The sequence below is a fragment of the Fundulus heteroclitus genome, unplaced genomic scaffold (assembly GCF_011125445.2).
Source record: "Fundulus heteroclitus isolate FHET01 unplaced genomic scaffold, MU-UCD_Fhet_4.1 scaffold_245, whole genome shotgun sequence".
Classification (NCBI taxonomy): domain Eukaryota; kingdom Metazoa; phylum Chordata; class Actinopteri; order Cyprinodontiformes; family Fundulidae; genus Fundulus; species Fundulus heteroclitus.
Window position 1 is genome coordinate 320 of NW_023396656.1, and position 71,518 is coordinate 71,837.

Sequence of the window (71,518 nt, forward strand, 5' to 3'; positions counted from 1 at the left end):
ATGAATGGATGGATGATGGATGTTTGGATGGATGATGGATGGATGGATGGATGATGGATGGATGGATGGATGGATGCTTGATGGATGGATGGATGGATGGATGGATGGATGGATGGATGGATGGATGGATGGATGCTCCCAGATACAAGCAGAGATGAGCTCTGCTGTCCACAGAGAGTCCACATCCACATGGGTCAGCTGAGGCAAGTTAAATTTAACAATAAAATAAATAAATAAATAAACTGAATAAAAGCAAGTTGAAATAAAATGTAGAAACAAAATAAAACATGGGAGAACAGAAACTAAAAATAAACATTAAAAACAGTTAGACTACAAACTACAAACTTAAACTAATGATGTTTCAGTAGAACAGTTTAACTAAAACATTTAAAGGTTATCCTGAACAAATGTGTTTTTAATCTTGATTTAAAGGAACTCAGGCTTTCAGCACTTTTACAGTTTATTGGAGGTTCGTTCCAGATCAGTGGAGCATAGGAACTAAATGCTGCTTCTCCGTGTCTGGTTCTGGTTTTAAAGTCTATTCTCTGAGATCCAGGGAGCCATGGAAGGACTTCAGAACCGGGTCCATGTTCTCTACTTTCTTAGTCTTAGTGAAGGACTTATAGGGAGCAGACCATCAAACACACAGGACTTGCTGGACCTGGGAAGTTCTTGGGATGCAGCAGGGAGAACCTGGAGAGTCTCACTGAGGAGAAAATCTCCAGGTTTGGCTTCTGGGACCCAAACTCTGGTAACAGGAAGCCCACCATGGATGGTTCTGACCTCTGAGAGGTCCAACATTCAGCCAGCATGATCCCTGCAGCTTGTTGACACTCAACGTTATCTGTGGTTAGAAACCAGCGGGGGTGTTTGTATATGTTTGAACCTCTGTTGAGTCTTAAAAAAGATGATCTTGGCTGTTTCTTCTAAAATTGCTTCACCTCGCTTCGTTAAAATAACTTTTAACGGACACCCCCCCCCCCCCCCCCCCCCTGCTGTGTCTCCGTCAGGCTCTACTGCCTGAAGATCTACGGCCTCTCGTCCCTCTGGAGGCTCTTCAGGGGGAAGAAGTGGAACGTCTTGCGGCAGAGAGTCGACTCCTGCTCCTACGACCTGGACCAGGTGAAAATGATTCACATAACTCATCACATAATCTATTAAAAAGTTGTCCTGAATGGTCTTTGAAAACAATTTTTGTCACAAATTTAAAGAAGCGAAGAGGATTTTTTTTTTTTCAATGTGTCTTAGATTATTTACACACATACTGTATTTATGGATTGCAGTTATTAGTAATTACACCAACGTTTTATTTAGGTGTTTAATTAGGTAAAAAACTCAAAAACAAAGAAACTAACATTCATTATTTTATGGATAAGAAATTGAACTTTCTAAATAATATTAATTTTGATCAAATGTAGGGCTGAACGATTTTGGAAAACAATCTAATTGCGATTTTTTTTCTTAATATTGCGATTTAATGCGATTTTTTTTTTCCAGTTTAATTTATCATGTCTTTTTAAACGTATACAAACAATAAATCCACTTGTTTCCTCGCTGTGCAGATTAGTTGCTAAAAGACCCACAGCATCTAAACTCAGAGCAGAAATGATCGCGTTCTGCCTACAATATATTTCAACCAAAATTGCAATTTTGACTTTTCTCTGCATTAACCACAAGCAACAAAAATGGCCTCTAAATAAAGATGTTTGTAAACAAAGACTATTTTAAACAAGAACTTTTAATGTTTCTATTAATCAGAATATTATTCAAGAGAGCAGCTTTTAATTGTTTTGGACATCAATCCTTGTTGAACATAAAGTGCAACCAACAAGCAAGTCTATGTATTAAACTGATTGACCTGTACTTAATGCTATGTATGATTTATATAAACTCTAAAACAAGTAATAAAATTAGATTATCTCACTGCTGCAACTGTCTTCCCTTCCATGTGGAGGCAAACCCACTTTAAACATTTTACCAACACCTAATGGACGGGTCTGATTCACTAATTGTTACAGAGCCAAAAATTGCAGACTCTGCGATTTGGAAATTGCGTTTTTTTAAATCACGATTATATTGAAAATGCGATTAATTGTTCAGCTCTAATTAAAAGTTGGATACACAGTTTGGTGCCTCTCAGGAGTTTAATAAATGGTTTTATTGTGGAGCTCTTATTGTTAAAGTTATTCTGACAGGAAACGGTTTGAGGCGGGTGGAAAAGGAAGGTGCTCAGTGCTTGGGAAGCTGCCGGACCGGCCAGATCCAGAACATCAGGGGCAGAGCAGGAAAAGCCTAATCTCTGCTGTGGGTCGGATGAGGCTGTTTATCTGAACCACTTCCCTTCCTGCTCTGTTGTTCTGGTTCGGCTCCACCAGCGGTTCTGTCTGCCGGGAGGTTCTTCCTAAAGGCCCTGACATGTCGCTCTGTGCCTCTGTTGGTTCTGTTTTTATTTCAGCCGACCCGATAGCGTTCCACTCAGAGATTCGTATGTATAGAGATTTCACTACAGTATGCACAGTATGTACGTACTTCCGTAAATAAACACGAAAGGCTTTATTTACTAACAAACTAAGCAAAAACAAAGCTTAAAGTAACAAAATAACAACTAATACGCCAGCAAGATCAAATAATCGTAAATATTACGTTGCATACAAACGTAAATAATCGTTCATAAAAACTTTGTATGCAACCAGAGTGCGTTACTGACGTATAAATCAAAAAAAATGTCAAATAACGTGGCTATGCGCCTTTAAAAAAAAAAAGACCAAACACCGTTTGATCATGATAAAATAAGGTTATATATACCAAGCGTCCATCCTGATTGGTTTTTGATGGTCCTTTTTTAGGCTAAATACAACCCAACATGGGGCGCGATGAGCAGATATAAACAGATGTGGCGCCATCTAGCGGCAGCATCGCAGAAGTACAGCAGCTCTAGCCTCATATCAGAACATTTACTCACGTCAGTCAACTCTGAGGTCACATCTGAGCGATCATCAGCTTTAACGTCCGCTTCAGTGAACACCAACGTTCAGACTGTATTCCCAGAGACATTCCAGTCTTTTCCCTCTTGGAATCATATATTTATATATTTTTTTCCCACTGGATCTTGGACCTTTCTTCATTGTTTTGCTGGGAGATGCTAATAGCCGTTAGCCGCTTCCTTGTTTTATCCCCTGCTGTACATCCACAGTGTTGTACTTCATTTGTTATTAAAAATAAACACGAAAGGCTTTATTTACTTACAAATTGAGCAAAAACAAAGCATAAAATGCTAAAATAACAACTAATACACCAGCCGGACATAAATTTTGTATGCAACCAGAGTGAGCTAGTGACGTATACATTTAGAAAAGTGAAATAGCGTGGCTATGGGCTTTTAAGGTTTTCAAATATATAATCATTCTAATGCACAAAAAGACATTATATGCTACATTCTGAATTTAACACATAAATCACTGTTATTATTAATCATGACGTATTTTTAGATTCTTTACTGAATTCAGCAAAATAAGTATTTACAAGCTTTCAGACTAGACCAAGTCTTCTGTGGGGGAAGGATTCGTGCAGAAAAGACAAAGGACATCATCAGAGAAGAGAAATAAGAGGTTGTTGAGGATAAAACTATCAGCTATGACAATGTAAAAGGACTTTAAAGCAGCTAAAGGAAGTGATCGGCCAGAGCTGTTTTTTTTCCAGTATTTTCCAGCCCTGAGTATTTCTGTGTTTCTGTTGCAGCTCTTCATTGGAACGCTGCTCTTCACCATCCTGCTGTTCCTGCTTCCCACCACGGCGCTCTACTACCTGGTCTTCACCCTGGTAAGACGAGCTGAGGCAGATTTCACCGAGGTCTTTACTGAAGGATGTTTTATGTGATTAGAAAGAATCACAGTCCTGCCCTGGGGATTCTGGGGGATTCTGGTCCAGTCAGACACCGTTTGCTTCAACTGGTGCTTTGGTTTTATCTTCAGCGATCCATTCAGGACCTGATTGGATCATAAATAAATGTCTTCTTGAAGTTATCCCGGGGGACAGCTTTACCGTTTATGTTTTATAACTGATTTGGTCGGTTTTCTTATCGGCAGGTTTTCTCAGAACAAGCAGAATTTTTTTTTTTTTAGAACTGCAGGGTTGGTTTGATTTTCACACCTCTGTGTGTTGGGCAGCTCCGGCTGGTGGTGGTGCTGTTCCAGGGCGTCCTTCATCTCAGCGTGGACTTCATCAACTCCTTCCCTCTGTTCGCCATGGGGCTGCGGATCTGTCGGTCGTACCGACTGGCAGGTAAATCCCCTGATCAGAACCCATCCTAATCCTGGGTCAGAACAAAACGCCAGCACTCCTGGTAGGGATTTCTGCAAAGCAGGATTGGAAAGGTATCAGATTTGGTTGTAGGATTTAGCAGCTCTGGAACAAAAAGTCAATTCAATTCAATTCAATTTTATTTATATAGCGCCAATTCATGAAACATGTCATCTCGAGGCACTTTACAAAGTCAAAATCAATCATATTATACAGATTGGGTCAGATTATACAGATTGGTCAAAAATGTCCTATAAAAGGAAACCAGTTGATTGCATCAAAGTCCCGACAAGCAGCATTCACTCCTGGGGAACCGTAGAGCCACAGGAAGAGTCGTCTGCATTGTCCATGGCTTTGCAGCAATCCCTCATACTGAGCAAGCATGAAGCGACAGTGGAAAGAAAAACCACCCATTAGCGGGAAGGAAAACCTCCAGCAGAACCGGGCTCAGTATGAACGGTCATCTGCCTCGACCGACTGGGGTTACAGAAGACAGAGCAGAGACACAACAAGAGAGACAAAAAAGCACAGAAGCACACATTGATCTAGTAATCTGTTCTACATTAGATGGTAATAAAATAATAAAAATAAAAACGCATTTCCAGAACGGTTATTCTGTCTTCTACCGACGTCTTTGACGGCGTCCCATGAAAACTTCACACAGCTGGAAAACTGTGTAAAGTTGCTTTCTGTCTCTATTTTCAGAGGGTGTGAAGTTCAGAGTGCTCTGCGAGGAGCCGGGCACCGCCCTTCACCTGCTGATGGAGGTGAGATCTTCCACTGTGACCCTGTTAGAAGCCCCCGGGTCCATCTGCCTCCTCCCTCACGGTGTGGTTCCTCCTCAGATTAACCCGCTGAAGTGCAGCACCGTGGTGCAGACCTACCGCACGCCGACCTACAGCTGCTACCCCAGAGACTCGTGGGCCGCCCTCGTCAAGAAGCTGTTCGTCGGGGAGCTGATTTATCCCTGGAGACACAAAACCACCAAGACCGACTGAGGGGTCCGACCCAGAGGGGAGGCAGAAGCTGAGAAGGGAGCGAAAACTGTGACGTATTCTGAGCAACTTGAATGATTGATTATGAGCTCAGAAACATGAAAAACACTCATTCCATTATTATACTCCATGTCGTTTATTTCTGTCCACGCGTAAAAAAGATGTGAATCACTCCTCATGTAGTTTAAATGCTGCTGTGTTGTTGAACAGTAATCTTTTACTTTTATTGAATTTCCTCCTAACGGGATTAAATCTCAATCAAACTTTAACAAATTAAAGTATTTTGTCCTAACAAAACAAATGTTACATATTTAGCTCGTTCTATACTAAAAGATGTTTTTAAAATAAAAATAACTGAAGATTATTTCTGATTTAAAATTAATCAGGGCGTTAGTTCAGCCCAGTGCGTCTAGTTTTTAGTTGTTTAACCGTCACACTGCCAACAGATGTTTAGCTCTATTTTTACTGTCTTCTTTGTTTAAAGTTGGATTTTCACTGGAAAACTCAGAGTTTGGTCCCTAAAGTTGAGCAACTTTTGCTGCCTTTCCATCATTCTGTCCTCTGTAGCTCGTTTAGGCCAATCAGAGGCCAGTAATGCCGGTCATGTGATGTGACACTCTACAGGGTTCCTACGGTCTTGGAAAATATGAAAATAGGTTTTGGCATTTTTAACATCTGACTGTTTCTGGAATCATGATTAAAAAAACAACTTTTGGAATAAATAGTTTTTAAAAACTTTCATCGTTCACGTTAATTATTTCCAGCGACCTTTGCTCTGTAGCTCTGGTTCACGGAACAGCCCAGTTAGTTCAGCCTGTAATTAGAGAACATTTATTCATAGTTTTCATAGTTATTGGAGACAAACCAAACACCCGAGGACACCAAGGACTCCAGGTGGGTGTGCTGTGAAACTAAGGATGAAGTCTATTTCGTCATGAACTCTTTGAAAGTTGGGAGATTTTAAAGAAAAACTTGATGTCTTTGCTAGAAAACAGAAAATTTGTTTTTACATGTTTTAAATAATGATCCATTTGGTTCACTTTATTTAGCCAAGAGGAATAGCGTCCGCTTTTTATTGGAAGTCAAGATCTTTGTGCTCCTATTTACCATCAAATTATATTAAAAGGAAACAATTTTCCATTTTACAGAAGAAGACTAAGAGCTGATGTACAAAGGCGGTGGGCGTGGCACTGGGGATTTAACTCCCCGCTGGAAAAATGTAGTCAGATTTTTCACATTTATCATCATGGAATTATCCTGCTGCAGTAAAAGTGAAATTAATTTTAAGACCTTTTACACAACTTTACCAGAGAGGCCAGTAAGATTTTATTCAATTGAACTAAATAGATTTTCATAGAAAAGGGTTCTGTGACCGATTGTCGTTCCCAAACATGAAAAGGGTCAGGCATGCAGGTTCCTCATCATTTGGGTTGATTGTTTCTTTTTGCCCCAGTCTGGTTCTGGGTAAAAGTTCCTGCATGTTTGAAGTTCTGTTTCCTGTTGAGTTAAGATGAATATAGAAACCTGGTGATAGTCTGTGGAAAAAGTCTCCATAACGTATAAAAACATTGTCTGTCTAAATCAATCGATGGCTTGCAGGTCATTTGTGGAGTTTACTGCATCAAATGTTAACGTTTGTTCATTGGTGTACTGTTTTTTTTTTTTTTTTTACCCCACTTCTATTGTTGCTATTTCATAACTTATTGCGCTCTTTTATGGCAATTTAAGCAAATTTATTGTAGAAATGTTTGTGGTGGTAAATCAAAACTGACCCGAACGACGGCCCAGAAAACGTAAAAATGATGCAGGAACTTTGAGATGGAAGATGTGGAGGAACCCTGTGGTGGGAAAGCAGCACCGAGGTCCGATTTGGTTCGTTCTGCTGCTGAAAAACAAACCGTGTTTGAAATGTAGTTAAAATTGAACCCAGCAGAACCAAGTGGTGCCCAAAAGATGTTTAACTAAAAGAAATTATGTGAAAACGTCTTCATCTGCTCCTGATGATGATGTTGAAACTCATCAGGAGCTGTTCTGAAGTCCGGTCAGCAGGTGGCGCTACAAACTGCCCTCCACTGGGTAAAACCAGTCGTCCAGGTCTCATACAGGATGAAATTATGCAAGTGTTGGTTGTTCACTTGTTCGTTCTAATGATGCCTTGACAGTTGGTCCACCATGTTCTCAGAGAAACATCTTCAGAAAATATCTGAAGTAGCAGCAGAGAAGAACCTGGAGGGACCTTCGCTGGTTTCTGATGTGATGGAAACCTGGAGGATCATCCTGATTATTTTCCACACAGACAGACCAGCAGGGTTCGGTTTCAACTCAACACAGTCGTCCAGAGATATGAAGCTGCTGTTAAATGAAATCTAGACTCTTCTTCAGTCTGGTGGTCAAACCAAAACTAACTAAACTCTGGAGACAGACGTGAAGGTTATGGATCTTTACAGCTTATGTTCTCCGTCTTTTCAGAAACATTTTATTTCTCACATGGGAAACTACTTTCTATCTTCTTTGAAGTCCTATTCTACTGTTAAAGCTCTCATAATGTTTTCGATGTGTTTGTTCATCTTCATCGTTAAGTAGCACCAGAGGTTCCTCAGCCCTCCAGGTTATTTCTTTATCCTACAGACGCGTCACCTGCACTGATTATGTCAATGTTTGTCCTCTTTGATGTTGTGTGTAATTAATCAGTCAATAAACTTATTTTAAATAAAACTTTACATTTTTGTCGTGTTTCTTTGTTGTGCTCATTTCTGTAGCCCTTTTTTCATAAATAGTTTTTTATGCTGCTAAATTACTGTTACAGAAAAGAATCAATCCTCAGCAATAAAAATGGCAGAATCAGTTCTTGTCTTTTGTTCCCCGCTCCCCTTCAGTAATGTTTGTAATATGGGTGACATGGCTCTCCACCCAGGGTAGCATTTCTTCTCAGGGCGGCATCAGTCCTTCAATAATAAGGTTAATCATAAGTTGCACCCTGATGGGTTTTTTTCTGTTATTGGTTATTGTCTTGACTAGTCTGTGGAGTTCTTGCATGAATGCTGCCTTGGCTGAGGTGAGGTAGACCCCTCCGTCTGAACCTGATGTAGTATATGTACTAGATATACAGTGGATCACTGTGGATCTGTTCATATGGCAATCTCAAAATCTGGGAGGTCCTTCGTAGACAGGATAAAAGTAGGCGTGGTGGCCAAGTGGTAAGGCGTCGGTCTCGTAAACCGAAGATCATGGGTTCGAAATCCTGTCCATGCCTTTCTGAAGCAATTGATGGAAGCTGCACTCTTAGGGGCACTAGTGATTACAGCAGCACTCTTGTTCTCTGAGAAGATTGTAAGTACCTGATTTGATCTCTGCAGACTTCTACTTTGGGACCTTGAGCAAGACCCTTAGCCTTCCCTGGGTGCTGTGATTGCTCTCTAAGGGGGGGTGGGTCAAATACAAAAGGTTAATTTTAGTGACAATGATTTTTTTTTTCTTCTTCTTAGCCTTAAAGCCTCAGTATGTCAGAGTTGCACACTGGTGCACCATCTAGTGGTGCGCTAAATGAGTTACCAATGACCTTGCCGTCAAGTTTGTAATAAGTTCTATGGAAGCTGTGGAGTATCATAAATGTGACAATGTAAACATGTCCTCCATGTATTAGCTACTGCTAACAGCTACTGCTTATCGTGTGAAATGTTTTTTGCCACATCCTCTTGTTTTTCGTTCTAAAGTCGCTTGTAATTTCAGCGAGTTGCTGTTTTTCGGGCTTGTTTCTTAACGTGCGATCATTTATTTGGGCTCTGAAAAATGCAACTATAAACCCCAGTAAAGAGACCCGGTCTTGGTGCTGCACTACAGACAGTGAACGGATATTCCTGATATTCCTCCATCTACACACACACACACACACACACACACACACACACACACACACAGAGGAAGAGGCAGACGAAGAAACGAGCCGTCCCTGTTGGGAGGACGGCTGGACCACACTGCCTTGTTTCTAACATAACAGCAAAAATAAACTTCACTGTTATATTGAATTAACTTACCTGTCCAGCAGAAAGCTGCAACCTCCACATCCGTTTTAAATCCCTGCTCCCTCATGAATTATCTCCACCTGGTAATAATAGCTAAGTCGATATGGACTCTCGTTTTCTCCAGGTTTTTACTTATTTTTTCTTTTCTTGGTTACTTTGTCTTCCCTCTCGCTGGGCGAAGAGTATGAATGATCCTCCATTTCAGCAGAAAACAGCAAGTAGAATGATCTACGGTCGTCATTGCTTGTTTTCTACTCTTCCTTCACTGACAGCACATCCTTATAGAGGAGACACATAGGGGAAATACGTAAGACTGACAAGTTTGTCTGACATCAGAAATGGTGACGCAAGACGGCGCCTTCCAGTGGGCACACCGCCGTCTATGTATTTATAAACTACTAATCCTACATTTTGAGTACGCTTTCATTTTTGATGTGACGTTATTAGACTTTGCTAGAATATGTATTTACAAAAGCAATACTTGAGTTTTGCTAATTAAAACCCAAATTAGTTACAAATTGTCCTTTTAAACACCTCAAACAAAACAGTAATGTGCATGATTGCCAACTAACACCGGATAAACAAACCTAAACCCGAGCATATTTCCTGAGATTTGTCTGCTCTGCAAACAAGCAAACACATTTGCACAAAACATCTGATTCATTATTTGCTCTCTCAGAAAAACCACACAGGTTTGCTGAGTAAATATTGGAGCTGCTATCGCTCCAAATGCAGTTTATTTCCTATATTTTTCTATTAACAGTCTTGTTCAAGCTGCTGCGGTCAGCACAGGTTTTGCATGCTTTATTCATTATCTGTGTAGGCGTTCTGGCAGAGCTGAAGGTAGAGAGATGAGTCATGATGATATAAATACTGATTTCTCCCAGACGGAAGCTAACGCTCCATGTAGGCCCATCACCTGCAGGTAGGTACGTCGAGGTTGGGTGCCTTCAGAGCTGGGTGGCGTTCTGTTATGGTGCTGATTCCTGGCACCATAATCTGGATCTGGGATCATGAGGTTTCGCCTCACTGGTAGGAAATGAGCTGGAGCGGGTGTGTGAAGTTGAGAGAATCCAACTAGATTAGAGAGCTGGAGAATCTCTGCTCACCTGCACTGGGGACAGTGTCGGCTGGTGGAAGCAACACTGAGGCTCTGTCTCATTCCGAATACTTCCGTCAGTGCATTGCTAATGTGCACTGACCACTTACTGCCGTAGTGCCCACTTTCGATCGTTAGTATTGTTCCAAAAGGAACACTTATGTTAAAACGCTTACTGGAAATGACGGGATGACGTGACGAACGCAACACACGTGAACGCAAATTTTCAGCCCGCCAAAAATATATGCCGGCGGCATATATATCAGCTTCTGTCAGTGACGGACATGTAAGTGATGCATTAGACGAGAGTACAATGCCTCGTATTACCACCATTACTTACATTTATATGATTGCGGTGTCGCAGCTCCGGCTGTCTCGGCTGAATTGTCCGCCATTATTTTCAAAATGGGAACATCTTCCCGACGTCCCTAATCCCTCCCTTTCCGCTTTGTAGTCAAGATGGCGTCCGTTTAGTGCAAGTAGGGTCCATCGTTACACACTGCATTTTGTGACCGTTTTTAGGGCGTCATCCGGGTACTTTCAGTGCACTGACTTTTTCTGTTATCTACACTATATACTTAAAACTAAGTGTTCGAAGTGTAGAAGTAGGCGGAATGAGACAGAGCTTGAGAATCTCCTCAATTAAGGTAAGAGTCGATCACCATGACAGAAGACGTTGAGATAGTTAATGGTCCCTGGTGGCAGAGCAACACAAGTGGAAGAGAGCTATCCTTAAATAATGATGGATCTGGATGTTGTGGGGCTGCCATGAATGTCACGCCTCCTTAATCTCTAAGGAAGATGAGGCAGACCTGGCTGGTGGTTCAAACTGTGTTCAAAAATGTCCCAGCCATCCTGGAAAAGGTCTGCTCTATGCTCATGGTTCTCACTATGGCCAAAGCGCCTAAAGCAGCACTTTAGGCGCTTTGGCCATCTTCAATAGGTCTTAGAAGGTAACTATGAACAAATTAGCTGCTGATGTAGAGCCAAAAAGATGAGCTTCATAAGAAATTAATCTGTATTATAAGAGGTGTGGTAGAGAACGGCCATCAGGGACTGAGGAAGGTGCTTATCTCAGAGTAAGCTTTATTGGGCAAGACTGTGAGCACATGCAAGGAATTTGACTCCAGTTTAATGTGCTCACAGTGTACAGACATTTAGTATGAATATAGAAACTTTAGATGAAGTAAAGGCTAAGAAGCAATATATACATATACATCAATACGTTTTCCCTATTTTTTAATAAAGACAGCCAGGTTGGGTAGTGCACAGTGGAGTGACTAACCAGACTGCAAAGTGTTTGTTGTGTTCACCAGAAAGACGCCCTGAGGGGAATAACTGGTCTGTGGCGGCTGGTTTTAGCTAACAGCGTTCTGCTGCGCCAACCTGAAGGTAAAAGTTTACACAGTTTGTGTCCAGGATGTGTGACGAAAGCAGAGATGTTAGCTGCCTTTTTCCATCACCCTGGATCTGTTAATGTGTTGCCTGGAACAAAGGTCAGCCCTGATGATCCTTGCAGTCCGGACTTGTTCTGTTTTGTGGATGAGCCAAACCACACAGTGATGGACGAACACAATATGGACTGAAAAAATCTGGACACATTTTCCGACCATGTTAGCCAAACTCAGGAACAATCGCTGGTTTACTTCTGAAGTTTGAACTTTGATCAGGAAGTGACATCAGACCCAACTTAAACCAAGGATAAAAGCCTTGAAACTAGACATTTACAGGCTACGATAATAAGCCCAATGGGATTTGGTAACTGTGCTCAGCAACTATGTTATACTATTATTGGCAATCCAAGCTATGAGCAGTGAGATTTTCTGTATTTTGTACTTTTAAACACCGTGGAAGCAGGTTTACTAAAGTAGGTTTTCTAGTATTGTATTTATGTGAGCAGTTAAACGAGAAACAAAACCTCAGAGGGTGGGGCGGGAAGTTTTGTGTTACTGTGGCTATTGTTAAGTCAGGGCAAGGCAAGGCAAATTTATTTATAGCACATTTCAGTACAAAGACAACGCAAAGTGTATTGTTACAATTGCATCACCTAACAAAGTGGCGATACTTTTATTTTTGGTAGAGGTGTTGATGAAAAACTAATGTTTCAGCTTCTTATGTCCAATTTACATATTGGATTTTATAAAAGTTTTATTTTTACAACTTCAAACCTGGATGTTTTAATTTCTAAGTAAAAAGAACATAGTTAAACCACAACCAGCACCCAATCATTGCCAAATGGTTATACTTTTTTGTTGCTTTTTCCTGTTATAACACAACAAAACTGAAGTGTCAAAGCCTTCTTGGCAATCTGGTATTTTATGGTGATGGAGAAGTAGTGTGGCTTTCATCCTGACCATGAAACAGTGCACCAGATCGTTATCAAAGCCGAATGACTCAGGGGGTCTTGAGAGGGTTTTTTGTTATTTTTTGGTCCACGTCTGAGTTTGTGGATCTGGAACAGACTTTAGTACACTTTAGAACAGACCATTTAGTAGGGAATGTTACAGGAGTATAGTGTGTTACAGATGCTTTAAAGAGCTATCCATCTCTCCTCAAGATTGTTGTGAGTGTTGGTTGGACTCCGCCAAGGTTGCCCCATCTATCCGATCCTATTTGTTGTGTTAATGGACCTCAAGACATGGCCATGGAGAGAAGGATGTCCGGTTTGGAAACATCAGGGTCTCATTTTGTTTTATTTTTTTGCAGATGATGGTAATGTTGACCTCTTCAGGACATTATCAATTCGCAGAGTGTAAGAGTCAGCTACTCTAAGTCTGAGGTCATTTGTTTACCAGGAAAGGTGGATTGCTCCTTCCAGTACTAAATCTGTCTGTCTGTCTGTCTCTCTCTCTCTCTCTCTCTGTATATATATGTATATATGCTTACTTTTGTTTCATTGTCGAGGCACGTCACTGTTGATCAATAATCCGGCTCTGTAGGAGGTTTCATTTCATTCACGGGAAGTCATTCCTCTCCACTGTCACCTCGTGCTCCCTCTTGATGGAAAATTGCCAACATTTGACTTGCTGGTCTGAATCTGATTATTTGGGATCCCTTTTTTTTCAGCCTATTTTGAGACTGCTTTGATGGAAATGGATGGATTGGCTAGAACTAGATCTAAAAGGAAACTTGTTGTTTTTTTATGTAAAATACTGTATGATGGTGTTTGTTGCAACAGGCACTATTTAAATTAATAGAATGGAATCACAATCTCCTTTAGTATTAATTGATCTTATATTGTATGCTCATGGTGATAATAAGGATTGCATTAGATGGTTCTTTTATGAGACGAAACAGGAAAATCGTTACATCATTAGGTTATAATACAATGACCTAAAAGAGATCTGAATTGACCCGTCAGAACAGGTTTTAAGTCTATCGTGTCTTTCCAATCGATGAGATATATTCGCCTTTGTTCTGGCAGCGTTCTGAGAAGAATGGAACATCTTTTTGTCCTCGTACCCCCTCGCCATCTGCGCATTGTTGACAACGGTCTGTGATTGGCACACCTCTTAGCCAATAGACGCGGCTCTGCGTTTCCCCCGCGAACCAAGCGTCCAATCAGACGAGGGACGGGGCGGGGCGTTGGCTGCGAGTGGGCGTGGTCAGAGCGGTGACGGGAGAGCGGCGGAGCAGCGAGCGGCAGTGTTGTTGTGGAGCTCTGAGGAGGAGGAACATCTGTGATTATGACAGACAACCATGAAGAGACATGGAAACACCGCGGGCTGTGATTATCGAGTGCAGCCTCACGGATTCGGACGGGACGCCACAACCCTTCGGCTGCGTGATTTCCGGACATTTCTCGGGTGACTGACCCCGGTGTGAAGTTACGGATTGTTTTGTTTTCGGACTTAATGAAGAGAAGGGGGCCCTGAAATTATATGCTGGGGGAAGTTGGGCTAGCTGGGGGAGAAAAAACCCCCACACAACAACAATTACTACTCGTTAAAATAGCGCTGCTTTACTCCTTTTAGACTGATTTCAAAATCCCGATTTTAACTAATTTAGTTTGACACCCTGAAGCTGTTTTATGCAGATTTAGTTTTGATTGAAAGCAGCTGCGGCAGAGCTAGGCTAGCCCGCTAGCTCCCACGCAGAGAGCTAGCTTCTTGTTGCTAAGAAAGCGTCTCTGGAAATTAAAAGAAGGCGGCATATTTTTTCCGATTTAATCGCTTTTAGCGGACAGGGACAAGCGTTTTAAAGCAGCCCGTATGTGCTTAGGATCGTCACAACGCCGTGTCAGTATATTTTTTACCTAGTTTCAGACATGTTTCTGGTCCTTATTTAGAGTTTCAGATGGAGTTGTTATCAGTTTCCCCAATCAGCGTTTAAAGGCAGGCTCTGCTTCACATTGTGGTTACATAATGCCATAGCCATTAGTTGTTTACATGGGATCTTCTTCTCCCAGCGTGCCCTGCTTCTAATCAGGCTTCACAATATTTAGCCCCTTTTTTTTATTTTAAAGCTGAACGGTTCTCATCAAGCAGAACAAAGCCCCCATCGCCGGACCCGTATCCGGCTGGTTGATGGCATAACAGACCTTGTTTTGGATCAAGCCAGAAGGGAAGAGCATAAAAGGGTGGAAATCCGGCCTCCTGGGCTGGGAGGTGAAGATGGGCAGCCAGGGCAGCCCGGTGAAGAGCTACGACTACCTGCTGAAGTTCCTGCTGGTGGGAGACAGCGACGTGGGCAAAGGGGAGATCCTGGACAGCCTGCAGGACGGATCAGCAGAGTCTCCGTACGCTTACAGCAGCGGTGAGTTTACTCTCGATTCAGGAGTTTACCCCCGATTCGGGAGTTTACTCTCGATTTAGGAGTTTACCCTCCATTCAGGAGTTTACCCTCGATTCAGGAGTTTACCCTCGATTTAGAAGTTTTACCCTCCATTCAGGAGTTTACCCTCGATTCAGGAGTTTACCCTCGATTTAGAAGTTTTACCCTCCATTCAGGAGTTTACCCTCGATTCAGGAGTTTACCCTCGATTTAGAAGTTTACCCCTTGATTTAGGAGTTTACCCTCGATTTAGGAGTTTACCCTCGATTCGGGAGTTTACCCTCGATTTGGGAGTTTACCCCCGATTTGGGAGTTTACCCCCGATTTGGGAGTTTACCCCCGATTTGGGAGTTTACCCTCGATTTAGGAGTTTACCCTCAATTTAGGAGTTTACCCTCCATTCAGGAGTTTACCCCTCGAAAAGGAGTTTACCCTCAATTTAGGAGTTTACCCTCCATTCAGGAGTTTACCCCTCGAAAAGGAGTTTACCCCTCGAAAAGGAGTTTACCCCTCGATTTAGGAGTTTACCCTGCATTCAGGAGTTTACCCCTCCATTCAGGAGTTTACCCTCCATTCAGGAGTTTACCCTCCATTCAGGAGTTTACCCCTCCATTCAAGAGTTTACCCCTCCATTCGGGAGTCTACCCTCCATTAGGAGTTTACCCTGGATTTAGGAGTTTACTCACAGTTTAGGAGTTTACCCTCAAATTTAAGAGTTTACCCTCAAATTTAAGAGTTTACCCTCGAATTTAAGAGTTTACCCCTCCATTCAGGAGTTTACCCCTCGAAAAGGAGTTTACCCTCCATTCGGGAGTTTACCCCCGATATAGGAGTTTGCCCTCTATTTACGAGTTTGTCCTCTATTTAGGACTTTACCCTCCATTAGGAGTTTACTCTCCATTCAGGCCGGGTCATGCTGCGGGCCAGAGGGAGAAAGGTCCTGAATGTTGGTGCTGTGGGTGGAAATCACAATGGCTTCCCTCCTGGCTGGCTGTAAGGTGGCACACAGTGACTGTTGGGGGCATTGACAGGCGAGACAATGTTGTTCATTGACCTTTCACTGTAGCACATTAGACTCGTGTTGGATAGACTCCCTCTGACCGAGCTCCCTCAGCCGCATCCACCCTAACGTTAGCTGTGAAAGTGGGAGAAGTTTCCACCCTGTTGCCTCCGTTTATAGATGAGAAGGCGTGTCTCGATTAGACATAAAGGTTTAATAATAATAATAATATTCAGAATGGCTTTATTGGGCAGGTTTGTGCAAACAAACAAGGAATTTGACTTTAATGGAATATGTGTTTGTGACTGAGTCCTATCAGGGGCCTTGCTACTTGCTCACAAACTTGGCAGATTTTCTCTTCCTGATACAAATGGGATTCGAACCCAGGGCTCCTGTGTCAAAGATCACAGAGATAGACCTCTAGAGAGGGGGTAAAAACACGTTTTTTTGTAAATATTTATGAATATATACAGGGTTTTACAAGAGAGGAAGAGGTGGGCAATCTGGTGGAAATAAGCGTGGTACCGATCTAGGTCCTCTGACTAGTTACGTTTATACGGACAAAAGTAATCAGAACAAAAAAGCGTCATGTAAAACAAGACAATCGGAATATGTATTGGATTAAGATCAAACTGAGTTAAATTGTGAATTGTGTAAATCGGGAAACAAAACTGTCGGGGCTCCCGATAAACCTTTCTGTTAGAAAAAAAAAATGAGAACAAAAAATTGTTGTCCAGCCCGGGCGCTCAGAAGACAAACTTATATAATACGGCTTTGTTTACTACTTTTGTTGTTTAGCAACGATGGAAATACTTCTGTGTCTTTTTTTTTTTTTTTTTTAGGGGAATTTGATAACTGCACATGTCAGAGTGGTTCTATTCTGAATAAAGCCATGTGCATAAAAACACACATTATGATCAGATTAGTTTATTGTGCGTCCATATAAACGGTACAATCCGATCATTTAATCCGAATGCATTTTAATCCGACGGTGAAATGTTTTGCATGTAAACATAGCGCTCTGGTTTTCATCAGAGAAACAGCCTGGTGGACAAAAAACGTCCTGATGGTTTGTGTCCATCAGAATCAAACATACTTTAATAATCCCAGAGGGAAATTACTTTTGTTACAAGACAGGGAACCAAAAAGTCCTGATGTTCCTGATGTCTTTAAAGCCTTAACCAGAATGACTGGGATATGCTCTGCTGAGATGCTAGCAGCACATTTTCCTGACCAGGATGGGGACTTGTACAGCCAATCAGACCTGATTGGTTGCTGTAGTCTGGACCGGTCCTGTCTGGTGGATGAGCCGGACCACTCAGTGATGGACTGTCCTTATCAGGCTGATTTAAGGTGGACTGAAGGGGAAACGATCCTCAGAGCTGCTCTTCCTCAAAGCAAACACATGCGGAGCATTATGGCTGCTGACTACCAGGCCTTCATGCTCTCCGTTCAGCAGGAAGGTTTAAAGATAAAAGCTTTATGAAACGTTATCGTTGATGTTGCCGTGTGACCAAGTTGTTTTAATTGCAAAAACAGCCGCTGCAGCCAGATGAAAGATTTTCTATGAAACTGTGATGTTGGGGTTGAAAAAAAAAAAAAGGAATTAAAGCTTTTTTTTTTTTTTTTAGTGTCGGTTTTGACACAATGTTTGCAATGAACCCAAGAAAGAAAGATGTTCACGCTGTTTAGGGAAGTATTTAACGTATCACGACTCGGTCTTTCAGCATGAAATTCAGCAGCATTATCGTCTAAAGCCTAAACAGTTTGAACTGATTAATATCGTGTAAATCGCAGATTTTGTAATCCTTATTCAGATAAGTCTGCGTTTGAGTTTGGTGCAGTTATATCCGGCGGTGCTATTTAAACTAAATGTGACGAAGGAACAAGTTAAATCGGTCATTTAGAGAAACAAGAAGATTTCTGTGTGAATTAAAACAGAACGGGGATTCATCAGAAACATTTTCCGATCTTTCAACGTATGTTTTTTGGTTATAGTATTTAGAAGTTTGTACAGACAACAGGAGCCTGGAGATCCAGGGTGTCAGAAAGGTGGATCATTTAAAATAAAACCCGCGTTGGAGTTCCTGCTCTGTAGCTGGAAACGCAGACACCGGCGGCTCGCTTGGACTCAGACTTTTAAACGTCCTCTCGGTGAAACTGACCTGAAATGATTCAATCCTGTTGCGTCCAGACGGCTTTAAGGAACGCAGTGAACAGCTGGGACACAGCTGGACAAACACTCGGCCTAATTAGTCTCAACTTCTCCTCGTTAAGTCGCCGGCGTGAGCGATGCCGGCGCAGAGATGGAGGAAGATAAACCGTGGCTCTGAGCCGAGTGAAGATGCCGCTGCAGATGAGTCGCCCTTCAGATCCCCCCCCCCCTCGCCTCCTTTTTAGAGGCAACAGTTCATGAAAAATCCACCAGTCAGCAGGATGACCCGCTTTCTCTGATCGCCGCAGGAGACCCTCCCTCAGGCCGAGCGCTTTCTCTCACAAACGGCAGCAGCTGAACGCACGGCTCTACTTTTTCAGGCGGCGACCGCGTTTCGGCCGAATCGTTTTCTCGCCGGCTTGATTGATGATCACTAATTGCTCTGGTTAGACTTGTTTCACACGTGTGGGGCGGTTTGGAGATGTAATTGGAGCAGCTACTGTGGTTCCAGGTAGTTTGGCTGAAAAAGCTGCACGTGTTCCTGGGTTTCTACTAGATTTCCTCTTCCCTGCACATCAATAAAAGGACCTGAGGGGGGGGGGGGTGGGTCATGTTACTCAGTGGTGGAGCAGGTGGACCATATGCTGGGGCTGCAGCCCTTGACGTGGTTGTCCCGGGTTCGATTCCCCGGTTTACTTCTCGCTCTACTCTACTTCCTGTCTAGCTAATAATAAATAAATAAATGTGCCAAACAGAAATAAAAACACTTAGAAAATAAAAAGAAGCAGATCAGCGTCTGAACGCAGCAGGAAGGAGATCAAACGGCTTCATGAAATATGAAGGGTTGGCTGAGCTGAACACGGAGAGACGGCGGTGCATCGATTCCCGTCTCTTCAGCGAAGACCGGCTCAGTGTGTTGGGAATATGTCAGGAGAACAGTTCTGATTGGCTGAGGCCGTCCGCAGGCTGTGATTGGTCCTGATTTGGCTCTCAAAGCGGCGGCTGCCTTATTGATTATTGATCAGAGCCTCTGCGGGGCTGAAAACGTCTTTGTTGCAGAAAGTAGGATGACTTCATGTCATTTTTCTCCCCAACCTCAGGGTTATTTTACAGGTGTGCTTACGCTCGGCGGACTTCAGGTATGAAACATTCCCACACAGCAAGGCTCGACCAGTGAGATGCTACTAGATGCAGCGGTCAGAACGAGGCCTGATCCGCTGATTCAGCATGTTTTTCTTTTTGTACTGCAGGGAATGTCACAGAAACAATAGTTATATTCCCAAACATTTGTAATAAACTTCAGAAAAGTGGACCAAAAGTGTTCCTGGGCTGAAAATGACCCAAGTTTTTAGTCTTAAAGCATTTTTTTTTTTTTTTCACGGTTTAACTCAGCAGTCATCCAATCTGAGCTCTGCTCTCTGGCCGGTTGACTGGTGCATTTCTAATATGATATTTCTTCATTTGGTTTGGGAATGCCCAGCTGTGTTTAATTTCTGGGAGGTGATAAGAAATAGTTTGTCCATTTTGTTGCACATTAATATTCCTTTTTCACTTAAAGTTTTTTTTGTTGAAAAGCACAAGAAAGGGTATTTTGGCCTGATTTAACTTCTGCGAAGAAAATGGCCGCCAGTGGTTGTTGTCTTTTATAGATCTTGCATATCTAGCATTGTCTGCTGCACATGTGCACAATGCTAAGGAAATTATCAGTTTGTGGAATCAAAGCGCTTTAGAGGTGAGGCCACCTTTAATTACTGTTGTGTTGCCAAATATAGTGAGCAGATGTAATGCTTTAATTATGGTTGTCCTGGACCTGTGTATGTCCAGTGTTTGTTTGTTAATTGTATTGTTTGCGCTTTGTGTTTCTGTTCTACAACATGTAAAATAAATTGAACATTTGGTCAAAAATTTTGTTTACAACTGAGAGACAAATAAAGGATTAATCTAAACTAAAATAGTATTTTAAAATAAACCTAGATCACTTAGCACTCCACCAGAACCTGAGTTATTATTAGCCACAGTAGCCTCCAATAGCGCTAGAACTAATCGGCCTTTTGACAAATCTCTGTCCGTGAAGCTAATATTTTAACAGTTAGCATTAGCTTATGTTTTCCAGGAGGTTTACCAGTTCACCTTTGGAGATACAGGAGCTTTGTTTTTATTGCTTATATCAAGATAATAATATATGTAATAATATCTTTGTCGTTGCAACCTACATTCCAATGAAATTTGTTCTCTGCATTTAACCCGTCCCCTTGGGGAGCAATTGGGGGTTAAGGGTCTTGCTCAGGGACCCAGAGCGGCAGTCTGTCGGAGTTGAACCCAGAACCTCCGGGACACAAACGCAATTACCGCTAGGCCATTACTCCCCAGATATCGATTATATTGACAGTCCTAATTGCATCATAGCTGCTGCAGATTTGTCTGCTGTACTTCCAGGAAGTGACTCTGGACACGCTTTTCTGCCGTGTGATTGGAGCAGGATAATAACAGGAAGTAGAGGTTCCTCATAGACGCATTTGGACAGCATTACCAGAGACTAATGGAGTTAAAGTCACAATGAGGCTGAGTGCAGTGGTCTGATGATGGACCCAGTGGGAACGTGCACAGCTACACAGACGCTGTCAGATGCTTTGGTAAACGCTGATTTATAGTTGAAGTATAAACGTTACGTGCAGAAATGAGACGTGCCGACACCATGTCTGCAGCATTTATGCTCCGTGCAGCTTTTCCTCCAAAGTAGCACTATTCTCCTAGACTCTAGAGGGCAGCGTTGTGCTCCTAAGCCAAGCTTACTACGCCCGCTGAGCTGTATAATACACTGGAGTGCTAATCACCGTCTGTTTGAACGAGTCGCTTTGAAGCCACCAGCCGCCATATTGGTACTCCCTATTTCCCCCCAGTAACTAGGGAATATGTGCGCTACAGCATCGAATAACGAGGATTTTCTCATGTTCAGGGGGAGCTTAAGACTTTTTAAAATGTCAAATGCCATATCGTTTTATGTTATGTTCTAAAAATATCAAGTACTGAGAAAGTCATGTGCTGAAATATTTTGCATTTTATTCATTTAAATCTATATGTTTAACATTTATAAATATATAAATAACAATATACAAAAACATATATTTACATATGTGTATACATATATATATATATATATATATATATATATATATATATATATATATATATATATATATATATATATATATATATATATATATATATATATATATATAATATGAATAACATGTAAAATATTTCAGCACCTAATTTCCTAGTAGTTGATAGTGTTAGTACTTCCACTGCCTGTACAATTACCTGTGAAATGTTTTCACTCAGCCAGAAAACTGCTTGTTGTTGCAACCAAATCCTATGGGATTCTGTTAGAGTAGGGAGTAGCAAGATGGCGGCCAGTGACTTCAGTTTTTCGGCAAAATCAGCACTCCAGTGTATTATATAGCTCAGTGACTACACCCCGCTACACGTAGAAGGAGAAGACACAGTTGTTTCCAACATTTTAAAGCCGCCTATTTCACCCAAAGTAGTTGCGAACTTTCCTAATTGTGCGTGGCGGAAACTTTTGACCGTGTAGAGGAGCGTTGTAGCCAAAATTATACAATATGGCCGCCTGAACCTGGCAAATGCATCAAGCACAAATTACCCTTAACTGCCTCTAATAAATACGTCCACATATGCCCCCTGGTGGTCATTATAGATCAAGTCATGCACACGTGGATCAGATTGGATCCAAATCTGACCAATATAGCTACTTTAAATCTCTGGGGTAAAACTTTCTTTACGCTTTAAGCCACATGAATAAAATGCTTTTTTTTTTTTTTTTTTAGATTGCTGCAGAAGATACTTGGCACTTGCCCCAAACTGTTCCAGGGATACGAGGGTTTCCAGCGTGGTGCATAATCCTTCAGGATTTAGTTTATCTCCATAATATTATGATCTCTGCCGGTGATCCCAGTACAAATCCATTTCACAAAGATGGAGAAGCAAGTTAAGATTCAAGAGCAGTTTGAAGAGACATTTTTCAATTAATCTGTTACATGATTAAGGCTAAATACGCTTCTATTTATTTCTTGATGCGTAACGATATTTCCTTAGGGTCGGCTTGGGTGACCAGTTCCAGATTAAGGCGTTTGTTGGCATTTATCTCTGGAAGCAGACCAGCTCACTGATAACCCCCCCCATACTGCTGTCCTGGAGGTAGAGAGGGGCTTTAGTGGCTTTAACTGAGAGCTGGGAGTTAAATGAAAAGCAGAATGTGGTCTAATCCTCTTTAAAGATGCAGCCAACGACACACCGACCGTTCTCGGTTCAGCTGTTTGTGAAGTCGCTCCACTTTCCTGCTGTTTACCTCCTTTTCTGCCTCATTGATTTTCTTTCTTCACTTCTTCTTGCTTCCTAACACTGAGAATGTGCACCGCTTGATTCAAGTGTTTATTTCTACATAAAAAGCTGCAAGATAACCTTATTCTCCCATGCTGTTCACCTGGGTCATTGATTTAAAAAGCCACAGAGGAGTCCATTTCTGTTCTGCGGGACACAGGAAGCATTATGTAGAAATGGGCGTTTTAATCATGGAAATTTGATTTAAAACGTTAATAGGTTGGTCAAATCAAAACATCATGTACTAAAATTGTACTTTTCCCCCTTTTCAACCGTCTAGAGTTGTAGATTGCGTTTCCCCCACCTTATTATAATCCTTGCTGGCCGCCAGGCTTTACTCGCCCCAACTCTCGCCCGCCAGGCTAAGTGTTGTTTATTTATTTCGTTGTCGGTGTTTGAGCGCGACATAAAACGGTCACTAAAGGGAGAAAACCTCCCAAACCCGGTAGCTAACGCGCTAGCTGTTATTAGCTTGATGCATGACGATTTAAAGGTATACTATGCAACCGGGGTTGATTTTCCAGCGAGGCTCCCCCCAGAGGGTGAAAGTAAAAGTGCACTGTTGTAAAGATGCTCAGCTGTTCTGGTTTCTCCATCAAGCCAGGCGCGGTTGTTTTGAGCTTAGCAGACAGGCGAACGCAACGAAAAGTCGAAAAAACGGCAGTACAAACAATGACTAACACAGTGAAAGTATGAACATCAGGGTTTCCTGCAGAGCTATCTTGGCGACGGGCGCCGTTTGACGGCCGCGGCGGGCGCCTCGTCAAACTCACGCTACCGCCTCGCCAACATTCAAAAAAATAAAAATAAAAAAAATAATGATGATGATAATAATAATAATAATAATAATAATAATAATAATAATAATAATAATAATAATAATAATAATAATAATAATAATAATAAAAAAACTCGATATGCTTGCATGTTTGACGTTAACACGCGGTTCTTTGTTGTTGCTTTCGCGCGTTCATATAGTGAATGGCAGGGCAAAAACACACGGAGTTCTCGCTGTAAAGAAAGACCGACTCTCGCGGTCTTGCGCGAGACTTCTGAGCCTGTGAGTGCGGGCCAAGGGCTCCTACAATTGCAAGTACGGTATTTCCCCCACAGACCACCAGGGCGGCCGAGAAAACCTTTGTTCGACCTGAAATGACTCATTTAATCATCCAAAACGGTATGGAACACATTAATTAACTGAAAAACGTTGCATAGTATGCCTTTAAATTTTCGTGGGAGCTACCACCAGAATTAACACATTTCATCGGGGAAACCCATGTTTCTCGTGATGGTTTTATTTTTATTACTGTGCTTGAAATTGGAAAAAATGCTAATTGTAAAAAGCAACAAAGTGAGAGCCATAGATCTCCGTAGATCAGTACGTTATGTTAGGACCACTGATCCTCAGTGTATAACAAAATGTCCTTCCAGGAGGGATGCAAGCGTCTGCAGACTGAAGACTGAACAAACCGGCACCCTATGGCAGGATTTAAAAGCGCTTATTTAGTGGTGAATGACCACTAATGACAAATCTGAACCATTGAAGTTCTGACAGCATTCAGCATGTCAGAATGGTCCCAGCAACTAGCAGGGCCTTTAATACCTCTGCAAGTCTCACTTTTCTCCTCATAATCGGTTGTTTTACTCATGGGGTCCTATAACAACGTAGCAGTTGTCACGTTTTGAGGAATCTGCCGTCTGTCTAACCACTCAAATTATTTGAGTTTCCCGCAGCAGCTTGTTTAACCCTGAAGAGTCGCGTTAAGCTAACGGTACACATGAGTCACATCAGTCGCAGCTGAAGGGAACTATGATGGGAAAACGTAAAAAGGTAAACGTGTATTTTTATTGTAAGGTTTCATTCTGGGATGACGGCGAGAGATTTCCAGGCGGTACGTCATCGACCATATATGGAAATGCTTCCTGCTTCACAGGATGTGACTCAAAAGGCTCCTTTGTTTCAGAAACAATCGTTTTAAAGTTCCTTGTTCATTTTAAGATTGTTTCGTTTTCACGTTTAAAATCTCTAAAATCTAATGGAGGTCCCTTTTTAAAGCTTTGTGTTGATCTACAAGGAAGCAAAGCGTCCCGACCTCCTGAATGGAAGCAGCACTTTCAGCCGAGACATCAGAGAAGAAGAATATCGATTATCTGGGATTTCTAAGTGAGGTCCGGCGTTGAGAGGAGAGGAAGCACTTGGACCGCCGCCCTGCACTCACTCCGATTCGATTAGGCCCCGAGCTCAGCACTTAAGGCCCGCTGCAGCTTTAAGTTGCCTGGAAATTGGAAGAAGTTGCTAATGCTGTTAACCCGCAGCTGTGACCCATCAGAGCCTGATGCAGTGCAGATTTCCACTGCGATCAGCTAAATGTTTGTTGTCGCTTAGCTTTTTGAAACCCCTCTGAAAGTGGAGGTGGACAAACCAGACTGGTTCTGGTGTCCAGTCAGAGCCAGTCAGGGTAAAATTAGCCAGTTCAGGTCTCTGACTGATTGACTGGTTTATACCTGGTAATGTGATTAAATCTCAGGACGCACTGTAGCATTGATTGGCTGAGGATTACTGGAAACACAGCTTCTGCAGTTTTACTGTACAGTGAAGCGTTATTATCATGTAGATTATGGGAATATTTTTCCATGGAGGACACAAAATCTCCGATGAGCTGCAACTACAACCTGAGAACCGTAGAAGCAACAATGTTTAACAAATTTATTGGCCTGTTTCTCCACCAGCCGACGAGATGAAGAAGAACTTTGTTTTTCTGACCTGGAGACGTTTGACCTTCATAATAAAGGCTGGTCCTCTTCCAGAAACCAGGTCCGCTGACTTTAATAACTCATCACAGCGAATGAATAAAGAGCGTTCAGATTATTTATGTGAACTGATCAGAGATTGTGTCCGTTTCCAGTCGCTATTTTTCTACAACTCTGATCCGCTCTTATTGATTTTAAAGTTTGGAATTTCTTTTTGAGAACAAATAACTTTTCTACTTTCTAGTTAAACTATTTTATTAAAATAGTGTCTATATAACCACAAACCAATACGACGTATCTCAACAAGACAGGCGGTATTTCACAAACCTTAAAATGTAAAGAAAAATATACCTCATAACAAGAAAATCTGTTTATTTTTACAAAATAAATCTGTGTTGTCCAATTCTCTAAAGGACAGAGAACTGCCATGTATTTTTATCTAAATTGTTAAATATTTTACTGTAAACAGAATTTATGCAGCTCTGCTGCAAAATTTCACAAATATTCAAAAACATCTCATGATTGTTTAGGTAACGAATTGACACGAGTCATTTGCGTCTTGATTTATTAATTAGCGCCGTCAGCTTAACTAATCCACTCATTGTGTTTGTTCATGTGTAGACGTAGACCTTCGCCTCAGCTTCTAGTTCATATAGCTCACTCATAGCTTCACACCGTTCACCCAATCACACGCATGCATTCCTTCAGTTAAGTGCCTTGCTCAGGGGCACGGTAACATGTAGCAGAAGGAAGCTGGAATTGAACCCCGTTCTTCTGGATTTCAAGGCAACTACTCAAAATAAAATCCTGCGACATCCTGATCCAACATGCTGGTGAAGATTCTCAGTCATCCAGGTCATGGTCATTCCAAAAAAGTGAAAAAACAAAACAACTGGACTTTTTTTCCGAAGCTTGAAGACGTTTCGCTTCCCATCCAGAAAGCTTTCTCAATTCAAAATGTCTGGAGTAATGTGGAGCTCCAAACTTTATATTATTGCCCAACAAATGCCTTGTTATGGCTTAGATAACATGCAAATTAAACCGAAACATAGGGCTGGGCGATATGGCTTAAAAAATAAATCTCCGATTTTATCATACCAAATCCGATTAATCAATTTTTTCCTCCTTTTTGTTTCATAAAAAGAAATTAAAGAAATTATTTTAAGACCTTGCTTTTATGTCAAGCATTTCGTCAGGGAGTTGACCTGAATTCAAAGTGCAACTAAAAACAAGCTGAGAAACATGCTTGTAAAACAAGATGGCAGCCGTGCCATTATAAACAATGAAAATATAACAAAACATTTGCTGCTAGTTGTATTACACATTGAGCTAAGAACAGGCTTCACTGCACTTGTGAACTTCAAACTAAGTTAAAAAAAAGAAGTAAATAAGTAAATGAAGTACCTTGTATTATGGTAAAAAAAAGTTTCCACTTAACAATATTTTGACAATACATTTGCCTAAACATATATTCAGCATCACATGCTGTTCTCTTCATGGAAACCCAATGAGTGTATTGGCAAAATAAAATCCAGATTTTCCAAAAATGAAATCTTAAAGAATTGTAAATTCGAATTAATCGATTAAATCGATTTATCACCCAGCCCTACCAAAACAGGTCCACCCCTTAGTAATGGGGAGTCATTAAGGGCATTGTAGGCTAACAATAGTCAACAGTCATTAAGGTAATTTGCAGCCCAACAACGACCTTAATGACTCCCCATTACTAAGGGGCGGACCTGTTTCAGTTCAATTTGGATGTTATCTAAGCTTTCTGGATGGGAAGCGAAACATCTTCAAACTTTGGGGAAAAAAGTCCAGTTAAGTGATCCTGATACGATGTGATGCCGGACCGACAGAACCGGGCTCTTTGAAAGGACGAGACAGAACAACTTTGCTGGGATGTGTTGGGTACGTCAAACTCCACGCTGCCCAAGTGAAGGACCGACATGACCCGGTCCAAAAAGCTTCTCACAACATCAGCGCTTCCCTTGACCCCCTAAAAGCGTCTACCAGAGTCTTCATCACTCTGTAACCCCATCCACACTGAAGAGCAATGTCGGTCTCCTGACGAGGGTTTCTACCGGCCGGGTTTTGGGGTGAACACCTGGTCCCTGGTCGGGAACGGACCGCTCCGTTCTGCACCTGTTTGGCCTCCGGCGCTCAGAAAGGCGGCAGGAACAGGTCGGCGCCTGCAGCAGGTGGAGGCGAGGCCGTCAGACCGGTCTGGCAGGGATCTGTGTTCTCATGAGTCGGCAGCAGGGAAAGTTTAGGGAAGAAAGTGCTGACACGAGTCACGCACCTGAACAACACGGACGCTTGTTTGGGGAAGTGAATTATTTTTAACATCCAGGTTCCTCTGAAAACTGCTGCCGTCACCGCTGGCAGAGCTGGAGGGAGTCCGTCAGTCCTTTAACTCGCTGACTTTTATTCTTTACCTTTCCACTATTAAAAAACTGCAAAGAAATCAAACCTGATTGCATCAGTAAACTGATACTTTAAAGTTCCTGATCCAGTGTCAGCACTCAGTCCTCTTTGGTTCTGGCCTGTCTGAGCCCACATCTAGGCGCTGGCCCTGTTCATATCTGGTAATAACACACATCTGACACGATGACATCACGGTTGTCCTCTTTGGCTGCAAATAAACACGCCGCCGTATCAGGGTAGCTGTCGGCTCACCTGCAAATACCAGGCCACCGCTGAAGGTGGTCTGTGGGAAACCGTGCGTCTTGAGTGGGTTCACACTAGTGGTGCAAGTTATCGATTGACTAACCATTGATTAATAATAATAAACCCTGGTTTACTTCTCTTGTATCAAGAGGGTCTTTCCATTCCATGAAGGGTTTATTGTTTTTAACAATATACTGAATTTTAAAAGAAGCACATAATTCTATTTTAACCGATTATATGTAAACATAAACTGTGGTTCTTTCACATAATAAGATGATTAGATAAATTGCACTTGAAATGAGATGGAGGACATGAACTGTTCTTATTTTAAGTGCAAAAATCTTATTCCATTGGTAAATAGTCTTATTTACCCGCTCAAATCAAGGAAAAATACTTTGGGAAACGTTAAAAATATAACAAAACAGGAAACCATTAGATTGCTGCATAGAAACAAATAAGTTGAATAGAATAAAATGTGTGAAACATTTAAAATCTTCATGAAATCCCTCCTCATCAGCTGAGCTTTTGGCATCAAGTCACAATTTATTTTGCATAATTCCCTCCGCTTTTCTGTCCTCACATCCTCTTCTTCTGAGCACATTGTGGCTTTTGGTTGAGAAGCTGACTCTGCTCCGCCAGGCAGCCTGGCTGAACGGGAGCTTTTTAGCTGGCATATTAAGGAGCTTATTGAGTGTTTTATATGAAAAAACAGAGTGTATTTTGCATCCCTGTCGTCATTAAACGGTAAAATAATCCCACGCTGGACTCGGTGTGGACCGCTTCGGGTCGCTCCACGTTAAAATGACAGACGGTGCCCTCTGCTGGATGGCAGCTATACTAGGGCTGGACGGTTATTCAATAACAACATATATATCGATCAATAGACGTATATCGAGACATATATAAAGCTCGTTAAGGTCGCTAATGGGCCAATTAGGACATGTGAGTCACTACACTCTAATCAGCTCAGCGTTTGGGTCGTCATGTCCCGATGGCCCCAGCACATCCCCAACGATGCCGTGTGAGATGTTCTGGTCCAGTGTCTGGAGGTGCACTGCAAAAACAGACCTTAAAATAACTAAAATGTTCTTAAAATTTGGGTTTTTGTCCTTGATTTGAGCAGGTAAATGATATCATCTGCCAATGGAATGAGTAGTTTGACCCCTAAAATAAGATAATTAGACATCCTGCAGTTGAAATAAGACGATGGAGATGAGTTGTTCCTATTTTAAGTGCAAAAATGTTATTCCATTGGCAGATTATCTTATTTACCTGCTCATTCAAATCAAGGACAGATACACTAATTTTAAGAAAATTTTACTTATTTTTAGTTCAGTTTTTGCAGTGTGTGAGCTGCTGCCTGGGGAGACGGGTCGGTGCTGCAGAGTGTTTTTTCCTGCTTCTCTCCTCTGCTCCATTAAGCCGGGCGTACACTGTACGAGTTTTTGCCCTTTTTGGGCCGATTCTTCAGTCGTGCGAGAATTTTTTTGGATCGGGCCGAGTTTCAGCTTGATCGTACGTCCTGCAGGGGGTAATGAGGGGCGATTAGCATCTCATGACCACCTCCCGATCAGGAATCGGACGGTCGGATAAATTTCAAACATGTTTGAAATATGAGTACCACGACTGAAAATATCGTACAGGCTTTAGTTGCCTTGAGGCCCGATTAGTGGGATTGTTCTGACTGCTTCTAAAAGCTGTTCACTTCCAACCAGAGAGGAGAAACAGACGGGAGACGAGGTCCAGTTTCCTAGGATTAGATGGTTTTTCACGCCTAAACCACCTGATATTACTACCTTTTTACCTCTTAAAAAGTGATTTGACCAGATTTATAAGTGCACATATATATTAGGCATAAAGAGTTGAGATGATTCCTCATTTTGCATAATTTATTTCCACTAAAAGAGTTAAACTTGAACATTTTCAGGTCGTTGCAGCTTCAGAACCAATAGAGCTGTTCTTTGCTGTGTCACTGCTGAACAGACGGAGCTGTGGGATGTTTAAATGCTCCCAGATGACGACGATGAGTTGTTGTTTCCAGCCGCCGTCGTCCTCTGACCGCACCGCTGATGTCTGTTGTTTTCTAACTCCTGTCTGCTCTCTCTCTCTGTCTCTGCAGGTATCGACTATAAGACCACCACCATCCTTCTGGACGGCAGGAGGGTGAAGCTGGAGCTCTGGTGAGCGCACACAGCAAAGCCATTCAGTTTCCGCTCTGGTTCTGGAGGAAACATGGCCTCGGTTCCTCTATAAACTTCTGTTTGTGCGTCCAAAACTAAACCGAATAACTGGTTGTTTAAAACTTGGATGCTATCAGATACCATCTGTAACATCACAGTGAAGGCGTTCTGACCCGTTCTGCTTTGAAGAACGGTTCTGGAGGGTTTGGTCATGATTTTATTCTCAACATCAGTGAGGAACGTCCAAAAGTTTTGGACTTGCTGGTGAGCTCTGAATCATTCTGCTGCAGAACCCAAATCTGGATCTGTAAACCACGTGCAGAATGACGCTGGTGGGATTTTAACTGAACGCTGCAGTTAAAATAAAAACATCCAGTGATGCACACTGCAAAAAGAGAACTAAAAGTAAGTAAAATTTTCTTGAAATTAGTATTTGTCCTTGATTTGAGCAGCTAAATAAGGCGATCTGCCAATGGAATGAGTATTTTTAACCCATAAAATAAGATGATTAGATAAATTGCACTTGAAGTAAGATGATTGACATGAACTGTTCTTATTTTAAGTGCAAAAATCTTATTCCATTAGTAGATAGTCTTATTTACCTGCTCAAATCAAGGAAAAATACTTCCAAGAAAATGTTCTTTTTATTTTAGTTCCCTTTTTGCAGTATCTGCTGCAGCGGCTCAACAGCCTTATATCTGTTTTAGACAAAACATCTATTTACAGAAAATAGTTACTCTGCAAAAAGGGAACTAAAAGTAAGTAAAATGTCTTGAAATTATGGTACTTTTCCTTGATATGAGTGACTAAAAAAGATGATCTGCCAATGGAATGAGTATTTTTACCCCTAAAATAAGATAATTAAATATACTGCACTTGAAATAAGATGATGATGATGAACTGTTCTTATTTTAAGTGCAAACACCAGATGATTTAAACTCTCCAGCTCAAATCAAGGAGAAATACTCTAATTTCAAGAAATTTTACTTACTTTTTAGTTCCCTTTTCACAGTGTAAAAGGTTTAAAGCTGTGGAGCTTCCTTCCTCTTGGTCAGTTCAGACTCGAGGGCCAAAACCTTCTGCTTCAGGGGGACCAGCGCGGGTTTTAGGTCCATTTCAGTTAAGAGAGAAGATTTGTTCAGAAAACGCTTCCTTGTCTTCAGTTTCATTTTTATTCTCCCCGTAATGACGCACACTTTAAGTGGTTGAAGGAGAGACGTTAAAGGATGCCTCGGCTCCATTATTCTATTCACATCCCATAATGAGTCAAAGTCATTCATGCCAGGTTTAGGCTAATCCACAGTAATCTGTTGTTTCCTCTTATAATTGTTTTCTAATGTACAAACAGATACCTAAACTCTCATTTTTAATTAATTAATATAAAAAATCTTTATTAGGAATAAGTAACCTTTAAAAAATTAGACGATTCAAACAACATCATCTGTCTCGTCTGTTTAAACATTCAATTAAATTTTATTTATATAACTCCAATTCACATCACGTCACCCCGAGGCTCTTTATAAAGTCCGATTCCATCAAGTCCTCCTGGTTGGTCAGAAATACTTATTGAGCATGCATGAAGCGACAGTGGAGAGGAAAACTCCCCTTTAACAGGGAGGAGAACCTCCAGCAGAACCAGAACCAGGCTCAGTGTGAACGCTCATCTGCCTCCACCCACTGGGGCTTAGAGAAGACAGAGCAGAGACACAGAAAGCACAGAAGCTCACATTGACCCAGGAGTACTTTCTATGTTAGATGGTGATAGAGGATGATCTGCCTCCCTTTGATGATGTCACAGCTAACAGAACGCCAGACCAGGTGTACCTTCTATGACAAGAAAAAAGACAGAGAACAAAAAGTTAAAAGCTGGAATAACAACAAATAATGCAGATTGGAGAGCAGTAGGAGAACTCAGCAGGGTGAGAGAAACAGACCCTGGTGTCCTATCTGTTTTAGTTCATGAACGTCTGCAGACATTTCTCAGCCTTGAGGTCTGGACTGTGACTAGGCCATCAGAGTATGTTGATTCTTTTCTTTTTCAGCCGCTCTGTTTTACATTTGTTAGATTTGGGATCATTGTCCAGTTGAAGACCCGGTTTGGTCCAAGGTTCTGCTGTCAGACGGGTGGTTTGTTATACTAAGGAGCCCAGATCATCAGCCGATGGATGTAGAAAGGACCTTATAACCCATCTCAGGCACCGCTGTTTGCTCCTAACACGCTTTCCGCCCAAACTCCTACTTTTCTAGAGGCGCTAACGCCGATGAGGGTCCGTTAATTATCAGTTGTTTGGACCTGAGCTGATCTCTGGTCTCTGCTGCTCTCCACAGGGACACCTCAGGACAGGGGAGGTTCTGCACCATCTTCCGCTCGTATTCCCGCGGCGCCCAGGTGAGCGACAGCGCCTGCGTTGTCCCTGGAGCTGATGTTCAGAAACGCAGAGACTCTGTGCTGATTTCTGCGTGTTTTCGTCTCTCCTCAGGGGATCCTGCTGGTTTATGACATCACCAACCGCTGGTCCTTCGACGGCATCGACCGGTGGATCCGCGAGATCGACGAGGTGATTCTCATCGGTTCAGATAAAAGCTGTTAGCAATAATCAAAGAGCTCCCGGCGCTGTAACGAACGTCATGTGGTTCCTGGATTTGGTACCGGTATCAATGCTGTGCTGCAGATATTTACAGCCCAGTAAGATGCATGTTCAGCACTGCAAAAAAGGAACTAAAAGCAAGTAATTTTTTCTTGAAATGTGTGTATTTTTCCTTGATTTGAGCAGCTAAATAAGACTAATTGCCAATTTCCACACTTAAAAAAGGAACAATTCCTCTCCATTATCTTTTATTTCAAGTGCAAAAAGCTTATTCCATTGACAAATGGTCTTATTTACCTGCTCAAATCAAGGAAAAATACTCATTTATAGAACATTTTACTTGCTTTCAGTTCCCTTTTTGCAGTGAACCAGCACAAAACATGCGATAATGTTGGCGAAAATCGCAAAGTTGATCTGATGTACAGCGAATAACCAATTAAAAAATAATTCTGCTGTCCTGCTTTGGGTTTATAGAGCACATGGACCCCAGACAGTGTCTGTACTGCTACTAGAGGAAAAATTGACATTTTTTCTATTGCAACAAGGTTTTATTGAACAGTTGCTTGTGGGCTGGTTGGTTTTACCTGTTAATGACTTGTTTCTTTCTCTTGTAAAACATTTTTACGTCGCATTAAACAACAAGCATCACCGGACATATGAGCGGCACACAGAGCCTGGATGCACGGTGCTGAAACTGCTAACATTTACTAGCTAATCTTAGTGATACGCATATTGTGTAGCTCTAAGTTGAGCTGCTGCCGCTGCAGAAGAAGCAGAAAAAAAGCACAAGCAGGGAATTCCAGCTGCTGCAGGAGCAGCCGCCTCACTCTGTCCTTCCTGCAGACATGGAAACAAAGAGGATGTTGCTGTGTGTGATTGTGGTGTATTTTTGGTCCCAGGAATGTGTTCTGCTTTTCCTGCTCCACCTCAGCCGAGCCGGCTCCTTCCAACACCTTTACCGACTCAGACAAAGCCAAAGGTTTCGCTTTTAGAGACCCGCGGCAGAGCTGATGGGGAAAAATGTGCCGTCCAACAGTCACACCTGATCAATAATTACATTTTTAATTAACTTTCTATTAAAATCGACTTGCTGTAAAATCTCTTCCATATTTTCTTTCCATGAAGACAGACTTTAATGTTTTAAAGCGGTTCTAGTCTGTAGATCTGCAGGATTTCTGAAGGGTTTTTTTTGGCTTCTGGATACAGTTTGACGTCTAAAGCTCTTCTAACGGTTAATATTGGGTAAAAACTTTTACTTCATGTCTGAGATTGTTGTCCAGCCTGATCTTTAAAGTCCTTATTTACCCGAACAAGATGTGGATGAAAAATCCGAAACATTCATCCCCAGCAGATAAACTGGATCTGAAAGTCATATCATAGATTTACGTTTTTTTTTTTTATTTAAATAAATTATATTTTAGTATTTTTTTTTTTAACAGTAAACTTAGATATTTGTTGAACTCCTCAAAATGCCATGTAAACTACACTAAATGTCCAACATGATCCGTTTTATTTTATAGAATAGTATCAGCCTGTAAATAAAAGTTAAATACGATGAGACTTTCATCTCCCAAGCAAAACTAAACATTTCCCTGCAACATAAATCTCAGTTATATAACCCGTATGTATTATTCATGAGTTTTTCTGGTTTTAATGTTCTTTCCATAGATATTAACGGCGTCTCCACCAGTGTTGTTCAACCCGGGGCCTAAAGGCGCTCCGCCCTGCAGGGTTTAGGGGTTTTCCTGCCTCAGCACGCCTGATTTTAAAGGACGGCTGATTAACGGGCTGAACTTTAGTCACCTGAATCATTAAAGCAGGGAAACTTCTAATATTCAATTGAACAGCTTTATTAATCCCAAAGGGAAGTGTTGCAGGAACTCATTCGGCAGGTTTCTCCAGATCTGCTGCAGATGCTGACGGGGGGGGGATCTCCTGCAGCGGGTCAAATCATGCACACAGTTACTGGTGATTAAAGCAGGCAGAGGTAAAAAACGGCTCATCAACCACAAACAAACATGGTGGCTGGTTGTTAATGTCATCGCTCAGAGGGCCAAACGGAGCGCCGACAAGTTAACATGATGAGTTAAAGCAATGGTTCACAACAAAACTCAAATTTTTCCACTGAGTTAGGGTTCTTTATTTATAGAAACACAGAATTATTTAGCATTTTAGAGTCAGGTCAAACCTGGACTCAATCATTTTGTATTAATTAGATTCCTTGAATTGTTTATTAGATACTAGATTATTTAAATCTTTATGTGAAAACCAGGAAATACCACAAGTCTGCGTTTTCTCAAAGATATTTAGAAATCGTGTTAAAATCTTGACTGAGATGATTTAAATGCCGGGTTTTATCTTCTCTAGCAGCGAATAATTTACTGGAGCTAAACCCGCCTGGTGTTGGAGACGTTTAATGGAGACCGGACCGATTTAATGGTCTCTGATTAGAGCTGGGCAAGAAATCGATTTTATTGATAAGTATTTTGTAAAGATTTATGTTTTTTTTGGCCAAAACACGCTTGGGCTACTATGAAACTTTGCATTATATCAGTCCAAAAAGGAGAAACTGATTTGCTAATAGCATGCAATGTTAAGTTTGTTTAGGAAAATAAAATAAAAGTTAATTTTGAAGCTATAAAACTGAAGTGAGGCCTGGTTTTCATTGTTTGGTTTTGACATGTTTTAGAGCTTATAATTAGTTGAATTTTAAATTCAGGTCAACTTCCAGATGAGATGTTGTTAAATGTTATTAAAAATAATTTCAGTAATTTGTTTCATGAAATGAAAGCTTAAAAAGATGGATTAATCAGAGTTGGTTAAATAAAATCGTAGATTTTATTTTTAAGCCATGTCACACCAGCCCCAACTCTGGTTGAGTATTGGTCAGAAAATTAATGGAAAAGCAGAGAAAACTGAGAAGGACCTTAAGAAAGATGGAGATCTGTTGATCAAGTAGATGTTTAACGACTACAGGGAAGTTTTTCTGCTTAGAGGAAACCTGGGATGAATAAATGGGTTAAGAATCTGTTAGAAACTGAAACCGTTGGATCTCCGCTGCTTTCAGAAACTTTTTCCTCGCCTGTGTCTCGTCTGTCGCTTCGTTCAGTCGGCGCTCAGCAGCGGTTCTGAGCGGGAAAAGACATCAGGCGGGGATCTCAGCGAGGAGAATCAGAGAAACCTGCGGCTCGTTGAATTATTAAAGTTATTAAAGCTCTGCTGGTCGCTTTGTGGAAGCGAAGTCGCTCTAATCATCTCCGGTTCGCTGCCACTCAACAGTCTGGTTTCTTCCTGTATCACCAGCATGCTCCGGGCGTGCCTCGGATCCTCGTCGGCAACCGCCTCCACCTGGCCTTCAAGCGGCAGGTCCCCACGGAGCAGGCGCGGGCGTACGCCGAGAAGAACGGCATGACCTTCTTCGAAGTGAGCCCCCTGTGCAACTTCAACGTGATCGAGTCGTTCACGGAGCTGTCGCGCATCGTCCTGATGAGGCACGGCATGGAGAAGTTCTGGAGGCCCAACAGAGGTGAGCGTCACATGACTCAGATTCAGCCAATAAGAGCTGCAGACGATCGTTAGTAAATGAGCTTTAAATAAATTACTTTTAATCATTTATTTAATCCTGCTTTTCCATCAGGGTGCCGTGATTATACACCAGGAAACTACATGAGGCAATGCAAAAAAAAAAGCTAACTACAAGTTAAATTTACTTGAAATTAGTGTAGTTATCCCTGATTAGAGCAGGTGAATAAGATAATCTGCCAATGGAATATGATATTCGCACTTAAAATAGGAACAACTCATCCGTCAGCTTTTTTGAGGTGCAGTTTATCTAATTATTTTATTTTAGGGGTCAAAATACTCATTCCATTGGCAGATAATCGTATTTACCTGCTCAAAGGACAAATGCACTCATTTCAAGAAAATTTGACTTTTAGTTCCGTTCTTGCAGTGAACGCTAAATTAATGCAAAGTTCTGCATAATAAGGTCAGACTCCATACCGATACTAAGAAAATTAAAATTTTCAATACCAATAACATTTCTTGGAAGGCACACTAACAATAAATTATTAAATACACAAACTCAACTTTAACTTCCTTTATTAGCGCAAAACCAGTAAGAATGAAACAATTCTGTCCTCAGTTGGAGAAATAAATAATTTAAGTGTCACTTCCTTGTTTGGTAAAACAGTAGACAGGATAACACTGACAGTGTAAGTTAATGGGCTTTATGTTAGTGTTAGTAAAAACAATTTACCCTTTGATTCAGTCCTGTAATTTTATTTGCTTATTTTTAGTGTTTTTTTTGTTTTGTTTACTTGTTGATTTGCTGTTAAAGAATCAATCTAAACTAAAATAGTTTTAACCCTTTAAATCTTCTTCATACAAATATTTTGAGACTTCTACCTCTTCAACAAAGTCAGTATTTTTATGAACCTTTTTAAAAATTTACAACATAAAAAAATTAATATATTTTACACACCCTATATAAAAAATGCAGAAAACATAAGGAAAATTTATTTATTGGTCTAAAGCACGTCTCAAACTCGAGGCCCGCAAGGCAATTTATCTGGCTCTCAGCCAAAAAATGCATTTCACGTGATAAAGTAAAGGCATATATAATTTTAAATTGTACAAAGTTGCTAAAACTGTGCCTCCTGTAGCGAATGTTTATGATTATTATTTTTTTAACTGTGTAGTAACAGCATCCTGCCACTAGGTGTTTTTCACAACACATTAAAACAACCCAGAAATGTCCAGAAAGAGAAAAAGTGATGCAGAATCATGAGTTTAAAGTGTAACTCACCCCAATATTAACTTTCTTTGCAGATAAACGGAATGAACTGGGCCTAAGGTGCTACTTTTATGTCACTGTGAATTTTTTTATCTGAACTGGAATGAAATTCTGAAGTCAAAAGTATCATCTATACAGCTGCAACCGGCCCTTTTAATGATTTCGTAATGCCAAAGTGGCCCAATATAGAACATATTAGTTATGATATAAAGAAAAATTGAAAGCCTGATGTTTTATTTATTTATTTTCTAATGCAAACAATAACCGGCGTGGCGTTGAGCCTGCGGCGCCGTTACCGGACCCGTCTTCCTGCTCTGACGTCTCCCTTCCTCTCCTCAGTGTTCAGCCTGCAGGACCTCTGCTGCAGAGCCATCGTGTCCTGCACGCCCGTCCACCTCATCGACAAGCTGCCGCTGCCCGTCGCCATCAAGTCCCACCTCAAGTCCTTCTCCATGGCCAACGGCATGAACGCCGTCATGATGCACGGACGCTCGTACTCGCTGGCCAACCCGGCCGGCGGCTCCAAGGGCAACAGCCTGAAGCGCTCCAAGTCCATCCGTCCTCCCCAGAGCCCGCCGCAGAACTGCACCCGCAGCAACTGTAAGATCTCCTAACTGCCGCCGGGCCCGGAGGAACGGCTACAGACTCTCTGTCACTACACCGCGGAGAACCCGGACTCCAGAACCTCTGCCGTCTGTCAGCTTATGACTACATGTACAGAAACGTCACTGATTCTGGTTCCTCCGCGTCGCCGACATCACCTGTTCTCAAGTCCTCCTCTTCTTCTTCTGTTGTTTTAATGACCGATAAGCTAACCGTTCAGACACTACAGAACCCGACGGGCCCGAACTCGGGTCCAGGCTTGATTTCTGTGCCTTGATCCACGTTTCTTTGGTTCTCGGGGGACGGGCAGAGTCCAGTGTTCCCACGGGACCCGGTTCAGATTTTAGATCCGTTTCGGATTTTTGTTTCTCAGTCGATCGAAGCGTCGGAACCAACCCGATCAGATTTTAAAACTGGTTCTAATGGATTCACAGAGCTGCTCATACGAGGGACTGGGAATGTCTGGGTTGTTGTTGGGTGGATGATTAGGAGACGGTTCTTCTCTGACCCGGCAGAGACGGGGAGCCCGGTTCCAGGCCGTGTTTCTGTTTACTCCAGACGTTAATCTGTCGGTTCTGACCGCAGGTTTATGGTCTCGTTTTTTAAGGAAACATCTCAGGATTCATCCTGCAGACAAGACGCCGTTTCCCTCTTTCAGAACCGAACATGTTTGTTCTCTAGAGACCGAGTCGACTCCTGGACCAGCCGCCATCCCTCCGGTTTTCCACAACTAGCTGGACGGGTCCAGGCTGACGCAGGCGATGTTGACAGTAAACTCTGACCCGTGTTTAACGTTTTTAAATCTGTTTTTCCTTCGTCGGCTACACTTTGAGTCCTTTTTTAAAAAGATCCAAACCGATCGTTTTGGAGAAAAAAGACGTTAATGGCCAGAAAAAAAAACGAAAACAGTGATTTTTATCAGCAGTTTCGGCTCCTTTTTAAACCAGTGAAGCAAAAACATGAATTGGAATCAAATGAAAATGATTCCTGGAACCGGATCATTTGAACCGGTTCCTACGATCCGGTTCCTACATGGTCGCAGTTTCAGTATTTTCCAGAACTGACTGAATACAGAAACATACATAACCTTCCTTCCTTCCTTTCTCCTTCCCTCGTTAGCTTCTCGCTGTGCTGCGTTCAGGTGCTGCGGGACTTTTCGGTTTCCCGCTGGATCGCTCGTGCACAAACAAGCTGGAACACGTGAAGTTTTCCGATCCGCCGCCTTTTATCCTCCACACTGTTCCTGATGGATCTCCCTGGAGACCCGGCGCAGCACGTCTTCTTCTTCTTCCTCCGTCTGATCTGCATCGCTGTCTCCGCCCGCCGTCCCATGATTCCTTGCTGTTAAATGATAGATGCTCTGCGGGGGGGTTTCATCTTTCATCCCTCCAGCTTCACGTTTGCTCCTCTGCAGCTCCGGCCTGTTTTTTACTCCTCGTTTTCTGCTCGCCTCGCTTCTTAATTTACTTTTTGGTTAAAGTTTTCCTGCAGCTTTCAGCGCAGGTTTGGACCTCAGGCCATTTTTTAACGTCTTTTTATTCAAATCCGTTCGCTTCATTTCCTGGAAATCCACCAGGACGGATCACATTCGCGAAAGAACAAATTTTAAAATCCAGGTTCTGTATGATGGTTGCGATCCAGTGTAGAACCTGAGACAGAACCCACTCGTGTTCTGGTCCAGATCGGCTGGCGTTAGAAGCAGACGGCTCCTAAAGTATCTGAAACTTAATCTGACGGTAAAACCCGACTTTTCGAGGGAGGCCGTGGCGTTAGCTCCGACATTCCCGGTCCTTAGAGGACGAATGCTGCTGGTTCTGACGGTAAAGATCCGTCACCAGGCTGGTTATTTAGCATGTAGGATGAGATCGGATCCGTTCACTGCAGGATGAATCTTCCTGTTTCTGTAAATTCTGCCGTTTATGTTCATCGGAGTATTGTTTTTTGTTTTGCCGGCGGCACCAGAACGGACCGGGTCTCCTGGCTGGTCTTCACCACCGAGCACAGATCACACTATAATCACCCACGTTCGGTGCTCTCTGTGACCCGCGGGCTTCTATGGTTCTGCAGGTTTGTGGGTCTTTGGCTCTGAGACCCGCTGATTGTTGGAGGTTTCGGACTCGGAAATGTCGGTTATGGTAGAACCAGCCTGTAAGACACTAGTCCAGTTGATTCCCTGAAGCTGCTGAGTGATCTGAAGCGTGAGGATGTGTGATGATGATGATGATGATGTTCTGTTTTTAAATTATTGATTGTACAGTTCAAGGCAACATGTATGAAGAGACTGTTTCACAATAAAACTGTTGAATGTCTCAGAGGCTGCGAGTGGATTTTATTCTTTGTTTTCTGCTTCCATATCTGGTTTTATTAGAGGATGCTGCCCCCTGCTGGATGCACAAGGACGAGGCTTCGGTTCATCTATCCAGTCAGGGACAGGAGGCAGACCTGATGGGGTTCAAACCTCCCTGGAAACAAGCCTGAGTTTCAAGGTCCAAATAGTCCTTAAAACAGTCCCGGTACCCCAGACCACAGCAGAACCTCCACAGAGTGTCTGGTAGAGATCCGGTGCTCCAGCATGAAACTACAACTGTCCTAGAAAAGTGTTAAATTGAGTTAATTTACCATTAATTAGTATTTTTGTCCAGAAGTTAATTTCCACTAAACTAGTTGTGTCCAAACTTTTTGCAATGAGGACCAAAAAATCATATTTGAAGCAGTTAAGGGGCTAAATAAAATGACATTTTCTTTAAATAAAAACCGAAGAACAAAATTCTGCTCTGTTAAAAAAAAAATTTTTATTTAAATAAAAAAAATGATTTGTGAAGAAAAGTTATCTTTAAATCTTTGTTTATCTCAAACATTAAATAGTCTGACAATTGTGTTATAAGAGTTTTCAATGTTTTTGGGTTTATTTTCATTTACAAGAAGTTTGTTTTAGTTCCAGCTCAGCAGCAAGGATGAGGTAAGGGTCACGCTCACTATATTAAAGCTTCTTTTAGGTAAATGTTGCCAGACATTTGTGGCTATACTTACAGCAAACATCAAATCAATGCAGGAACCTCGGTAATAAACAAATCATTTTTTGTTGCGGCAAACATCTTTACCTATTTTTCTTATTTAGTTTCCAAAGCTTTGTCTGTGAAAATGTTGCCCTGAAAAATAAAAGTGTCCATCTGCATCAACAGAAGCCAAATATCCTACATACCAGAATTCTGGAAAAAGTATGGATCTAAACCACTGACAGCTTGCAATAACATCAAAAAGAGATTTGGTATTGATCAAACAGTGGTAAATCTCATTCAATGTAATTTTGTGCTGCAGCTTTTTTTCTGATTAGATGTTTTCAGTGTCACTGCAGAGCTCCTTCAGCTGTGATGTCACTACAATCATCAGCTGTAGAAGCTAACGAAGATAATATTAATTAAAATAATACCCTTTGTTGTCGTAGAGCAGCGCTGCTTCAACCGAAGCTTTACAAACATTCACTACAGGTAGATGATGAAGAGTACCGGTAAATCGAATGACCCGTGAAGAAGCCTTCAACTTCTCTCTGCCCCCAACGGCAAACAGTGCCAGCTTGTAGTGACAATGAAAAACTGCACAAAATGAGAATGTAAGTTTTTACTTTCTAACAATGTTTGACTTTTCAATGTTTGATTTTTTTTTTTTGCAATTTTTCATTGTTTGTATTGTCAATGTTTGACTCCAATATTTGGCTTTTTATGCTTTTCATTGTGTTTTCAGTTTGATTTTTCAATGTTTGGCTTTTCAATGTTTGGTTTTTTTATGTTTGATTTTTCAGTGTTTGTATTTTCAGTGTTTTGACTTTTCAATGTTTGACTCATCAATGTTTGATTTTTTTTCAGTGTTTGAAAATACAAAGTTTGACTTCAATGTTTTCAATATTTGTGTTTTCAATGTTTAATTTTTCAGTGTTTGACTTATTATTTAAATTTTCAATGCCAAATCTCTTATCCGTATCATTGCATGCTGTCAACTGATCTCTATTATACACTGGATTGCTGATTTGCCTGAAAAACTGAAGTCACTGGCCGCCATCTTGCTACTCCCTACTCACAGAATCCCACAGGATTTGGTTGCAACAACAAGCAGTTTTCTGGCTGTGTGAAAACGTTTCACAGGTAATTTTACAGTCAGTGGATGTACTAACACTATCAACTACTAGGAAATTAGGTGCTGAAATATTTTACATGTTATTCATCCTATATGTCTGCACCACACTCGCATAACTGCACATTTACACATTTGCACATATGCTTCATGCTGCTGAACTGATGAAGCCACAAAATGGACTCTGAAATGCTGAAGCCACAAATAGACTATTGCTTACAGTGTTACATTGTTTTTCATCTCAATTGTTTACATAAATCACTGCTGCATCTTTATCCTGAAAAATAGTGCAATCTACTGTGATTTTTAGAGTGATTTCTAGAGTGATTCTTGTCAAGCTGTATGCAAACGAAATTTCGTTCTGTACGCACTTTGTGCATACAAAATGACAAAGATATCTATGTATATATAAACATGTGTATATATGTATACATATATAAAAATATGTTTTTGCATATTCTATATATATCTTATATATATACTATTATATATATATATATATATGTATATATATTATGTAATATATATATGTATATAGATTATGTATTCTATTTTATATAGTATATATGTAATATATATACTATATATATATATATGTATATGTATATTGTATGATGTATATATTATATATAATATATGTATATATTATATATATATGTTATTCTTATGTTATAATGTCTATATCTATTATATATATATACTATATATAAGTCTCTTAATAACCAGCTGTTTCGTCACTTATTTTAGAGCCCCAATAAGCGATTCACTTCAGAAACCTGCCCAAAAAAAACGCCAACCCGTGACTCATGAAATTTAGAAGCGCTTTTAGAAAAAAGCCCAAAGTCGCATGTGTCCGAGGGTAAAAGAAACTTTGCGCTCATGCGCAGCGCGGGTCTGTTTGCTACAGTTTTCTAGCCCTCTTGAAACTACGGAAAGCGCAGAGGGTAAAAGAAACACAGTCCGGAAAGCGCGGCGGGGGAAAAAACATTAGGGAATGGTGTGTGTGTTTTGACGCGCGATTAACGGCGACAAAAAAATTGTCGGCGTTAAAATGGGTTTACGTTAACGCCGTTAATAACGCGTTTAACTGACAGCACTAATATATATATATATATATATATATATATATATATATATATATATATATATATATATATATATATATATATATAATATATATAAATAATATAAATAACATGCAAAATATTTCAGCACATGACTTTCTCAGTACTTGATAGTTTTAGTATATAACATAAAGTATATGGCATTTGACATTTTAAAAGTTTTAAACCCCCACTGAACATGAGAAAATCCTCGTTATTCGATGCTGTAGCGCACATATTCCCTAGTTACTGGAGGAAAATGGGAGTACCAATATGGCGGCTGGTGGCTTCAAAGCGACTCGTTCTAACAGCGGCCATTAGCACTCCAGTGTATAGATATATAGAGATCAGTGATGCTGTCACTGCTTTAGCGCCATACAAACACTTGGACACCCTGCACTAAACAAAGGGTTTGATGCAGACTAAAGTCCCTTAAATGATATTTAATGATATCATTTAAGGGACTTTAATGCAGACCAGAACCACTGTCTGTCGTACATCTTCCGGGCCGCTAGGCGGCAGCATAAACCCTAACCAGGAGCCAGACGCAGGGCTGCGGGTTATCGTGTTTCGGTTTCAACCCCTAAAAAAAACAGCTAAAATCCCGCAAACATGGCCCACATCTTAGCCGCCTCCGGCCGCATCATGTCCAGCATCCAGCTCCTCCGGGTCCTGGTCAACGAGCGGCTCTCCGCGGCCGCAGACGAGATCTTCGAGGCGGTGAAGAAAACCATCTCGGACTACGAGGATGAGCTGCTGCCTCTCCAAGCAGGAGCTCCAGCGGCAGCGGAGGATGCTCCAGGGGATGGCCGGGCCTCCAGAGAGCCCGGGTGGGCGCCCAGGTGGGTGGGCTCCCGGTGTGTTTCTATCACAGGCCTCCGGGGTAGAGCTGCGGCTCCGTCTAACTCCTGGATCCCAAGCAGCAGGAGGCCCGTTATTGATTTTCGTTTGACTAAATTTAAACAATAGAAGTCAGTTTTTTTAGTTTGATTTTAGTTTTTGTGTCCGGTTCTGTTAATATATAATCAATATTTTGATCACATTTAACCTTAAATCCCATTGGCAGAATTACTCATATTACCCAGATCTAATGTTACACCCGGAGAGATAAGTTTTATATCAAAACTGATATAAATTAAGGATTTATAATAATTCTCAAAACTACAAGTCTAATACACAAGTTATAAAATATGTCTTAATTAATAAAAATACAAGTTAATATTTGTGATAAGATTTAACCACGAAGCAGCATTTTAAACAGGAAAAAGTAAATTTAAATATTTATTATAATTTATAATAATTTATCTTGTAGGCTTTATTTTAGTTTTGTTTACCATGAGAACTATTCTATTTACCATGAGAACTATTGTTTTTTTTTAAATGTAACTTTATAAAAGTTAAGAAAACTATAGGAATAAATAATTCTTTTATGGTATTTTTTAGAATCGCTGACCAAACTCTATTTCTGAAACCTGCTAATTAAAGGGCTTTAGGCTATCTCCCCGAAATATACAATATATTTTAAAAAGCCATAAAATAGATTTATGGTATGTGGAAAAGTTCAATACTTTGTAAGCCACTGTACAACAGGACGGTTTAGATCAAAGCAGATTCATCTGTTAGAACGGCCTAGTCAAAGTCCGGACCCAAACCCAAGTAGAAATCTGTGCAGGGTCTTAAAATCAACGGTCATCGACGGGTTATCTGACTGAGCTGAGCTAAACATGATGGTAGACACAGCACCAATCAGATTTATGATCGTAAAAACCTTCCGTCAGCTTTAAAACTGTGCTTTACTTATATTGGTCCATCACATGCATTCAATTAGCCGTTATTTTACTACAATCTCTGCTGTTTTACGGCAGACTGAACCGTACTGCAGCACAGCTGGCAGTAAGGTGGATAAAACTCTGAGAAATTCAGACGTCTGCTAATATCATGATCAACTGTGAAGACATAATTTGGGCACCTTTTAACTTTTAAATCCGTTTTCAACTGTTATGAATATTTGTATAGTGGTAAAAGCTGTTTGAAGCAACTTTATTGTTAAAGAAATGTTTTTATATCCCGTATTTTTCCCAGCAGAGGAACCCCAGTTGACCCTGTGCGTCTGGGACGAGGACTTTACCTCGGAGCAGCAGCAGAAAGAAGAGCAGCCTGAGCCGAACTGGAGCTCTGGTTCAAACCGGGAGCCCTCGGTTCCCGGTGGGAGGTGTCAGCTGGAGGAGAGCAGCATCATCAAGGTCAGCTTCACGCCTCCTGACCAGGGGAACCCGGCCAGCCCCAAAGGGTTCAGCGAGCTGACGGTGAAAGAGGAAGAGGAGGATCCTGTGCCGAGCACCTCCGCCCAGCAGGACGAGGCCGACCGTGACTCCACCAGCTGCAGCGAGAATGACAGCGGAGAGGAGTGGAGGGCCAGCTCCCAGTCCCAAAGCCAAAGTAGCAGCAAGAAGAAGAAGAAGAAGAAGAAGAAAAGAAAGAACGCAAAGAAGAAGGTTCCCCGCCCCCCTGTGGCCCCCAAACTGCACCCGACCAAAAAGAACAAGTCTCAGATCTGCTGCAAGGTGTGCGGCCGAGCCTTCCTGCTCACCGTGTCTCTGGTGAACCACATGGAGGCTCACTCCAAGGACGTGTGCGGCGTGTGCGGCGAGCGCTTCGACGGCGAGGCCAGCTTCGACGCTCACCTGAGACGGCACGTGAAGGCGGAGAGCTGCGGCGTCTGCGGGAAGTGCTTCACCAGCTCCAGCGGCCTGGAGATCCACATGAGGATCCACACGGGGGAGAAGCCCTTCGTCTGCAGCGAGTGCGGCAAGCGCTTCACCACGCGCGCCAACATGGTGCGGCACGTGCGCATCCACACCGGGGAGCGGCCGTACACCTGCACGGTGTGCGGCCGCAGCTTCAACGACTACACCACCCTGAAGCGCCACCTGTTCGTCCACTCCGCGAGGAGCGGCGGCGGCGGGGAGGCGTCGCGGGAAAACGGCGACAGGAAGAGCCCCTCGGTCAGGAAGCCGCGCGCCGCGTGCAAGGTGTGCGGCATGACGTTCCACTCGGTGCTCTCCCTGCTGAATCACGGCAAGCGGCACGAGACGGACGCCTGCTGCGTGTGCGGCGACCGCCTCGGCTCGGCGGACGGCCTGGCGGCTCACCTGGACACTCACAAGAACGGGAAGGAGTGCGAGGTGTGCGGCAAGTGCTTCGACAGCCAGGGTCACCTGGAGATCCACCTGAGGATCCACACCGGGGAGAAGCCGTTCGTTTGTACCGAGTGCGGGAAGTCCTTCACCACCCGGCCGCACCTGGTGCGGCACAGCAGGATCCACACCGGGGAGAGACCGTACACCTGCGGCTTCTGCAAGAAAAGCTTCAACGACTACACCACCCACAAGCGCCACCTGCTGATCCACATCAAAGACGGCGGTCCGGGGAGCCCGTCTGCAGCCCCGGGCGACCACAGGGAGGGCGGGTCGCTTCCAAAACGCCCGCAGGTGGCGTGCAAAGTGTGCGGGGCGAGCTTCCGCTCCACGATTTCTCTGGTGAATCACGCCAAAGGCCACGGCGCGGACCTCTGCGGCGTCTGCGGCCATCAGTTCGCCTCCAGGGAGAGCCTCAAGCTCCACCTGAAGACGCACATCAGCAAGCGGGTGTGCGACGTGTGCGGCAAGTGCTTCGACTCCCAGGGCCACCTGAAGGTGCACCTGCGCGTGCACACGGGGGAGAAGCCGTTCAGCTGCAGCGAGTGCGGGAAGTCCTTCAACTTCCGGCAGAACATGCTGCGGCACGCCCGCGGCCACACGGGGGAGAAGCCGTACGTGTGCGCGGTGTGCGGCCGCGGCTTCAGCGACCGCAGCTTCCTGACGCAGCACCGCAACACGCACACCGGGGAGAAACGCCACCGCTGCCAGGTGTGCGGGAAAACCTTCAACCGCAAGACCTACGTCCGGCTTCACATGATGAAGATACACACCTCGGAGAAATCGCGAAAAAAAATGGAGGATTAAACCGTCTGAGTCCCAAAGCGGGCGGAACTTAAAAGCATGAATCAAGCAGAACGATTTAACGAGTTTAGGAACAATTTTGTGTTTTTTTTTGCGTTTCTGACAAAAGGTTGGTTGTTGCAGTAAGTGATGAGAATTCGTGTCTCATCTGAAACTACAGAACAAAGAAGAAATATCATCAACTACAGTTTTTTTTGTTTTGTTTTTTATTGAAAAGGTTGCATTTGTTTCTGTAAAACCAGGCAAAGACACGCTGGCGCCCTCTAGTGGCGGACTTGCCCAAAACTGCTCACGGTGGTCTAAGGTTCAAAACTAAACCCTAAAAATAACCCAAAGACGGGAACGTTTCCATTAGATATTAGAGACCTGGAATGAGCCTCCTCTCTTAGGATTATTATTATTATTATTATTATTATTATTCCTTTATTTAACCAGGAAAAGTCCCATTGAGATTAACAATCTCTTTTTCAAGGGAGTCCTGGCCAAGATAGCGGCAAAAGATTACATTACAATTTACATTACAGTTTACAATAACATCTATCTAAATTAGAATTTCATAAAACAGTTACAAACCATAGATCTCATTTCCAAACTTTTGAGCAATCGTTTAAAATGTCCGATCGGAATCAAATGATGGATGAAGGGTGGCTGGGTTCTGCCTTAAAGAGAGGCTGAGGAGGAGCTTCTGCTTCTCTGCACTGAAAATTGCCAAGAATCCTCCTTAGGCTACGTTCACACTGCAGGGAAATGCGACCAATATCCGTATTTTTCACGCCAGTGTGAACGTCCCAATTACGATATTTTCACCCCCCCCAAAAATCAGATTTGTGCCACTTCCATATGTGCTACTCATTCGGATATGTATCGGGTATTTTTCAAAGCGTCCGCTGTCTGAACGTTCATGACGTGTTTTATCCGTCTTTCACGTCCCTCTCCTGTCTCCCTACACAGCAGCAGCAGTTAGTGCTCCATTAAAGACCATTAATGGCTGCTTTCTTCTTACCTTACTTCTTTTTCCTATGATGTAGTCTTAATATTATTGGCTCTCATTGCTCAACAGATTTCTAATAATAGCAGAACGTTCAGACTGCAGAATGATGGCGATCACATTTAACAGTTGTATTAATGGCCACTTCAAAAAAATCGTAATTGAGCATTTTAACTTGCTCTCCAGGCAAGGAGACCCAGAAGTTTGCTGTTGGGACCATACATCTTCTAATATCCGATACGTGTCCGAATTAGGACCAAATATGGAAGTGAAACTAATCGCATTTCTTTTGGGGGCGGGGGTAAAAAATATCGGAAATGGGCCGTTCACACTGCCATGAAAAAGACGGATATGTATTGCATTTGCCTGCAGGGTGAACGTAGCCTAAACAGATGGATCTGATGTGGATTTGGATCAGCTATGAAAACTAAAAATGCTGCGGTTGATCCCTGGAAACTCCTCTGTGGCTTCAATTGGCAGGCAGCAGCTGATTTGAAATTATTAACCTTAAATCCCATTAGCAGAATGACTCATATTACCCAGATCTAATATTACACACGCAACGATAAATCTTATTTAAAAACTGATATGAATTAAGGATTTTATGATAATGCTCAAACCTAGTTGGCCCTTGTCGCTAAAAGAACAGTTTTGGGAATCTATAAAACATCTATAAAGCAGCAGAAAATCTGTAATCCTACCATTGTGGTTCTCTTGTCTTAATGCTCATCGTAATTTAATCAGCCACACGGTCAAAAGCTCTCATGTGACCAGACCAAATGAAACACCTTTACAGGTATATTCCCTTTGCCTTCCAGCAGGGGGCACCGAGTCAAGCTGCTGTTGCTGCTTCTCATTAAAGGGTGTCAGTTAAATTTCACATTTCATTCAGTATCCCCCCCCCCCCTTTTTTTTTTTGTGTTTTTAGCCCTTAAATACATTTTATTGGGTACTTGGAGTCTCTAGGAGTGCAGAAGGTTAAATGTAGTCTCTCCAGGATCTGTGAATCTTTATATTCTGGTTGGGTTTTATTTTTCAAGCTGTTCAGTTTTATCTAACTCCGTAATTGTTTAAAAACGCCTCGTTTTTTAACAATTACATCAAAGCATTTGCTGCGAAGCTGTTAAACAAGGTCATGGACTTCTGGCTAACCGGTTTTCATAAATCCGGCATTTTTATTTAGCACCGGGATTTTGTTGTCAAAGCTGAAAGATGCCGATCAGTGAAAATGTTCACTGAAAATGTGGGGGAGTGGAGGGCTCTGTGATCTAGATGGGGGCGGGTTGTGAGGTTTCTCCCTTGTTTTTAAAGAGACGGCACCAAAACGAGTTGTTCTCAGACGCACCTCAGAACAGGGGCTGGTTAGGATTCTCAGTCATCCAGGTCATGGTCATTCCAAAAAAGTTAAAAAACAAAACAACTGGACTTTTTTCCAAAGTTTGAAGACGTTTTTGCTTCCCATCCAGAAAGCTTTCTCTATTCTAAATGTCTGGAGTAATGTGGAGCTCCAAGCTTTGTAGTATAAGGCCCAACAGAGGTCTTGTTATGGCTTAGATAACATGCAGAACAGGGGAAACAATAATGAGGAATTCAGACAAAAGCATTGCTGTTTCTCTTTATAAAGATCACAGCTGAATGATTTCAATGTGAAAAGGAAGAAGTAAAAACACGTCTCCTTTAAGGTGGTTCAGAGAGCTGATTTGTCTCCTAGCTGTGAAGGTTTTCCAGGTGGTGCTGATTACAGTTTCTCTACTAGGGCATAAAAACGTTTAGGCCTTAAATTCTTTTTAAATTTCCTTAAATATTGTGTTCAGGTTTTAAATGATTGTAAATTGCTCTTGATTTTCTCATGTAACGACACCTGAAATGCTCCATTAAAAGGCTCCAGCAACACTTTATTGAATATGTGTGAAACTACAACACGTTAATTTTCACAGCCAATTAGCTTTTGGGTCATTTCTGAGTTAATGGCCTGCATCCAGAAAGTCACAAAGAAATGGTGATGTTGCAGCTGTGCAGCCATACTTTGCTTCAAAAGGATAAGTTATGCCCAGTTCCAGCCAGAGAGTTTGAAGCGTACTGCTTTAATACAAAAAAAACCCCAAAAAACAATAAACCCTGATAAAACCTGGAATGCGGGGTGTACCAGCGGTGGAGTCTCGTTTAAAAAGTCTTACATTTGATCTGGTGAAACCTGCAGAAAACCCTGATATTAAAGCTTTTTTTTTTTATAGATTGGATTGAAAAGTGGCTTCAATTGAAAAAAAAAACAACAACAACATGGAGTAACAGTTTAAGCAAAATAAATATTTTAAAGATAATCTGTATAGACAGCCAAAATAAAAATTATTTTAGTAAAATATTACAGAATTAGATTAAACGTTGGTTCAGTTTATTGGATTTTCCAGACCTCTTGTTTCCCTGAAGATCCAACCAGAGCTTTCCCATCAGGTTGAGGTCTGGACTTTGACTAGGCCATAACAGCAACTTGATTATTTTATTTTTCAGCCTTTCTGTTGTAGATTTGCTGCTGTGTTTGGATCATCATAACACCTGAATAAACCAACTCAGTCTCAGCAGATGAACCAGATTATTTTCTTTGCTCAAGTCATTAAAGCTTTCGTGTATTACTGAACATTTCTGCACAGTTTGGAGTGGTAGCCGTGCAGCCACCTTTACTTTCTTCCAAGCCATCTTACTAGCTTCCATGTTATCAGGTTGCTGCTCTTTTAACAAAATAAAAAAAAAAAAAAATGCTGCTGCGCACTGTTTTGAGACCCTTGGGAACTCTGATATGATTGGCTCAGGAACCAGGAAGTTAACACCGGCTACCATAGACATCATATACGTAGACGCCTCGTTGAGCGCGGGATGTACGTCAACGTCACCGCCACACTGTATGTGGCAGAAATAAGTTAAGTTATGTTGTAGTGAACGTGGATCAGAGAAGATGTCTCATTCCTGTGCTGCATATATATATATATATATATATATATATTATATGTATATATATATATATATATGTATATATATATATATCTATATATATATCTATGTATGTGTGTGTGTGTGTGTCTCTATGTGTGTGTGTATATCTATATCTCTATCTATCTATATCTCTATCTATCTCTCTCTCTCTATCTCTCTATCTCTCTCCCTCTCTCTCTGTCTCTGTATGTATGTATATATATATATATGTATATATATATGTATGTATGTATGTGTGTGTGTATATCTGTTATGAATATAAAAGTCAATCGGTTAAATCTAAACGTCTTTATTATTTCATAAAACCGTGTCACTTGTGAACCTTTTAAATTCTGGTATAGTCACAGATTAGGAACAGACGTTTTGGGGGAGTATTAAACAGAAAGGTACTAATATGAGAGAAAAAAAGTCCTAGGACAATAAAGTAAAAAAAAAAAGAAGACAAAAGTGGTAATATTATGAGAAAAACGTCATATTATGAGAATTAAGGGGGGACATTTCCAGACTAGTCACAGTTTGCAGAACTATTTCAGTCCTGGAGTAATAGGGCCAGGTTAGATTCTTTTAATTATTATTATTCTTTACGAGTATAAAGTCAGGAGAATGAAGCCAAGGGGATACGAAAATATACTTGTAATATTACAAAAATAAATATATTACAAATATAAAGTATGTTCTGAGATTAAACTCCCTCTGATACTGCTTAGGGGACTCAGACTAACTGCAGATTTGCCACATTCAACATGGCGGACGCTCTGACGCATCCGCAGCATCCGCAGCATAGGCAGAACCCGCCCGATGAGGTGTCTACATATATAATGTCTATGCGGGCTACACTCTGATCCGAAGTACTTCTGGATCGTACCTCTAGGTTTGAATAGAGAAAAACGTGATTAAGACATTGTTGGTGGAGAGGACCAATTCTTTATAGGGAATGTTATCTCCATCCCAGGTGACAAATGAGAATGATTTGGGTTGATATTACAGTAAATATCTTACTCATAGCTCCCTTAATTTTTAAGGGGTACGGGAGCAGCATATAGTTTTCACAACCCTAGAGCACTTCTTGCAGCAATAGATGGTAATGTTTACTCCTTGGTTCATGTTGGTCAGTATGAATTACCAAGTATACGTTGCACCTGACTATAAATAGCAGAAGCAACCAAACTATGAAAAAAGTGTGAAATCTAGGATGGTTTTACTTTACGAAGCAGGATTTACCCACCTCTGGGTTGAACAGCTTTCACAATTATTTGCAATGAATACCAGGGGAATTCTTCAACATGTGAATAGAAACCTGTGACTTGTCAACCCTCCAGACCACTCAAGTCGTCTGGTTCCAGCCTGCTCTGCATTCCCAGAACCAGAAACAAACACGGAAAAGCAGCGTTAACTGAAACATCTTTAGATTAAGTTTGTAGTCCATTTTATTTAAACCTGCTGCTACTGTTCCACTGCAATGTTCTATCCTCTATGTGTTTTCTTTTCTGATGTTCTGTTCATGTTCAGCACTTTGAATTCTCTTGTTACTGAGATGTGTTACAAATAAACTTGCTAAAAAAGTTTTAACCCAGAAAAAAACTAACCGCCTAACCAGGTGAGCCTTTATTTGCCTGTTTTCAGCCCATTTCCTACCCCCAATGGGCCCCATACATTAGCTTGTTAGCTTGATGATTCCTTTGCTAGTTTCCTATTAGACCCAATCCACCAACAAACAGGGAATTTATGAGAATTAGGCTGGTTAATAATTCCCTGTATAATAAAGCATGTCATAAAGCATTCAGGCCTTTGAGTTTTGATCATGCATAATTATAATGTATCCAACAATATTAATTATATTATAATAAAGTATTTTATATTCTTTTAGCTATAAACAACTACATTTTTTCAGTAATGTCAGATCCTGATAATTTTAGTTCAGAGTCAATAATATATTTTAATAAGACCAAAGACCAGTCAAAACTTTAAACTTTTATTTTTCAGGTCAAAATGACAGAGTACAAAATGTTTTCTATCCAAATATATATAAAAAAAAAAACATTTGATTGTACCAAATGAAGCACTTCCTGCTTGTTTTTACATGTAACCATGTGAATAACCAGGGTGGGCTGGGACAGCTTTGGGTTTGATCAGCCGGATGATCTCGATTCGACGGGGATCCCAGACGCAGTTTTCCTCCAGGCCGCTCTGCACCATCCCACAGTTGGGCGGCACCCAGGCGGTGTCAAATCCGTGATAATGCCAGGTCTTCTGCAGAGGGTGAGTCTGGTAATTGATGGCTTTCACCTTCCCCACGTTCACCTTTACCACGATGACCACCCTGTCCTCTTCAGGATGATCAATAGGATAGTGACTGGCTTTCTGCAGGTCTCTGCTGAGGTAGACCCCAGGACCAAGCATTCCATCTTTAGATTGATGGAAACCTGTCCTAAGGATCTGCTGAGCACGCGCCCGGGTGGTGCCGTGATACATGATGTAGGTCCGGTGGTCATTCGGCTGCAGGGTAAGCAGTCGAATTACTCCAGGAGGAAGGACAAAGTCCTCTTCAGCCCACTCTAACCTGAACCAGCTCATGTTGGTGTCGGAATGCCTAGGAAGGAGAAGGAGGTGAAGCGTTTAAGATTAAATGTAGTCTCGTATGTTTTACTGTTAAGGCAATGCCAAAATACTTTTTATATTCTTTGGGTTTCTCAAACTCAGAGACCGATTTAATTATTGTCCTATTTTACAATAATGTTGCTCCTGAAAAAAAAAACATTAAAGTTACAATTAAATTGGGCTCTTGGTTCATTCTTCTCTGTTTCATTTTCTATGGTCTTTGTTTGATTTCTTTCCAGTGTTTCTGTGTGGTTCCTGTTCATTAGTCTCCCCCCTCAGCCCCATCTTCTCTCATTGGTCTTATTTTCCACCTAATTACTCCCCCCTGTTTTGCTCTTCTCTGCTCTCCCCCTTGTATATAAGCTTGCTGGTCATTGTTATTGCTGGTTTTCTTCCATTAGAAGAAACATGGCCCAATGTTCTTTGCCTCCATTCTCCATGCTCCTCGTGTCTCTGGTTGACTATTTTTCCATGCCTGGTTCCTGAGCTTCCTTACTGATTTCCTTCAGCAAAACTTTTTTATATATTTCCTTTATTATTATTTACCATTTAATCACTGAGCCTGACTTCCGTTCTCCTCTGCATTCGATTCCTTTTCTAAATAAAACACGACACCCCTCCTCTGTTAACAGGCATTAGCAAACTCAAGTGTTGGTCACATCAACAATCAATAATCTTTATTTTAATTTTGCAGCCACAATGAAAGTGTGGTGAAACATTGGCTGTGAATGCTTGCTATAGCTGAACTCCTTCCAGTCCTTAATTACAAAAAAAACAAAAAAAACAACAGAGATCTGTAATTTTATCAAAGTCAGAGTTTGTTGTCCTCTAATGAGAAGGAGAACTGGTGCTTACCTCCTCACTGCAAGTAAAATTTTCTCGAAATTATTGTATTTGTCCTTGATTTTATTACTTGCCAATGACCTAAAATATTTAGATAAACTGCACTTGAAATAAGATGACGATAAGTTGTTTCTATTTTAAGTGCAAAAATCTTATTCCATTGACGGAATATTTTAGTTACCTGCTCAAGGACAAATACACTAATTTCAAGAACTTTTACTTACTTTTAGTTCCCTTAGCAGTTTTCTAACTAGACAAAACTATTCAGTCCCTAATATAACAGTATCTTTAATGCAAGACAACACACCACAGTTTCTCACCCTCAAGTGTCTGCTGGAAATTTCCAAGGTCCCAGGAAGAGATAAACAATAGCAGTGCACAGGACTAACTCTGCAGCTGCACAGGAGTGGGTTTAGGCTTCTTTCAAAGTTTTAATTTAAGATCAATTAAGTTGTTTGTGTTTATTCTATCTATGTGTGCAGGACCTGCTGTTTGAGAACACCACAAATTCTCTCCATCATCTGTTGTATAATACCACACTTCACCAGGCGGGTGTTCATTACACAATAACTGATAACACATAACTTTAGGCTATTATTGCCTGAAAATCAGTTAATTTTGATAAAAATGACAAATTTTGTTAATGATTGCCTTTTGCCACATACTGATTCATAGCCAAACCTAATCTATTATGGAATTACAGCGGGAAGGAGAACATCTGCTCACAAAGGTAAAAGAGAGACATGTGGGTCTTTTGTGTGCCGAGCCAACAAAGTTATAAACCAATAACCTGAATTTCAATTAATATCAGGCTTTGGCAAAAGCTTTAGTTTTCCTCCCATTGTGTATTTGAGTTAGTACCCCTGCTTCAGGCTGTATAACACTATAAAGAAGAGAAAACTGCTAAACACACACTGAAAAAAGTGTTAAAATTCAACTTTTATTTATCTAACTATGGATTTGATGGCAGTAGATATTAAGTACATACATTTAAAGTAATTTTCATGAGTTAAAAAAAAACTTTGAAAATACTACAAAAGTACTCTTAAACGGTTCAGTAACTTTATTACTGGTTTTCAGAATATGAATAAATAAAATAGTTTTATCACACATTAAATTTGTTTACATTTGTGGATTTGATCTTACGAAAGTGAATGATAACATCCCTTCTTTGTTTAAACGAGCCCAGAAAATGTTCCAGGAAACGGCATTGATAACTGCTGACCAAACTCTTTTGCTTTTTAAAGAACATATTGTCTCTAAGTTGAATCAAATTTTGCTTAAATTCTAACAAAATCACAAATTTCTGCAGATTTTAACTTCTTTTTAACTTGTTGGAAAAAGCTCATCATTACAAACTTTATAAACACAAACATCAATCTGTTCTTTGATCTTTCAAGAAATTCACAGTTAATTTTAAAAGTCCCCTGATCATATTTTATGATTAATTTCAGCCTTTTAGAGAAGTTTTAAAGTTTTTGTCCTCCTGACCTACCTCCCTCTGCGTCCGTCTCAGAGTGCAGGCGGGATGTCTTCCCGCTTCTTATAAATACCATCTGGAGGAAACTCTAAATATGGACATTTCTGGTTTCACTTTTGTTTCTCCTTTTGCCCACTTAGATGTGATCGACCCAGCTGTAGATTTCACATCTGCCAGTTGGTAGTTTCACAGATAAGATGGGGACCTTAAGGACTTACCAGATTTTCTTTTACCAGTTGAGTTTGAATGTTTCCGGTGTGCAGCAGCAGAGGATCTACAGAGCCCCTGAAAGACAAGTGAAAGACTTTTAGTTTTGAAAGGCTTATTTTTCTAAGTGTTTGTTCTTGTAATACTTTGTTTTGCAATTAGAGGCCCTGAAGTAAAAACCATATACCTTCACCAACAGTTGTATTCTTTAACTCCATAGTCAGAGGCCTGGGCCTTAAAGGCTGTCTGAATTCGGCACAACAGTCCGAAGTTCCTTTCCGCCCCACGATAGAGTTCTTACTGTTGACCCCATGAAAGGTGAAGGAACAGGAGGTACGAGCTAGGAGCTGTAATGAGATAAAGATAAATTATCTTAAGTTATTCTGAACTTATTCTGAGGCAAGCTGACCTGAGTGCGCATATGCAGCAGAGGTAAACATGACATATTTACACGTTGTTCAGTGTTGGAAATAACGTGGTGAAGAGAAACTGTCCCAATACAACCTTAGTATTGGAAACATTAAAAGATCTTTAAATTATTATTTGTTTGGTAACATTTCAACCATAATTAAAAAAAAGTCCAACCTGGGCGCTTAAAAGACGAGCAAACTCACACACTAAAGCTTCTTTTACTATTTTTTGTTGTTCAGCAAAAACGAAAGTTCTTCTTCTTCTGTGTTTTTTTTGGGAAATTTGATAACTGAGCATGTCTGAGTGGTTTGATTCTGAATAAAGCCGGGTGGATGTAAATGCACATTATGATCGTATTAATTGATTGTGTGCTCATATAAACGGTACAAAGATTTTGTGCATCTCAACATGTCTATTGTCCAATTTTCTAAATTTGTTTTTGCTCAGTAAAATAAGATGTAATGAAGACACAAAAAACTGTGTATTTGTTGGCCATGGTGTGTTGTAATCTTATCAAGCCTGTATATTTATGAACAATATAGAATTAGCTACAGTGGTGATTAAGGATATTTGTAGGACAAATAACATCATGACTGCTCTTTCTTGGGACCGCGACTATTTTTTCCAGATAATAAATGCTCATCTTAAATTGTCACAATAATTTAGACATGGGTATATTAAATAGAAAGATAACAATTTCAATATGAATGTTTTATTCATTGTTATGTATTTCTCATTTTATTTATTTATAATTCAGTTACAACAGCTAAATACAGACTAATTTAACTCTAACTTTTTCTCTCCACCAACATATCGCAAAAAAAGAAAGAAAAGAGAAATCTTGGTCTGTTCTTTCGTAAGTTGTTGGTGGAGAAAAAAATACACTTAGAAATCTAAACCAAGATGTTTTTTCCGCTCTCTTATTTGAGGTTATAAACTGTTTAATTTTCCCTGAGTCTGTGGTTAGACTTTAAGATCGCTGTTTACCAGTGAAAATCCTTCAACATGAAGGAGCTGGAGCAGTTTAGACTGAAGGAATTAGGAGACAAGATGTGGCGAGTGAACGATCCAAAGACACCTGCAGCAGGAAATGCTGCCAAACGCTCTACAAAGGAGTGACTTTAGAGAGCGTGAACAAGTATGTATGCTGACGTTTCATGTTATTGTCCCTTTTGTTCTTTGTTTCTGTTAGAATTGGCCTTTTTTGATTGTGTCTAAAGTTACATTAGTCTTTCACTGGTTATGAACTGTATTTATTTAATATTATATATATACTGGTTAGTCTGTGTGGTAATATTCATTTGTATAATTTAAAGTATTTAATGGAAACTTCCTTTGTATTGAAAACAAAACTCTCAGCACTGACACAATCTTCTGAGAGCTGAGAAACAGCAGGAATGTTCAAGGTCTCCTCTCCTATCTGTAGGTCTGTTGCTACACACACACACACACACACACACACACACACACACACACACACACACACACACACACACACACACACACACACACACACACACACATGCATAGTCCTGTTCAAAATGTTCTCTGTGCAGCAGTGTTGATGTTCCTCAGAGTCAACCTTCATTCCTCAGTTTTTTCTTCAAGCTGTTATTCTTTTATTATCACTTCGTGTCCAGCAGTCGCTCCGCTATCCCAACCAGATCCAAAATGTCCAACGTCATTTAAATGGCCGTATTTCTTTTCGTTAGTGTAGATAAGAGGAAAATCTTTAAATAATCCTTGCTTAATAAGCCCATTAGGCAAACAGCTGGTTAGGCTCCATAATGTGTTTATTTTGTCATAAAGATGTTTTAACAACTGGTAAAAATGGGGAAGTTTTCTTGTTATTTGCCTTTAAGAGGAGGGATATTAAACCTCATGAAGCTCTACCTCCTGTATTTGTATTATAATTGTTCCGTTGTTGTTTTTAACCATCAATTTACCATTGTTAGTTAATATAATGCGTCTATATGCTAACTTGGCAGTTTGTAACCTTTGTGGTGCTTTGTTGATGTCTGCCAGTGTGTCAGATTCCAGCTGCATCCTAATTATTTGATTCTTATTTGTGCCTCTACTTATTTCAATTTAACCTAGTAAATGCAGTTTCTGCGATGTCCTCTGTGCATCAGCAGCTAGTGTAATGTTTTATTGCGCTTATATTACAATATTTACTTTATGTATGAATTAAATAATTAATTAATTAATTCATACATTCATCTTTATTTATCACCTGTTGATGTAACGTCCACTTTAACTTTTTCACACACAAGTTTTTTTTCTTTTCCTTATTTATTGTTTATTCATTTATATTTTCTATTTAAAGGTGCATCTTTCAAATGTTTTACCTTTAAACTTTCATCAAAGTGTTTTGTCAGTTGTGTATTTTGTTTTTAATTGTCTACAAGAAAATCTGAAGTGTATGCTGAAGAACTCATCTTTGTTTGTGTTGCTGACAGGTCAGCGTAACACCTTAGCCTCGGCCATTTGTTGTCCATGCTCAGTGCTCTTTTCATGACCCCATGTGTGCATTCTGGTCAGCTGCACACCATCCTTCCAGGAAGAGCAACCCGAACTTCTTGCTGCATGGCAACAGTGCTACTCGCTGCACTATTGTGCAGCTTATTGGCTTATTAGAGCAATTAAAACCATAGAAATTGACCTCAGTGGCACTTTTTTAACAGCTTAAGACAGTTGACGGACCTTTAAACCATAAACCACTCTAACACGCCTCTGTTTCCATACGGTCGCTTTTATCCTATAATCAAAAGGAAATAGTGCTCCTCTGAATATCCCAACGGAGCTTGAAATCTCACTTCGGTTGGACATAGCCAAGATTTACGGCTGGGTCCTTGATCCCCGAGCTTACCCCGCCATGTTCCGTGTGTTACTCTTCCCAGTTATTAATTATTCAGAAACATTCCTCTGAACTCAACGTCACAAAAATATCATCAGTTTGCAGAGGATGTGACATCACAGCCTCTAGAGATTTAAAAAAGGAAAACTGACCTGCAGCTGTTAGCTCTAATGTCATCTCCTAGTGGCTCTTCACCAAAAATAAATAAATTAATAAATAAAAAAATAATAAAAAACACCCACTCAGCATTTAGTTAAGAATTGACCACATCTCTTTGCGTTTCACCCAGATTCTTTTCCTGTATGATGTAGTGTTACTACCTATGGCTTACACTGCAAAAACGGAACTTAAAATAAGTAAAATGTTCTTAAAATTTGTGTATTTGTCCTTGATTGGAACAGGTAAATAAGATGATTTGCCAATGGAACAAGATTTATGCACTTAAAATAGGAATCTCCATCATCTTATTTCAAGTGCAGGATGTCTAATTATCTTATTTTAGGGGGCAAAATACTCATTCCATTGGCAAATAATCTTATTTACCTGCTCAAATCAAGGACAAATACACTAACTTTAAGAACATTTTACTTATTTTTAGATCTGTTTTTGCAGTGTAGATTCTCGACTCTCATTCAAAAACAATGTGAAATGGGCAGATTTCCGAACGCTCGAGCCACGGCAGCTTATATGGATGAGAAAAGCCTGCTCAGGATTGGTCGATTACCCCATGTTGTCTTCCAGGATCCACGTCACCATTAGACTAAGAGCTTCAGGGAAGATAACTGTCCATTTGTTTATGCGTGCCACATGTCCCTGGGTTCGTTTCCTAGGTAATTGTCTTTCACAGCCACAACCACTGTCACATGTCGTGACAGTATTGTATTCTGATGATGATGCTCTTCCTGTGGATAGAGTCCAATGCTGAACAACTTTATGTGGCCACAATAAATTAAACTTTTATTTTTGAGAATGTAGGAGTCTGACTTCTTTCCTCAAGCTGCCAACAAAAGAATTTGGTCATAGATAAAGCTAAATCTTCTGTCCATGGTGATGCCTGGTTTTTACACCTTATCTTTGAAACACAAATTATTGGCTTAATAAATTCTCATAGGCTCTGCTTCTTAAAAATAGGGACAATAACAATCTTAGAATTTAGGAAATCCTACGATCTTTCCTAAAATTACATCACTAAGAGCTACTTTTAGTCTGGGGATTCTTTGTGAATACGGGCCAAGGCTCCTTCCAAGCAATTGTAAAAGCCATCTCTATCTAAGGCTGCATTTAGCAAAATCCTATTGGAAACAGTTTAACGGGTTTTTCATAATCTTTCCATGTCCCGAGATGGTGTTAAAAGCTTTTCCATTAGTAAATATTTCTACTTTTCAACATTCAGATTAACACCCTTAGCTCTGCAAAAGCTGCTGATGCCAGTTGATGTTACTCAGTTACCAAATCTGTTCCAAAAAGAGTCAAACGTCTTCAGTTTAGACGTCTGCTAAAAAACAGTTTAGATTATCATAATCAGCTATATGCCAAGATATGAGACATGGTTCACTCTCTTAGAGTACACAGACATTGAGTATAGACTTTAGATGGTTTCAGCATATCAGTACATTAACCCCCCCCACCCCCAAGAAACAAAGTGCTTTGGGCTGGGTTTGAAAGCCCAAAATGGGAAATTACAACAGGTGCAGGGATGTCCCATGTCTGTCGTGTTTGACAAAAACAAATTCAGAAGCCTCTAGGCTCTTTGCTTCAAACAATGGAGTACTAGACATGGACTGCCAACAGAGTCCACCAGAGGAAAAAAGAACGTGGATAAAAATGTGGGGAGTGAAGCTTTTGCAAAAACTCAGCTGAGTCTGAAAATCATGCTGTTTAATGTTTAACAAATTTCATTTTATATACTTTTTATGCATTTTATTTGCCTTAATGATTATCGTCTTGTCGCTCTGACCCCCGCCATCATGAAGTGCTTCGAGATGATCCTCCTTAACTACATCAAGGACGCCATCCCTACTGGCCTGGACAGTCTGCAGTTTGCCTACATGGAGAATCGCTCCACAGAGGATGCTTGTCTCGTTAGCAGTACACTCAGCTCAGACTCACCTTCAGCAGCTCAACATCTATGTAATGATGCTCTTCATGAACTTCAGCTCAACATTCAACACCATGCTACCAGACCTGCTGGCCCTGAAGCTCCACAACATGGATTATCCACACCTCTCTGCTCCTGGATCAATGACTTCCTCACCAACAGACCCCAGGTGGTGAGGATAGGGAAACACACATCTGCTCCACTGGTCCTCATTACTGAAACGCTGCAGGGTTGTGTCCTCTGCCCTGCTCTCTTCACCCACGACTGTTCTGCTATCCAACCCACAAACACGATGGTGAAGTTCAGGAATGACACCACTGTAATGGGTCTCACTTCCAACAATGGTGAGAACCACCACACAGAGGAGGTAAGCAATCTCACACAGTGGTGCTCCAGGAACAACCTGATCTTGAACACCAGCAAAACCAAGGAGGTTATAATGGACTACAGGAGGTTCAGGAGGACCAAACACGCTACTATCTGCATACAGGGGGAGGTGGTGCAGTGTGTAAACAGTCTCCTACACTGTAAACACCTTCCATCTGGTGAAGAAGGTGCAGCAACAGCTCTTCTTCCTCAAGAAACTGAAACGGACCGGACTAAACAGCTAAAAACATTTATAGAGCTACAATAGAAAGCATTTTTGGTGTCAGCATAACTGTACGGTATGGGCGCTGCACAGTGCGGGACAGGAAGGATTTAGCACAGGCCCACAGGATTGTGGGATGACATCTGCAGGATTTGGACACAGTTTATGCCCCACGAGTCCAGAGAACAGCTAGACGCATCTCCAACGAACCCACCAATCTGGGCAATGCACTATTTCCCCCTCTCCCATCAGGCAAACTTTTCAGAAACATCATATCCAAGTCATTAGGCAGATGATCGTTCACACTGAGCCTGGTTCTGGTTCTGCTGGAGGTTTTCCTCCCTTTTAAAGGGGAGTTTTCCTCTCCACTGTCGCTTCATGCATGCTCAGTATGAGGGATTGCTGCAAAGCCATCAACAATGCAGACGACTGTCCACTGTGGCTCTACGCTCTTTCAGGAGGAGTGAATGCTGCTTGGAGAGACTTGATGCAACCTGCTGGGTTTCCTTAGAGAGGAAACTTTCTCACCAACCTGGAGGATCTGATGGAGTCTGACTTTGGAAAGAACCTTGAGATGTTGTGATGTGAATTGGCGCTATATGAATAAAATTTAATTTAATTATTTTTAGTAATGCCAAAAACTGATATATTTTAATATGAGATCTTTTATTTTTCAGGTCAAAATGGCAAAGATTACAAAATAGATTTTATCTAAATATATTTGATTGTACAAAATGAAGCACTTATTGCATGTAATCAGGTGAATAACCAGGCCCGACTCGGACTTTTGTGGGTTCGATTAGCCGAATGATCTTGATTCTACTGGGATCCCAGACGCAGTTCTCCTCCAGGCCGCTCTTCACCATCCCACAGTTGGGCGGCACCCAGGCGGTGTCGAATCCATGATCATGCCAGGTCTTCTGCAGAGGGTGATTCTGGCAATTGATGGCTTTCACCTTCCCCACGTTGACCTTTACCTTGATGACCACCTTGTCCTCTTCAGGATGATCAATAGGATAGCGACTGGCTTTCTGCAGGTCTCTGCTGAGATAGACCCCAGGACCAAGCATCCCTTTTTTAGATTGACGGAAACCTGCCTTAAGGATCTTCTGAGCACACGCCCGGGTGGTGCCGTGACACATGATGTAGGTCCGGTCATCAGCTGGTTGCGGGGTATCCAGTCGAAACGCTCCAGGAGGAGGACTGAAGTCCTCTTCAGCCCACTGTAACCTGAATCTGCTCATGTTGGTGTCAGAATGTCTAGAAAGGAGAAGATTTTAATTTAGCCTTATGTATGTTATTGTCAAAGGGGATGCCAAAGTAATTTTCATATATCATTTGTCCTATTTCAATTATTGTCCTATATTATAATAATGTTTATACTGTAAAAAAAACAAGTAAAAGTTACAACTAAATACCACTAAATAGTTCAACCCAGCCCTCTGCAGCCATAACGTATCAGCCTTGTGTTGATTTAGGGCATATGTTTTGAAATTTGACAAAATATTACTAATATCAGAACTCTATGCTGGTGCACTTATGAGTCTGTTAAGATCCACAAGCTCCCCTTGATCAGACACCATGATCTTCAGGTGTCAGAGATTTCGGGTTTCTTTCATCCCTCAGTTATTTCTCTGCTGTTTCTGTTCTCTAGTTTTAACCATTTTTGAGAAAATGTATGTAAATGGGTTCTTAGTTCATTCTTGCTCTTTGCACGTTTTGCATGTTCTCTGTTTTTTTTCTTTTCTGAGTTTCTGTGTCTTTGCTCTGTTTCTGTTCATTACTCTCCCCTCCTCAGCCCCCTCAGCTTTCATTGATCTCAGCTGTTCCTCATTTTCCACATGATTACTCCCCCTGCTTTTCTTTTCTCTGCTCTCCCCCTTTATATAAGCTTGCTGGTCATTGCTCTTTGCTGGTTTTCTTCCTTTAGTTTCCTATGTTCCATGCCTCCATTCTCCATGCTTCTTGTGTCTCATCATGACAATTTTTTCATTCCTAGTCCAGTTCCTGAGCTTTCTGTCTGATCTCCTTCAGCAAAACCTTTTTTATGTTTCCTTTGTTATTTTTTCCCATTCAGTCACTGAGCCTGACTTTCATTCTGCTCTGAATGTATTCCTTTTCTAACCAAAACACCCCTCCTCTGCTACCAATTATTAGCAACCCCATGTGAGTGCTAGTCACATCAAGAATCTTTATTGTCATTTTGCAGCCATAATGAAAGTTTAGTGAGACGTCGGCTCTGGATGCTCACTTAACACAAAGACACATCATCACGCTGTCTGTCTGCCGCTTAACCATCTTCTGAGAGTTTATAAATGTTTCTTGGTTGTGTCACTCCATTAAAAAGTCAGCTAATCAACACAACATTAACGATAAATTGTCCAAAAGGGTGTTGACCTAATTTGACGAATTGTTAATTGCATTGTGAACAGGTTGTTTGAACACAAACAATTGTTCCTAATTAGTTTAGAGCTAATTTAAATTCTTAAAACAAGCTATGGTTCATAATAATTACTCTGAACTGTGACATCACCGCATCGTTTTATTGGTTTCAGCTTTTGTTGTCTGTTCTTTTACTCTGTAGCTTATTAGTCGTTTTTGTTTTTTCATTTTACTTAGTAGTTAAGTTGAAGGTTATTAGCTTGGCTAAACAGTTTTCTGACTGATGTTATATACCTGAAAGTTGGAATATTTTGTTAATAAATTCTTGTAATTTGCAGAGTTTGTGTTTATTCTATCTGTGCATGAATCCCCTCCTTCACCTGTTGTTGAACTTCACCAGGTAGGTGTTCATCATACAATGACTGACAGAGACATATAACCTTAGGATATTATTGCCTGATAATCACATGATGTTGATTAAAATGACTAACTTTGTTAATAATTGCCTTTGTGTATTCGAGCTGACACTGCTAATTCAGGCTGTATAAAATCAGAAGAAACTGCTACAGGCACTGAAAAAAGTGTTAAAATTCACCTTTCAACTATTTATCTAACTACATGTTTGAGGCAGTAGACATTAGGTACAACCTATTTGAAAAGTGTTAACATGTAACGATTCTTCTACTGCTTTGAACACAATTAATGATTAAAGAACAATTTTATTGGAAACAGCCTTCTGTGATAGGAGGCTGCCTGTGTTAAAGTAAAGACAGGATATATGTAATCAGGAACACTTCCAGTTGTTAGGATCCTTACATGTCGTGCTGCGTTTTTATCTTCCTCACCTTCAGTCAACAAAGCCAGGTGGGTGGACAGGTGAGGGGGGGGACATACAGTACCAGCACACCTGATGCCAGTGGAGCTGCCCAACTGTAAGCTCAAGAATATGTATGAATATTTTCAAATTTGTCTCTTATACGGATCAGAAACTTTATCTGGTTTTCAGAATATAATTAAATGAAATACAAGTTTATCGAACTTTTTGTTCTTTTTGAACCATTTGGTCTTGATAAAGTGAATAACTTTTTGTCTTTGTGTCAAAGAGCCCAAAGCCTGCAGAGAATGTTTTGGCAAATATTTTTTCTCTGTTTTTTCTTAAAAGCAGAACAAAGGCTTGTAGTGATTTCACTACATTTCCAAAATGTTCATGAAACGTTTTTTAGCCAGTTAATAACCTCTGACAGCCCCTCACTAATGTTCTGGCCTGACCCATAGTAAACTATTTGAGAAAATACTAAGAGTCAGTTTTATTAGCTCTGGATTCCACTCCATGCTTAAAGGCTCTAATGAAGTTTTTATACCAGAGGGGATCTCCATCGAATACTGGAATGTCACGACTAGAAATGCTTCATCTTTCAGGAAATAGTTTGGTCAACATTCATAATTGCTGAACAAACTGTTTCACTTTTTAAAAGAACATTTTGTCTCTAAGTTGAATCCAATTTTTCTTTAATTCTGACAAAATCAATTGATACACCATGATGTCTTCCAGGATCCATGTCACAATTAGACTGAGAGCTTTGCCCTCAGTCTAATTGAAGCGATTCGCCCTGAGTACCAGGGCCCATCGCTCTGACCACCACCATCATGAAGTGCTTCCAGATGATCCTCCTAAAGTACATCAAGGACTCCATCCCTACTGTGTTAGACAGGCTGCAGTTTGCCTACAGGGAGAATCGCTCCACAGAGGACGCTGTCTCGTTAGCACTTCACTCAGCTCTGATTGACCTGCAGCAGCCCAGCACCTGTTAGGATGCTCTTCATGAACTTCAGCTCAGCATTCAACACCGTGCTCCCAGACATGCTGGCTCTGGCGCTCCACAACATGGATTATCCACACCTCTCTGCTCCTTGATCAGTGACTTCCTCACCCACAGACCCCAGGTGGAGAGGATAGAGAAACACACATCTGCTCCACTGGTCCTCAACACTGGAACACCGCAGAGTTGTGTCCTCAGCCCTGCTATTTGCAATAAACATGCACTCTTATTTTTTGGGGAATATCAAATTACACATTCCTGTAAATGAAGCGTTAAGACCACTGCACAAAAATTGTGCCACAAGGTGGCAGCAGTATATTTCTTTTTTCTCTGGGAGCTTAGGGCAAATGCTCATGTGCAACATTGACAAACTTTTATAATTCACCTGAAGCCTCCCATTGCGGAAACACCAGGACTTCTATAACCCAGATGTTTTTGCCCCCCAAAAGAGTTTTTTTCAGGCTGAATGGGTTCCAACTGGGCCAGGATTCACAAATGTGTAAATGCAGCAAACATTAGAAATATCAGTTGGAGACCCTGTTCAGGTCCTTACTGGGTCCCTGATGAGATTTAAGATAATCTGCTCAAACTGATCTTCATGGGCCCAATAGGGCTGACATTGGGCCCTGTTTGTGAATGTTTGCTGGATGATTCATGTGGTAGTTTTTTTAGGACTCAATCCCACAACAAACTGGGAATTATAAGGAAACATTTGGTAGCGGAGGAGTTGGTAAACATGTTGGAAAAACTCCCTCAACAGTAAAGGATGATGTAAACCTGCTCTGTCTTCTCTAACCCCCAGTGGGTCGAGGGAGATGATCGTTCACATGGGTTCTGGTTCTGCTGCAGGTTTTCCTCCCTGTTAAAGGGGAGTTTTTCTCTCCACTGTCGCTTCATGCATGCTCAGTATGAGGGATTGCTGCAAAGCCATCAACAATGCAGACGACTGTCCACTGTGGCTCTACGCTCTTTCAGGAGGAGTGAATGCTGCTTGGAGAGACTTGATGCAACCTGCTGGGTTTCCTTAGAGAGGAAACTTTCTGACCAACCTGGAGGATCTGATGGAGTCTGACTTTAGAAAAGCCTTGAGATGATGTGTGTTCTGAATTGGCGCTATAAGAATAAAATTGAATTTAATTATTTTTAGTAATGCCAGAAACTGATATATTTTAATATGAGATCTTTTATTTTTCAGGTCAAAATGACAAAGATTACAAAATGGATTTTATCCAAATATATTTGCTTGTACAAAATGAAGCACTTATTGCTTGCTTTTACATGTAATCAGGTGAATAACCAGGCCCGACTCGGACTTTTGTGGGTTCGATTAGCCGAATGATCTTGATTCTACTGGGATCCCAGACGCAGTTCTCCTCCAGGCCGCTCTTCACCATCCCACAGTTGGGCGGCACCCAGGCGGTGTCGAATCCATGATCATGCCAGGTCTTCTGCAGAGGGTGATTCTGGCAATTGATGGCTTTCACCTTCCCCACGTTGACCTTTACCTTGATGACCACCTTGTCCTCTTCAGGATGATCAATAGGATAGCGACTGGCTTTCTGCAGGTCTCTGCTGAGATAGACCCCAGGACCAAGCATCCCTTTTTTAGATTGACGGAAACCTGTCTTAAGGATCTTCTGAGCACACGCCCGGGTGGTGCCGTGATACATGATGTAGGTCCGGTCATCAGCTGGCTGCGGGGTATCCAGTCGAAACGCTCCAGGAGGAGGACTGAAGTCCTCTTCAGCCCACTGTAACCTGAATCTGCTCATGTTGGTGTCAGAATGTCTAGAAAGAAGAAGATTTTAATTTAGCCTTATGTATGTTATTGTCAAAGGGGATGCCAAAGTAATTTTCATATATCATTTGTCCTATTTCAATTATTGTCCTATATTATAATAATGTTTATACTGTAAAAAAACAAGTAAAAGTTAAAACTAAATACCACTAAATAGTTCAACAAAGCCCTCTGCAGCCATAACGTATCAGCATTGTGTTGATTTAGGGCATATGTTTTGAAATTTGACCAAACATTACTAATATTAGTCCTCTATGCTGGTGCATTGATGAGTCTGTTAGGAACCACAAACTCCCCTTGACATGATCTTCAGGTGTCAGAGATTTCAGGTTTCTTTCATCCCTTAGTTTTTTCTCTGCTGTTTCTGTTCTCTAGTTTTAACCATTTTTGAGCAAATGTTTGTAAATGGGTTCTTAGGTCATTCTTGCTCTTTGCACGTTTTGCATGTTCTCAGTTTTTTTTCTTTTCTGAGTTTTTGTCTTTGCTCTGTTTTTGTTCATCACTCTCCCCTCCTCAGCCCCCTCAGCTTTCATTGATCTCAGCTGTTCCTCATTTTGCACATGATTACTCCCCCTGCTTTTCTTTTTTCTGCTCTCCCCCCTTTATATAAGCTTCCTGGTCATTGATCATTGCTGGTTTTCTTCCTTTAGTTTCCTATGTTCCATGCCTCCATTCTCCATGCTTCTTGTGTCTCATCATGACCATTTTTTCATTCCCAGTCCAGTTCCTGAGCTTTCTGTCTGATCTCCTTCAGCAAAACCTTTTTTATGTTTCCTTTGTTATTTTTTCCCATTCATTCACTGAGCCTGACTTTCATTCTGCTCTGAATTTATTCCTTTTCTAACCAAAACACCCCTCCTCTGCTACCAATTATTAGCAACCTCATGTGAGTGCTAGTCACATCAAGAATCTTTATTGTCATTTTGCAGCCATAATGAAAGTTTAGTGAGACGTCGGCTCTGGATGCTCACTTAACACAAAGACACATCATCACGCCGTCTGTCTGCCGCTTAACCATCTTCTGAGAGTTTATAAATGTTTCTTGGTTGTGTCACTCCATTAAAAAGTCAGCTAATCAACACAACAGTAACGATAAATTGTCCAAAAGGGTGTTGATCTAATTTGACAAATTGTTAATTGCATTGTGAACAGGTTGTTTGAACACAAACAATTGTTCCTAATTAGTTTAGAGCTAATTTAAATTCTTAAAACAAGCTATGGTTCATAATAATTACTCTGAACTGTGACATCACTGCATCGTTTTATTGGTTTCAGCTTTTATTGTCTGTTCTTTTTCTCTGTAGCTTATTAGTTGTTTTTGTTTTTTCATTTTACTTAGTAGTTTAGTTGAGGTTATTAGCTTGGCTAAACAGTTTTCTGACTGATGTTATATACCTGAAAGTTGGAATATTTTGTTAATAAATTCTTGTAATTTGCAGAGTTTGTGCTTATTCTATCTGTGCATGAATCCCCTCCTTCATCTGTTGTTGAACTTCACCAGGCAGGTGTTCATTATACAATGACTGACAGAGACATATAACTTTAGCATCACTTTAGGATATTATTGCCGGATAATCACATGATGTTGATTAAAATGACTAACTTTGTTAATAATTGCCTTTGTGTATTCGAGCTGACACTGCTAATTCAGGCTGTATAAAATCAGAAGAAACTGCTACATGCACTGAAAAAAGTGTTAAAATTCACCTTTCAACTATTTATCTAACTACATGTTTGAAGCAGTAGACATTAGGTACAACCTATTTGAAAAGTGTTAACATGTAACGATTCTTCTACTGCTTTGAACACAATTAATGATTAAAGAACAATTTTATTGTAAACAGCCTGCTGTGATAAGCGGCTGCCTGTGTTAAAGTAAAGACAGGATATATGTAATCAGGAACACTTCCAGTTGTTAGGATCCTTATATGACCTGCTGCATTTTTATTTTTCTCACCTTCAGTCAACAAGGCCAGGTAGGTGGACAGGTGAGGGGGGGGGACATACAGTACCAGCACACCTGATGCCAGTGGAGCCTGCCCAACTGTAAGCTCAAGAATATGTAAAAATATTTTCATATTTGTCCCTTATACCGATCAGAAACTTTATTATCTGGTTTTCGAAATGTAATTAAATGAAATACAAGTTTATCAAACATTTAATGTGGTCTAAAGTTTTTTAGAGCTTAATTTGCTGATTTAAAGTGAATAACTTCTTGTCTTTGTGTCAAAGAGCCTGCAGAAAATGTTTCAGCAAATATTTTTTCTCAAAAAAGAGAAAAGGCTTGTAGGGACTTCACATCCTCTGATTCCACTGTAGGCCAATCCAGAGCCGTCTCTAAACAGGCTGCACCAATCCTGAATTAATTTCCAAAATGTTCAGTTGATAACATTTGACAGCCCCACACTAATGTTCTGGGCTGACCTATTGTAAACTGTTCCAGAAAATAAAAAGAGTCAGTTTCATTAGCTTTGGATTCCACTCCATGCTTAAAGGCTCTATTTAAGTTTTTGTACCAGAGGGGATCTCCGCCGAATACAGGAACGTCATGACTAGAAATGTTTCATTATTAAGGAAATAGTTTGGTCAACATAATAATTGTTTCACTTTTTAATGAACATATTGTCTCTAAGTTAAATCCAAATTTTCTTAAATTCTAACAAAATCAAAGATTTAAGCAGATTTCAACTTTTTTGTCTCTGTGGCAAACATTCATTACATCCTTTAAACACCAACATCCTTCTGATTTTTGATCTTTCAGGAAATTCACTGTTAATTTTAAACATCCACTGATTATATTTCCTGATTGAATTCAGCCTTTTAGAGACATTTTAAAGTTTGTGTCCTCCTGACTTACCTCTGCCTGCGTCCGTCTCAGAGTGCAGGCGGGAAGTCG

The 71,518-nt window shown here is 41.0% G+C and overlaps 4 protein-coding genes and 1 non-coding gene across 7 annotated transcripts; 4 read left to right on the forward strand and 1 right to left on the reverse strand.

Annotated features, from left to right (window-relative positions):
• Window positions 1-1,010: 1,010 nt before the first annotated feature.
• On the forward strand, window positions 1,011-6,035 carry pigq (phosphatidylinositol glycan anchor biosynthesis, class Q; the record flags this gene model as incomplete). Its single annotated transcript, XM_036129888.1, is given in 5 exon segments — window positions 1,011-1,122; window positions 3,739-3,819; window positions 4,167-4,281; window positions 5,005-5,066; window positions 5,145-6,035. Coding segments are annotated over 5 exon segments (523 nt in total), but the record flags the coding sequence as incomplete, so codon positions are not given.
• A 2,439-nt stretch (window positions 6,036-8,474) lies between these two features.
• Window positions 8,475-8,547, forward strand: trnat-cgu. The gene has a single exon. It is a non-coding gene; the product is annotated as a tRNA-Thr (tRNA).
• Window positions 8,548-14,044: 5,497 nt separating this feature from the next.
• Window positions 14,045-40,640, forward strand: rab40c (RAB40c, member RAS oncogene family). 3 transcript variants are annotated; one of them, XM_021311235.2, is made up of 7 exons: window positions 14,045-14,234; window positions 14,903-15,170; window positions 30,285-30,345; window positions 32,674-32,734; window positions 32,826-32,903; window positions 36,237-36,459; window positions 38,068-40,640. In XM_021311235.2, exons 2-7 carry the CDS (start codon window positions 15,029-15,031, stop codon window positions 38,340-38,342), a joined length of 840 nt encoding a protein of 279 aa, XP_021166910.1. In that variant the 5' UTR covers window positions 14,045-14,234; window positions 14,903-15,028; the 3' UTR covers window positions 38,343-40,640. The 3 variants fall into 3 exon arrangements, with proteins under 3 accessions (XP_021166910.1, XP_021166911.1, XP_012709196.1); XM_021311236.2 differs by having other exon boundaries at window positions 14,045-14,221; XM_012853742.3 differs by having other exon boundaries at window positions 14,045-15,170.
• A 3,670-nt stretch (window positions 40,641-44,310) lies between these two features.
• Window positions 44,311-47,991, forward strand: LOC118559166 (oocyte zinc finger protein XlCOF6-like). Its single transcript, XM_036129887.1, has 2 exons — window positions 44,311-44,404; window positions 45,648-47,991. The coding sequence occupies exons 1-2, from the start codon at window positions 44,311-44,313 to the stop codon at window positions 47,564-47,566; spliced, it is 2,013 nt and encodes a 670-aa protein (XP_035985780.1). The 3' UTR covers window positions 47,567-47,991.
• Window positions 47,992-53,528: 5,537 nt separating this feature from the next.
• gig2e (grass carp reovirus (GCRV)-induced gene 2e) lies at window positions 53,529-68,608 on the reverse strand. The gene is made up of 3 exons (XM_036129889.1): window positions 68,138-68,608; window positions 63,373-63,833; window positions 53,529-54,129 (listed from the first exon to the last, which is right to left on the reverse strand). Exons 1-3 carry the CDS (start codon window positions 68,594-68,596, stop codon window positions 53,616-53,618), a joined length of 1,434 nt encoding a protein of 477 aa, XP_035985782.1. The 5' UTR covers window positions 68,597-68,608; the 3' UTR covers window positions 53,529-53,615.
• Window positions 68,609-71,518: the final 2,910 nt, after the last annotated feature.

Bases quoted from the DNA above. Each gene is read 5' to 3' on its own strand.
- rab40c (XM_012853742.3), top strand. From the start codon at position 15,029: ATGGGCAGCCAGGGCAGCCCGGTGAAGAGCTACGACTACCTGCTGAAG. The intron at 15,171-30,284 runs GTGAGTTTACTC...CTGTCTCTGCAG, and splicing joins TCCGTACGCTTACAGCAGCG to GTATCGACTATAAGACCACC. The intron at 30,346-32,673 runs GTGAGCGCACAC...TGCTCTCCACAG, and splicing joins AGGGTGAAGCTGGAGCTCTG to GGACACCTCAGGACAGGGGA.
- LOC118559166 (XM_036129887.1), top strand. From the start codon at position 44,311: ATGAGCTGCTGCCTCTCCAAGCAGGAGCTCCAGCGGCAGCGGAGGATG. The intron at 44,405-45,647 runs GTGGGTGGGCTC...TTTTCCCAGCAG, and splicing joins GAGCCCGGGTGGGCGCCCAG to AGGAACCCCAGTTGACCCTG.
- gig2e (XM_036129889.1), bottom strand. From the start codon at position 68,596: ATGAGCAGATTCAGGTTACAGTGGGCTGAAGAGGACTTCAGTCCTCCT. The intron at 63,834-68,137 runs GTCCGAGTCGGG...TGGGCTGAAGAG, and splicing joins GGCTAATCGAACCCACAAAA to GACTTCAGTCCTCCTCCTGG. The intron at 54,130-63,372 runs GCAATAAGTGCT...TCTCCTTCCTAG, and splicing joins GGTTATTCACCTGATTACAT to GCATTCCGACACCAACATGA.